The sequence below is a fragment of the Panthera onca genome, chromosome B2 (assembly GCF_046562875.1).
Source record: "Panthera onca isolate mPanOnc1 chromosome B2, mPanOnc1 haplotype 2, whole genome shotgun sequence".
Taxonomy (NCBI): Eukaryota; Metazoa; Chordata; class Mammalia; order Carnivora; family Felidae; genus Panthera; species Panthera onca.
The window spans coordinates 114,287,412-114,359,500 of NC_138343.1; the positions used below are offsets into that span (position 1 = coordinate 114,287,412).

The 72,089-nt window shown below is 38.9% G+C and overlaps 1 protein-coding gene across 2 annotated transcripts; it reads right to left on the reverse strand.

The window, feature by feature from the left end:
* Positions 1 to 14,537: 14,537 nt before the first annotated feature.
* Positions 14,538 to 57,926, reverse strand: MTCL3 (MTCL family member 3). Of its 2 annotated transcripts, none has more exons than XM_060616609.3 (7): positions 56,816 to 57,926; positions 53,703 to 54,901; positions 53,019 to 53,243; positions 50,831 to 50,989; positions 22,856 to 22,927; positions 16,094 to 17,260; positions 14,538 to 14,651 (listed from the first exon to the last, which is right to left on the reverse strand). In XM_060616609.3, exons 2-7 carry the CDS (start codon positions 54,798 to 54,800, stop codon positions 14,541 to 14,543), a joined length of 2,832 nt encoding a protein of 943 aa, XP_060472592.1. In that variant the 5' UTR covers positions 54,801 to 54,901; positions 56,816 to 57,926; the 3' UTR covers positions 14,538 to 14,540. The 2 variants fall into 2 exon arrangements, with proteins under 2 accessions (XP_060472592.1, XP_060472591.1); XM_060616608.3 differs by having other exon boundaries at positions 16,085 to 17,260; positions 56,816 to 57,924.
* Between the last annotated feature and the right edge of the window lie 14,163 nt (positions 57,927 to 72,089).

Below are 72,089 nucleotides of genomic sequence, written 5' to 3' on the forward strand. Positions count from 1 at the left end.
TTGCATCATTTCAGCTAATTAACAGACCTTATTCCTCTCCTATTGTTTTACTAGCAAATGCATCTTTCCAAAGACAACGATTTGATTTGATTGCAGGGCAAAAAGGAATATTTTTTTTATTGCTATTTCTTGCTATTTCAACATGTTCCTCGTGTTCCAAAAGGGTCAAAGAGACACTACTACATGCAAGTCTGAAGAAATACTTTTGTCTTCTCACTTTATTACCTTCTTCTTCCTTGTTTTTCCCCCAGTTAGACACTCAAACTAGAAAACACCCAAAATATAGGTGTACTGATTTTACTTCTCTTAAAAAATAAAAGCTTTGAAAGAGACTTTAAGTATCTAAAATTAATTCGCTTAAACAATAGAAGATGTAGTGGTAAGGTCCCCTTCTAATTACAGATTAGTCGGTTATGCATGGCACACACTTCCACTAAAATTACAGAAACACTACTCATGTAGTGAGCAAACGCCATCATCTTGAATGAACTATGTTTATTTTTCTCTGTAATTTTCAAATACCAATAACCTCATGGGTTTTGAATTTTACTTGCAAATGTAAGAAGTCTTCATCCTAATGAAAAACAACATTCTAATAAATACATTTAGTGAAATCCTACAGTAGGCAAAGTGCTGTTCAAAGTACTGAGAAGCAATGTTTTAAAAACAGTTTCAGAGGGCGGATGTCATTGTCAGTCCAGAGTTGAGAAATCCACTCACAGCAGCTGGACCTTCTCATCCCTGGGCGTCAGTAAAATCCGTTATGCACCCCGCCCCACTGTTTTTACAGCCCAGACGCAGACACTGGAACAGGCAGATGTTGAAATAATCTTGCACTTAAACAGTGCCCATAGTTTAAAACACATCAGCAGTAGCCCCTCTATATTTTGTCACAATGAATCACTTGATTTCAAACGGTTAGGAAGAAACATACCTTTTAGCTCTGGGGAGAAATCCTATGGATGTTCCACCATTTGGTCAATCTAGCAATGGAAGGATAGCTAGGTTTTTTTTTAAAGACAAAAGTCTCAGCTCGGTGAATTTTGCTTCTTTGCAGAAAATGGGAATGCAAAATACGTCCAACCGTGCAAGAGAGCAGTACTGGCAAATCCCTTTTAAACCTTCACTCCTTTCACAAATCAAGAAGCCGCTCAGGTCAGTGTCACAGCAGCAGCTGAGACTCCTGTGACGTCAGATACTTGGAGGCGGCCTTCAAGCCACTCTTCCAACCAGAGCTCTGTAACTTTAGAGCAGCTCATACTCTAGGTAAACAACTCCAGGTCCAGGACATTTTTAGCTTTTATAATGGAGCCCACTATTTTCAAACTTGCCAAAAGGGCTGGTGTTAATATCACACAATGACAATGGCCAATTTTAGAGGTTATTTGAAAAAGTCACCTCCTTCTTTATAGTCAAGAATTATTTCCTTGCATACTTCTCTCTTTCCCTTTTTCAGTGAGAATCAGAATGTACTCTTCAGTGCCCTGAGAAGTTGGTGTCTGGATGTGGCATAACAACATGTGCAACAATTTTATACACACACACACACACACACACACACACACACACATACACACATACACACATACACATATATATAATGTAATATATTTAATATATATATATATATGTATGTAATATGTTTAATCTCCAAAGATTTGTGAAAACGTATCAAACTTCTGTCTTTAAATAAAGTAGGAGTGGGACATATATACAGACCAGCCTCATACTCTTTGTGTTTCTATGACAGCTTGCTGTCTCTATCTACAATAGTGATGTCTTTCTGCCAGAGGAAGCCAGAGACCATAGAAAAGAATAACACTTATTATGGGAGGGAAAAAAACCAATGAGATGCCCATGTGTTTGTTTTCAGTTGAGGTGTACCACAGCCCAAGTATATGGAGAGGCTCCCTAAACCATGGCCAAATTGATCTCTCCTGGAAATGCCAGGGAAGATGCCTCTCTCCAGCAACATTTGCAGGTTGCATGTGAACTTGTACATGCATCCATCTGCTCATGTTTGGTTTAACTGAGTTAAAGAAAGTGTCTAACACAATTCTGTGTCTATTTTAGCAAATAAGCCATTTAAGGGTTTAAATACTAAGATCTTATCCTCAAGTCTGAAGAATTTCCTCTGTGTGGTCATTAAAATGTTACATATTCACTTTCACGTTATTTTTGCCTGCTTCCATATGAATATTTCATGGGGACCTCAAAAGTTTAATTATAGTAACCTGCCCATGGTAACACTTTAGTACATATAGTACAATTGAAGGAAATCATGCTCTGTGTTTTGAAAGCCTGGCATCATAATTTCAAAAGCAATAACAGTAATAATAGTTATAGCAATAATAGTGATTACTCATAGACAGACAGCTCTCTGCAAAGCTCTGGGCTAGGTACTTAGAATATATCTTTATCCTAGTTCACCCTCATAGCAAATATATCTGTAGATATTATTACCCTGATCGTACTGATAAAACCATGGCTGAGAGATGTCAAGTATCTTGCTGAAGTTTGTAGAAAAACATCATGTGGAGGAATAGAGCTTGGAACTGGTTTTTCTTTTCTTTTCTTTTTAAATTTTTAAAAATTTATTTATTTATTTTGAGAGAGAGCAAGCACAAGCAGCAGAAGGGCAGAGAGAAGGAGAGACAGAATTCCAAGCATGCTCTGCACGATCAACACAGAGCCCAATGCAGGGCTTGAACTCATGAACTGTGAGATCATGACCCGAGCTGAGATCAAGAGTGAGATGCCTACAGACTGAGCCACCCAGGCTCCCCAGAACTGGTTTTTCTAACTGGAGATGTGAGAATTTTGCCACAGAGGTCTTGGTTTCAATTCTATTGCCACCACTTCTCTGTGTGAATTTTCAAGTGTGTTTCATCTGTAAAGGGATAATTATATTTACTTCATGAGGTTGTTGTAAGAGTATGAGGGGACACTTTTAGTGCCAAGCACACAAAAAAAGTTGGTTTATTTCTGCCTCTAACCTTACCAAGACAGGAGGATAATCCTGGGGTGGGGCAAGGGATTGCCCCAAAGGACCTCTACAGAATTATCTAATAACATTGTTCCCCCTTCACTCTCTTCCATTCCAAACCTCTTAATTTCCATGAGTCCTTTGTGATTTGAATCAAGACTTTTCTAAATCCTATCAGAACTTCAGATAATATGCAGGTAAGTATGGGAGAAATTATGTTGGGCTATACTCTATAGTATCACTCAATAGTACCTATTCGAATGCCCCCCTTCCATGGAAGCCCCAATAATTATTTATTGCAGGTGCTTCTATCTACTTCTTTTCATGGTAAAACCGACCTTAAATTACACAGAATCAAAAACTAGGGAGAGACACTGACAAGAATTTCACTCCAGGTATATCACTTATTCTAGTATTTACCAACCCTTTTGTTGAATAATTTTTTTGTATGTAGTAGCTTCAATTTCCATGCTGTATTATATACCCAGAAGATGAAAGCATACAAAGGCAATAAATATTCAGTGCAGATGCTTTTGAATCTTTCCACTAAAAACTTTTAAGAAAACTTTGAGAAACATTCCTACTGGTATGTATGTAAAACGAATGGATTAAAAAGACCGATGCTGGTATATTCAGCCCTTTAATGATATTCAGATATCTTGAAGTGCCTGACATTTTCAAGCAGCTATCAGAATGGCTGAAAACATTATGGCAAAAATGCAATTTGTTGTATACTCTAGATTACTTTAAACCATTTCAATATTTACACCTTCAAATATGAAATTGGCCCAAATAATTGCTCTGTATATTGAAGAGAATTTGGAAGAATCATGCATATCTGGTGACATACTGATCTAATTCAAAGTATAGCTAAGGGATAAGGACATGTATAACATAATATTTAATGTAAAGTAAATGCAGCAACATGAGCTGCTTCAAGAAACATAAAAGAGAATCCTGAAAAGGATTTGAAAAGGTCTACATGCATAATGATATTAGGCCACAAACTAAAACATTTTGGAAAGGGTAAAAAAGGAATATTGAGTACACAAATGTTTCTAGTTGAAGGTGTTTCTAGATTTAGAGAATTCTAGAGCCAGAAAGAACCTCTGAAATCATCTAGTCAACCCTCTCATTTTATAGCTGAGGAAAGAGGCCCTGATGTTAGGTCATCTGCTTAAGGTCACAGAGCCACTTACTAGCAAAGCCAGGAATAGAATTCTGGTCTTCTCATTCTTGGTGGAGTGCCTTGAAGTTTAAAATTCCATGGAGTTCAAGGGAAGGGAACAGAACCCAGGGATAGGGGGTTGGGGCATGAGAGGTTGAATTCTGGCCTTGTCAACTTTTAAGTGCAGTTTTCTGTTAAGTCCATATGAGGGGGATGACATTCCATCTTCCAAGTACCACACAGGAATCAAATAGCCGAGTATTTACCTTGATGACAGCTTGTCTAAAGAGGCTGTGTCTTGAGATAATATAAATCTTGGGTCAAAATGCAAAGACAAATGGATTTTCATTTAGTGGTTGAAGGAAATCTGGAAATAGACGCTCCAATTTTGCCTTTAGCAGGCCAGTACACATTTAATTTATAGTTTGCATCTAAGTGATGATTTTGAAGCATCACAAAGTAGTTATTTATTTAGTCTCTTTATGCTGTGACAACTATGGTTGTGTATGAGGCTGGGTGGCTTCTGACTTCTTGCTTGTATAGTTTTTCTGTTCTTTTTCTTTTCTTCTTGAACCATATCTACCAGTTGAAAGGGTACTGTGTTTCTACTTTCCTTGGCAAGGAGATGGAAAAAATTGGAAAAGTGGTGACTTTGAGAAACTGAACTCGGGGCACCTGGGTGGCTCAGTCGGTTGAGCGTCCGACTTTGGCTCAGGTCATGATGTTGCAGTCTGTGAGTTCGAGCCCCACGTTGGGCTTTGTGCTGACAGCTTGGAGCCTGGAGCCTGCTTCGGATTCTGTATTTCCCTCTCTCTCTGCCCCTCCCCCCATATGCTTTGTTTCTCTGTCAAAAATAAACATTAAAAAAAAAAAACAAAACTGAACCCACTCTAATGCATATTAAAATTTAGATGCTCTTACAGATGTCATATTTAAAATAATCCTTTCCTTTAGAATAATGCACGTTTTGCAATTTTCATAATACTTTATGATACAGGGTCTCAGTTGCTTAGCAGGACTCTCTTGACTCTTAAATTATCTTCCATTTCTAGGGAGAGGTCTTGGGCACTCCAATTAGCATTCCGTGTAACAAATATCTGTGAGCACCAACTCTGTGCCAGGTATACTGTCGGACCCTAAGGCCCAGAAGAAGAATAAGATAAATCCTTGTTTGCAGCAAGCTTGGTCAACTCTGAAGATTCCTGAAATGTAACCTGTGGCATTGACTGTCCACATTCTGAGCAGCCCACGACCTTGAAATAAACTTACAAATGAAAGCAAAGAGCCTCTCCTGGTGGTCCCCATTCCATCAAGGTGACCACAGACTTGTGGCACTCCCAGACTTACTGGATACTGCAATCACTCAGAGAATTATATATAAAAAAAAAAATTATGAAAGCTGGAACTTGACCTCAGATTTTTGGAATCAGGTCATCCAGTGATGAGGCCAAGGTTTCTTAATTTTTATAAAGTTCCACAGCTAATTCTGTCAAATTTGGTCCTGTGTTATTTTAGTCCTAGAATGACAGAGTTTGGATTTTGTGTTAGTGATAGAAATATAATTTTGATACTTATACAAGAGTCTGTTTTGGTTTATAAAATTATGAGAGTCACACACAGAGTATTTATTACCCATGAAAGTTACATATTTAGATTGTTGTGTTTCAGTGAATGTGCTTATTTCCCCAGTGCTGGATGTCTTCCCTCTGGAATCATGGGATGCTGGCTCTCTCTTCTTTCTGAGGGCTGGTGGCATGTCAACAGCGTTTTTAGCCAAGCAGATCTGTCATGGGGCTTATGTACAGGCATTTCCAGATGACAGAAATATTAAAAAAAAAAAAACAGTTTTAAACTATCTGTTCTTTTTAAGTACTGGTCTGTATTCTGAAGAAACAAAACACAAAAACATTTTAGAAGTATGGGCTATTTAAAACTAGAGATAGATCTTGCTTACTGTTCTCAAATTAGTTTTTAGCATCTCATTATATTATTTCCAGATTCTTGAGCTAGGAGATTTTGATAATGAAGACAACAAAATCTAAATAATAAAAGTACTACTTCTTATTCTAGGGCTACCTCTTATTCTAGAAAAGAACCTTGGGAACATTGGTCCACCACAAGAGGGCTGCCCTGAGTCACTTCTCTCTGGAAGGAAGTTCTAGCAATACTGTGGGGCTGAGAGAGGCCATTTAGCCAGTATAATTTGAAGATACAGCAATAAGTCCCCCGCCTTGTCCGAGAGTTGCTAGCCCACATATATCTTCTACCACAAATGTTCAATGTATCATCATTAGGTGGTAGCACTATATTTCCCGTTTGTGACTGTCTAATAAAATTTCATTGACAGAAGAAGCAGTTACATCTTGGCTAGTCACATCTTGGCACATAAAAGAAGAGCTAGAACACAGAAGCGACTGGAAGGAACAAATAAATATAGGTAAGCTTTGACTGCAGCCTGGGAAAAGAATCCGTTTCACAAGACATGGAGTGGGGAGACAGAGGGAAGATCAGAACAGGATGCTGTATGGGTGGGTGCCCAGGTGGAAAGAAATGTGACATCATGGTGTGGGAAGGCTACAGTAAAAAAATCTAAAGATAAGGGTATAGACAGGCCATAAGCCCCAGTTCAGCGCAGCCCTGCCCCCTACTCAATCAGAGCACTCTCTGGAGCCCCCAGACCCATGGTCCACACCAAGGCCTCTCAATAAGTCCACATGAGACAAAAACACAGTACCCACAAGGCTGTGCTTGCCCTGACGCTATATTCTTTTGTTGATGTTGTTGCCATTGAAATATTTTGCACAGGAAAACTCCCATGACTTCATTCTTATCTATTCTGAGTTTACCCTGCTTGTCTGAATCTATCCACTTTCTACAAATATCAGTACTTCAAACAAATAGCTACTTATGAGCAAATTATATTCCCTCTAAGGTGAGGACATGAGTTTGTTCTCTTGAAAAGCTTTCTCACCTCAAGATTTGTGACATCCAAGGCTGAGGGATTCCTAATTTCCGTCAATACCTCCTTTGGCTGCTTCACTGTGGCTTTTCTCCCTACATGGAATCTAAGCAGTTAGAGTAATGCTAACACCCTCCATGCAGTGGCCCTGGTGCCTCAGCAGATATGCAATTCCTTTCAGGTATAGGAGCTCAGATTCCTGGGAGTCACCTAAAATCCAGAGTAAATTAATTTTGCTGACTTGTTAACTTCTCCCTCTGAAGTTCTAAATGACTGACTGAAGCTGACACCTAAATTGTTCTATTTAAAAAGTTGAGGTATGTGAGGGCGCCTGGATGGCTCAGTCAGTTAAGCGCCCGACTTCAGCTCAGGTCATGATCTCACAGTTTGTGAGTTCGAGCCCTGCATCAGGCTCTGTGATGACAGCTCAGAGCCCGGAGCCTGCTTTGGATTCTGTGTCTCCCTCTTTCTCCGCCCTCCCCCGACTCATGCTCTCTCTGTCTCTCTCTCAAAAATAAATAAACATTAACAAAAATTTTAAAAGTTGAGGTCTGTTTTCCTTATCTGGGAGTTAATGATACAGAGGAAATGAGATGGATTGTGCAAAAGTTGCACATGTTCATGAAAAACAAGAAAGGGAATTATAAAGTAGATACTAAGTGGAGTTTTCTGACTTTAAGAAATAATAGACTCTATCAGGTATATTTCAAAAAACAAACTCTTAAATTCCCTTTCCTTACGAAATCATTTGAGGCCAGTAGGCAAACTGATACGCTTCTTTCTGCCCCTCACACCCTCTTAATTTTCAACGCATAGGTTAAGGCAGGTACTTTTGACATGAACTTAAAAGAGCTGACTTGTGGACTTTCAAGGTACATTATGTTGGATAACCTCAGAGAGGAACAAATGCTATTTGCCAGCCTTTGATAATCACTTAATGCGTCTTGTTTGTTAATGTACATACTTAAGCAACTCAACTCAAAGCACTCAGAAGGGACTACAGAAAATAAAGAACACACTTTTTTCAGAATCAATCATTTCCAGAGCTCCATCTCTGGCGTATGCAGTATAAAAATTCCTGAAATAGTTGCATCATTTCTTCTCTCTCTCTTTTTTTTTTTAAGTTTATTTATTTTGGGAGAGAGAGAGCAAGAGCAGGGGAGGGGCAGAGAGAGGGAGGGAGAAAGAATCCCAAGTAGGCTCTGAACATCAGCGCAGAGCCCTACACGGGCCTCAAACTCATGAACCACGAGATTACGACCTGAGCAGAAACCAGGAATGAAACGCTTAATTGACTGAGCCACCCCAGCGCCCTGCTGCACCTTTTCTTAATACTGCCAGGACATTTGCATTTTAGGAAGTGAATTAGGGCTCTAAACTTTTCTAAAAGGTTCTAATTTTTCAATTTGTGCTATCCTCCATATTTAATATTTAATATTTATTTTGGTATAAGATAAAAACTCTTATTTATTTAATATATCTGAGAATATACTAATAACTTAAAAGAAAAATAATCAAAACAAAAGCAAAATATTATGAACTGAGCTTGAATTTTGGTTTAGAACATTCTAAAACACAACATGAATACTTTTTAAAAGGCTGAATAACTGCTAAAATTCACTACATATTCTTATATCACAGTAAAGTTTATATTTATAAAATTTTGTGATTTTATTTTCAGATATTGAGTTTTGATGGTACCCTATTTTGAAAAATAGCTATAGAAAAACTTATACAACTATGAACTAAAAGCGTTTTGTAATTTTAACAATGAAACTGAATAATCAGAAAATGTCAGCATATTTAAGTTTATTAAATATAAACATCTGAGATATACAATGAAGCTCTTTAGGACGATATAGCCTGGCTTAACAACGGGCAGTGAAAAGTAGAAATTTCTGAAATTTCTCCTCTTTTTTTAAAGAGGTGGATGTCACCCCTACTGCTCCTATTCCCTGATCAAGTGAAGTTATAACAGTACTTGAAAGTTGCTCCTGGAAATGTTTAAAAATTAACTCACAACTTCACTAGGAAAGCCACAGAGTTATTTTAAAACTGAGAGCGAGTAGTGTAGAGTGAGTGACTGAGTCTCTAAGCAGAGAAGGCATGGATTGAAATGTATTTATTAAGTTCTATGGAAAGGATCTTAAAAGATTCTATGATTCTGAACAGACTGTCAGAAGGACCAACATTTAAAACAGCTACCATCACTTCCCCTCGTCCCAACTGATCACACAAAAGTACTACTGAGAAGCATTTGGTATGTTATCACATTTATTATTGCCTCTATAAAGGATTTCCTGTCATGTCCAGGCCATAAAGCTTTCTTACTCTGTATGAGTTTCCCTTTGGAATCCCACAAGCTATTGAGAATACCAGGACGTACTCAAAGGTTAATCTAATCAAAATATGGATGCAATCACTTCCCCTACCAAAGCTAGTTCAAAACTACAGAGAATCAAAATGATCTCTCATTAGGCCTGACTGGTTTATAACTAGAGTTTAAGCAGTAGTGTCTTCGTGAATACTATTTTTGAGTTGTACCAAATTCCAGCAGTTTAACGAGCAGCCAACTTTTCTCACTTTGTGATATCATCCTCCACTACGTTCTCCCCAATCCTTACATTCAATGAGTGCATCTGACCTGAAGCATGACTCCGAGACGGAAGCGGGCTGTAGTTCTACTGGAAGACAGCTGCGAATGCTGCACCAATATGTGGAGTTCAGACTTAGTTACCAAGCTGACATTCTCTGGCAGCCGATTAAATAACCATATCCCACTCTACCACACGAATTGAAGTGAAGGTTGGAGAATGCAGGCCAATACACATTCCAGGCTCAGCACTGAATTTTCCTTTGTTTTATGAGTTTGAGTAGTTCTGCTTAAAAATAGCCAACTAAATTTTTTTCTTAAATCCAGGCCAAATTACCAAAGACACTCCTTCCTACGCCCAAGAATGTGCATGCAAGGGAATTTTCTGCAACAAGGTTTACTTGTTTGAATTATCTTCAGGTCTAAGGATGAGGCTGGTGTTTTGATCAGCCCAGACCTGTCTTGGTAAGCCTCTCCTTTCTTATTCAGGCCACAAGACATGTTGAGGTATATGTAGCACCCCTGTATTTGTTTATTTACGGTATCATTCCATCCAAGAAAGCCTCAGGATTTTATTGTTTTCTTGGGGAAATCTAACATGCTGTCAAGTGTCCAAAATAAATTGCAACCACGAGCCTTTTTGTTTTTACACTGGTTTTACACTTAAACAATTAGCTGTTTACATATCTGTCCTGGTCAGGCAACCAATAAAAAGTGCTAAAAGAGTAAAAACCAAATTTTACTTTGTACCTAACAGCCATCACTTTACAATGTTTGTTAAACAGACAAAGGATCTATGTAATCTGCTGCATTGTCACATCTCTTGTGTATGCTTTCTCATCTTGGTTTGGATGGTAGAGTCCGTTGGCACTCATTCCTGGAGCGTTTGTAGTGCACCACATGGGAAGCTTTGTGGCAGAGATAACTGCATAAAAATCCCCAAAATGGTAGATTGTCAGGGTGTATGTGTGGGGTCATCTTGAGGCTTTAATGGAGCGCATGCATGTGCCTATATCGCCAGGTGTGTGCATGACCCTGCACATACACACTGCCCATGTTCATTTTCCTTTCTGTCATATATTATTCCTATTTGTCTACTCTGATTATGTATGTTGATTTTGAGAACCTGTATTAAGAGTTTTCTAACACTGCACCACTGTGGAATTAGAACCACTTTGTCATAGTGGCAAGGGCAAATGATGAAACTTTAAGGGCTACTGAAACCTAGACAACTTTTGATTGTATATAGTGGGTATCACATAGCTTACCCTAGCTTTGGTTTAGGCTGTGTGTACATATTTTAGATAACTCAAACATCTCAAGAAATGATTCTTCAGGGTTTAAGAAAATACAAATACCTGGACTCAAAAATTCACTTTCAGTTAGTGAGGTAGGGCCTCAATTTTAGAAACATACCAGGAATGCTGATGTGCAGATAGGATTGAAAACCACTGATCTAGATACTTAGTTCTTGATCCTTCTTCTCACCATAAAGAAAGTTAAAATTCTCAAGCCTGTTTCTTAAAGCCACACAGTGTAGTTAATATCCATGATACTTCTGAATTGAACATATGCACTGCATATCATGCTTCATCAGAGGGACAATATTTACAATTTGGGTGGGACAATTATTTGAGATTATGACTCCTTTCCTCTTACTGCCAACGGAGCTTCTCCATCATTGTCACAACTTATAACACCTCCATTAACCACCAAATGTTCCATAAGTACCTGAGAATCATTGCTTTGGTGGATGTATCTGGCTTCAAAGGCAATAAACATTTCAGATACATTTCAGCCATTGAATATTTACTTTCAGTTCTGTTGACAAAATGGTCTCGCTGAGATGGCAGACTTGAGGCTTATCAAGGATCTAACACACAGACTTTGATTTTTAAAGTGGTTGTTTCCACTGAGATTTTTTGTAAAGTAAACTTGATTTGATCGAATCAGTGATTGAATGATTAAATATAGTATTTACCTTATTTCATTTCTTTTTGTCATTAAGTTCTTTTTTTTTTTTTAAGTTTATCCATTTATTTTGAGAGAGAGTGCATATGAGCAGGGGAGGGGCAGAGAGAGAGAGAGAAAAAGAACTCCAAGCAGACTCCATGCTGTCAGTAAAGAGCCATACACAGAGCTTGATCTCGCGTCTGTGAGATCTGAGTTAAGATCAAGAGTCAGATGCTTAACTGACTGAGCCACCCAAGTGGCTCGTGACGTTCTACCTAGCCTTTTGAAATTTGTTTTGTTTAATGTTTATCTATTTTTGAGAGACAGAGACAAGACAGAGAGTGAGTGGGGGAGGCACAGAGAGAGAGAGGGAGACACAGAATCTGAAGCAGGCTCCAGGCTCCCAGCTTTCAGCACAGAGCCTGATGCGGGGCTCAAACTCATGAACCATGAGATCATGACCTGAGCCAAAGTCAGGCGCTTAATTGACTGAGCCACCAGGCGTCCCATCTACCTAGCCTTTTGAATCTCTAAGATGAAAAGTCAGAAGTACATAGTGACAGATTCTGTTGACTAACTACTCCTCACTCCAGATCTCTCTTCCTTCCAGAATAAAACAAAATAAAACCAAAAAGAAATTTAAAAACATGGAGATTAAGAGAAGTTATTTTTAGTATAATTCTGTGCTTTATAGAATTAAATGAAATTTAACATACAATTTTCAGTTCTCAATAAATGTTAGCTATCATTTATTATCATCATCTAGTTATTTGATTGTTAAACTAAGATGTATTTATGTTCTTTTTCAGCATCATATAGAAAAAGGGTTAGGAGCAGGCTCTGACCAGATCTGGCAAAGCTATTTCATGTAAATGGATTACCTTCACTGTTAGAAAGCTCTCTAGAGGAGGTTATTAGTAATTTATACATATTGAGATTTCCCTTGTAAGTTTAAATATATATATATATATATATATATATATATATATATATCCATGTATTTTTAAAAGGATGTGATGTGGTTTTTCACTTATTTTTTTTTTCCCTTTTTTTTCTTATTTTTTCTTTTCAAACTTTTATTTAAATCCCAGTGAGTTAACATACAGGGCAATATTGGTTTAGGGAGTAGAATTCAGTGGTTCATCACTTTCATACAACACCCAGTGCTCATCATCACAAGTGTCCTCCTGAATACCTATTACCTATCTAGAACATCCCCCACTCACCTCCCTTCCTCAACTCTCAGTTTGTTTTCTATCTGTAAGAGTCTCTTATGGTTTATTTCCCTCTTTCTTCCCCCACCCCCCATATGCTCATCTATTCTGTTTCTTAAATTCCACATATGAGTGAAATCATTTGGTATTTGCCTTTCTCTGACAGACTTATTTCACTTAGCATAATACACTCTAGTTCCATCCGTGTCATTGCAAATGGCAAGATTTCGTCTTTTTGATGGCTAAGTAATATTCCATTCCATCTTCTTCACCCATTTATCAGTCAGTGGACACTTGCACCCCAAAGTTCAAAAGCAACATTATAAATAATAGCCAAACTATGGAAAGAACCCAGGTGTTCATCAACTGATGACTGAATAAGAGCAGTTATTTTAAACTGAATTGTCAACTATTGTGAAGTTTTTTCCCTTCTTCTTCCTCTTCCTCTTCTTCTTTTTAATTAATACTCAAAGGGAAATGGAGGTACTGGGGGATGAGGATTCAGGAGATTGTTACTAGAACCAATTTTCGTAGTAGAGCAAAAATTTTCCAATGTTATTCTTGATGCTGAAGTGCAAGATACCTCACTTTACCACAGATTTTCGTATTCACCAACCAACCTGCAAACATTTCTGAGTACATAACTTCCACGAATGTTGGTATTTCTGAATCTTGGTGGCAGTGGTGCATTCCAGCTTTCTATTGGGTAAATAGTCAATAAGATGGACAGAATAGGACACCAGATATATGGAACCTATCTGGGCCATTTTAAGGATGAGGAGAAAGGGGGATGTTCAGTTTCACCTGAGTTTATACTAGAGATCCACTCCCACTGGAACTCTGCTACTGGCCTTGGATTGCGATTTAATGAAATTCTAGAGAATGACCATATTTTCCTTACTCAACTGTCTGCTATGGAGGCAGTTCTGTGTGGTAATCTATTTATTATAGAGGACAGAACTCCAGACAACACATCTAATCAGCAATGAATGTCCAAGTATAATAGGTAAAGGCAGAAATGGCTGTTTTGACTGGAACTGGTTAAATGCAGTAGGAGGGCTATAACCATTTTCTCAATGAACTAAGGCCTAATTCACTCTCATGCTTCTGAACACATCTTTTTAGACAGAATACCACCAGCATTGCAATAAATTATTGAGTTTCTGTGATGGTCACATTTCATTTGTTCACCATAGTTTTCATTGCCATTTACTGGATATCAAAACTAGTTAGTCTGATAGAATCTAGCAAAGTTACTTTCTAAATCTGTCTATATTTTGAAATGTGACACCAACTCGTGAATGTCTAGGTTTTCAGTTATCATAATAGTCAACTACTGAGAAATAACTGACAGACTTAGTCAATTTTTACAACCATTCTTACGATTATTTATCAAGAAGAGTACAGCTTAATATGCAAAAGAAAAATATTACAATGACTTATATAAAAAAAATCACAATTACATCCTTACCTGAAATACTTTAATGCTTGGGCTTCTTATTGAATTTGGTAGTGGTAAGAGGTGTCTTTTTAAAGAAATAAGCAGTCTTCAGTGTTTTTATAGCATTGATTACTACAGAAATTATACTTCTTTTACTTCTTGTCTTGAAGGGTGAACAAAATAAACAAACTGAAAATACTACAATGAATGGTAAATGATGAAAGATTTACAGTACAAAAAACAGTGTAAAAAGGAAGACAAGTTTAAATATTGTTGTGTAAGAAAGTGATGAAAATAATACAAGAATGAGAATAAGTAAAATGATAGGCTGGAACATCTGGGAAGGTAAATGCAGAGACAAAGAGAAGAGTTAATTAATAATAAAATTTTTAAAACTTAAATTTATATTAACTAATCTAAGCATTCATCCAATTTAAGATGAAGAACCCTCCCTTAAGCCTAGACTTACAAAATCTGAAACCTCTTATTATTATACACAGTGCTTTCTCCCACTCTGATCTCTATTTTTTCCCCCTGAAGGTATAATTGAAAACCCACATGCTCAACGTGTTCAAAAATCTGCTACAAGGAAACTAAAAACCAACTATTTGACATAATTAGAGAAAAAAAAATAAGCTTTAACATTTCAAAATCCAACAAGTTGTATCATAAAACTTTTTTTTCCATAGCAAAGCAGAGCAACATGCAAGGTAAATAAGCAATAGGGTTGCAATTTTTCTAGTTGTGACTAACAGGCAGTTAATTTAATGTCATGCTTCTGTGTAGTGACTGATTTTTGAGTGTAAATCTCTTGCGTGTCTTAAAAGCCATGCATGCTCTTGTACTTCCGTGGCTTCTCCAATGGATACTGGACAGGAGGCTTGCCAGAGAGGTAGCAGTGCCTATGTTTTACAAATTCCCTTTTATGTGGTTAATTCTGACAAAATGCATGGGTCTTTGGCCACCATACCTGGCTAGAGCAGCTCAGTCCAATTCATCAGTTGTGCCTCTACAAATTAGGATGAAGGAAAAATGCTGGTTTTCCCTGTTCGGGAATAGTTATTACTATTTCTTTGAATTAGCGTTGCGTTAAAGCTAACGTAAAACACTCCTTCCCCAGTCCTGAGATTCTCAGCTAGAGAGCTGGCAGTGATGTGTTTCTAGAAATAATGATCATGTTACCACCATTCGTGGCAAAGGAGAGGCTTCCAGTTTTTCCTCTTGGTGGGGCTCTAGACACAATATCACCTCTCTTTACTGCGGGTTTGTACATCTGTCAGTAGTTATACGATACTCCTGGATATTTAATAATGAAAAACAAAATTACTTTAAACCCAACTTGAATCTTGGGTTTAATCTTGAACCTGAAAATCTACAACTGAAGATTCCCATTTGGGATCTTCTTGCAGGTTGATCAGTTAGAATCAGTAGAGTAGTACCGAACATGCTGACAAATAATGATGTATCTTCAACATCCTTTAATCTTGACACAAAAACTGAGGGGGTGTGTGCACATTTCCTTTTTAAACACAACAGCGGGGAGGTCGTTACTAAGTGACTGGGTTATGGAGACCTGAGGCCTGAAGAAGGACAGTGTGAGAAAACAGTGTGCTGTGGGGCCACCAAGCCCAGTGAGGCTCTGAGCGGGGGGAAGGGGGGGGGTCCCTAAAGCGGGGCGTGGAGGTCGGTGCGCGGAGACGCCCCGCCAGGGACCACGAATCCGCGGACCTGCCTCGCCATCGCCGTGGCTCGCAATAGGCAGAACTGTACCTGACTCACGGATATGGGCTCCTCGGCGCCGCGGTCTTCCGCAGACTTGGGCACCTCCAGGCGGTCGATGAAGGTCTGCAGCTCCTTGCGGAAGGCTTTCATCTGCGCGTTGATGCGGTAGAGCAGCTCGTGCTCGCGGATGCGGCTGCCGTCGTCCTCCTCATCCATCAGTCCGAACAGGTCCCCGTTGGCCACGTAGATGCGGGCCTCGGTGATGATGGTGCTGGTGTCGGCGATGAGCCGGTCGATGGTCTTGCCCAGGCGCTCGGCCTCCGAGCGGATGTCCTTCATCTGCTGCCGGTCGGAGAAGCTCTTGGGCCAGGGCCCGGGCGCCGGGTAGAAGGAGCGGGTGGGCGTCAGGCAGCGGATGTTGCGCACCTCCTCCGAGTCGCTCTCGCCGCCGATGGGCCCTTCGCGCTTGCGGTGCGGCGGCCGCGAGTCGTCGTCGCTCTCCTTCTTGCCCGCGTCGCTCTCGGCGTCGCTGTCGCGGGGGCTGCCGCGGATGCCCAGGTGCGAGGCCAGGTCGTAGCGCTGCATGTTGGACATAAGCACGCGGTTCTCGTACTGCAGCTGCATGACCTTGCCGCTGAGCTCGTTGATCTGCAGGCGTGCCGCCTTCAGCTCCTCCTGCAGAGCCTCGGTCTTGGCGCTGTCGTGGTGCCGCGCGCTCTCGTGGCCGCCGGACTTGTACTTGTACTTGTTGAGCTCCGCCGTGATGCGCTTGTTCTGCTCCTCCAGGTCGGCCACGTTCCGCCGCAGCAGCTCCGTCTCGTCTTCCACCAGCTGCAGGTGCTGCCGCAGCTCCGACAGGGATTCGCTCTGCTCCCTCATGAGTGGGTTGGCCGAGCCGTTGAAGTCGTCCCCCCTCAGGTCGTCCAGTTCGGCCTTCAGGCCTCTGTTCTCCACCTCCAGTTCGACGATTTTCCTGCCCAGGATGTTGGCTTCTTCCTCCACCAGTCGCAGCCGCAGCTTGAGTTCAGCCTCCCTGGTGCTGGGAGGGCCCCCCGCTTCTCCTTTGGGCAGAGGACTGTCCAGATCCCCATAAAAGGATCTGTACTTCTGAAGCTCGTGTTCGAATCTGTCCTTTTCTTTATCAATCTTGGCCATCTTCTTTCTCATCAAAGCGGCTTCTTCCTTCACGAACTGCAGCTGGCATTTTAGATCTTCATTGTCCTCCTCATTTGAGGAAAAGAAGGGAAGAGGAATAGATCATTTTATGTAAATCGAGAAAACAAAGAGGACACCTGCAAAAATAATGGCTTTTTCTTGTAATTAAGATTCAACGAGAGAGAGACAAAGCGCGAGAGAAAAGTAGATGACGTATACTTTCTACAAATCATTTAAGATTATTTGGCAGATAAAAAATTAGGACAATAGCACATCCTGGAAACAAAAAGAGAAACACTGTGGTCATCACTATTCAGCGATTATCATATGTTGTAACTGCACACAACTGTTGGGATGTCATTTCAATAACATTTGTTTTGTATGTTTTACATGATATGAATTCCCCTGTCTATAAATAAATGTGAAACCTATTCCCTGGAAGGAACGTGGACTTAACATGCACTCACTGCCATTTACTGAGCACTGACTCTCAGCCATTTTCTGTAAAGTTCTTTATACATGTGACCTAATTTAACGTTAGTAAACTTACTAAGTAGTATTCATTGAAATACTTGGTTTAAAGATGTTCAATAACTTGTTCAAGGTTACAGAGCTGGTAAGTGGCAAAAGACAAAGGTGAAATTTGAATTCATTTCTGCCTGACTCTCAAGCTTATGATCACTCTAAATGGTCAAAGAGGGTAATCTCTTCTTCCATCTTTATTCAAAGCAGAATTGCCTTTTAAAGGCGTTAAAGTAAGGGAATTTTAACACCGGCCTGGCACGTCCAAGGAGAAACTGGACAGTGTTTCATCCAGATCACTTGAAAAGTAAAATGTATTCCCCATCAGCCTGAAATGGATAAAGTTGGCTCTGTCTGGTAAATGGACGGTAGCACAGGCTCAGAGCTAATATGAAAGCACATTTGTCCAGGGACACATCTCCCGGAGACAGTTTCCCAAAACTCTCTTCTAAGTACATACTTTGGGTCACTTATGTAACTTCTGTGGGTTTTGTTTTCCTCATGTTTAAGTGGAAATAAAAATGCCTTCCTTTCCCAGCCATGAGTCAGCGGTGCTTGAGATGAGTTGTGCAAAAGTAGCAGCAACCACTGGTGGTGAAGGTGAGAATAATAAGTTTCTGCCAGAGATGCTCATTAAATATGAGATGAAAGAGATGAAAAGATGGAGAGAGATGAAAGAGATGGAGAGAGCAGGGCACAGGTCTCCTGTCCTCCCATCTGCTAATGAGAATTAGTACGGAAGGGTTGAGAGCTGCTGAGTGTGCAGAGCCTGACCATCCCATTCTTTATATTATTATGCCCTGACATTAGCCCTGTGAGGAAGGTGATCTAGGTCTACTTTATAGAAAAGGAGATGAGCTTCAGAGAGGTTAGTAAACCAGTAGAGCACAAGTTAATAAGTGACAGAGCACATCTGTATTCTGACTGATTCCAAAACTCTTATTCTTTCCACTGTACATGTTGCCTCTAGAAAAGCAGCCCAAGAAAAGAAAATTAGGATATTGGGGAAAAATTAAAAAAAAAAAATTAGATGTGTTGGCCTGTATGCTTTCCTCTAGAAGAGGTTTAGAAGAAAGGACAGAAGCACAGAGAAAAGACAAGAGAGAACCTCAGGAGCACAGCAAGAGAGAAGAATGAGAATGTATGTCCCACGTCATGTAGAGCTGACATGAGAATCCATTTCACAAGGGAAGAGAGAAGGTGCTTTGCAAGAGACTGTGTGTTGGGCCCTCACACTAATTCAGTGAGGATAAAAGCAAGGACACATTACAATGTTTAATAGCACAGCAACAGGAGGAGCAAAGAGAACCCTGATGTTTCCAGCTTAGGTGTCTTGATGGATGAGGCCGCTAATAACAGGGATAGAGAATGAGCCAAGAGGAGCAGGTATGAACACAATAGATCTAAGTGTATTAAACTACTGTCTTTGAGGGCTGTCAGTGGAGGGCCATCTAGTGGAAACATCTATCAACAGGCAAGTGGAATTTCAGGCCCAAGATGACAAAGATTATATACTCTGACCCTGCAGAGACTTCAGGTCCAAAGGGGAGAACATGAGAATGCGTAGAGGTGATGGTTGAAGCTATGACAATGGCTTTGAAAGCAACCAAAAAGAGGAGGGAAAGAAAGAGAGACCCAGAAGAAATGATTAAAGGGTTGGTGGGGGCAGGAGTCAAATATCATGTAAGAATTTGAAACGATGTTTGAATAGAAACGTGATGCAGCAGTATGCTTATCAAATATGCTTTTATATAGACTAGGCTTTGTTGGGAAGTAAGAGTAGGGGAGACTGGGGGGTTAGGTTGAGCTACACGTATGATAGAACTCCTTGATTGCAAGGCAAGGCATTTATTTGCTAGTAAAAAAAAAAAAAAAAAAAAAAAGTAAAATGCTGCAGTTTGAATCTAACCCAAACAGCAGTGGATGTGATATAAGCCACAGATTGGAGCAGAGTAACACCTTACTAGGCTATGTTAAGCAAGTATAAAAAAGAAGGATATCTGATTTGTGTATATGTAAGCTCTCCTGCCCAAAGGAATGAAAACATAAATATTATTTTAAGACTTGGACATATACTACATGTAACAAAGTCACTATGAGGGAAGGAGAATGATGGGCATGATAGTCACTATTTTTTATTTGTTTTAAAGAAATCTTCTCAAGATACAAAATGATAGTTTCTGCAGTGCTGAGAACTTAAGAACCCTGTACGCTAATGTGCCCTGCAGGCTCAGCCTGTCACCTAACTATTGTAGCTGCATTTGCAACTGAGCAGGGAAATACTGTATGTAAATGGTGAAAATGTTAAATCAGAGATGGTAGGGAAAGTGTCTGGTTGACAGCAACTGAGCAGTACATGCTTGCTCTTATTTTCCACAGTGAATGCTAGGCAAGAAACATTGTAATGCTTTGAAATGAGAAGCACGTTGTCTCTTATTTTTGTGTATGTTAAAGACATACTCTTTTTTTTTTAAGTTGATTTATTTATTTATTTTGAGGCAGGGGGAGGGGCAGAGAGAGAGGGAGAGAGAAACCCAGAGTTTGCTCTGTCAGCATGGTGCCTGATGCAGGGCTCAATGTCACGAACCATGAGATCATGACATGAGCCGAAATCAAGAATTGGATGCTTAACCAACTGAGCCACCCCAGCACCCAAAGACTCACTCTTAAGAAAGCACAAATGACCTGTGAAGAAGGGGAGCATAAAGATGATGAGGGGCCAAAAGAAGTGAGAAGAGTCTGGCTTTGACTCAGCCACTGCCAGAAGCTACATTACACTCTAAATGAATTACATGCATTAAACTCATTTAATTTGTACAAGAATGCTCTATTACGATCCCATTTTATAGATGAGGAAACAATGGCATAGAAAGAATAAGTAACTTATCTAAGGCCATACAGCTGGCATGCTACTGTTCTTAATTGTCACGCAAAACCATTTCTCAGTAAAGTCACTGTGCTGCTGAAGGAGCATGTAAACAATTCATCAGAGAAGCTGAAGCAAATAAAAATGAAGTACAAAGCTGTACAAATAATAGGAGGTTGAACCATATGAAATTGCTTGGGTCAAAATCACAGCATGTTGACAATTTCATTTGGCTTAACCTAGCAAAAGGGGACACAGGAGTATCCAAAAGTGCATATTGAACATGTTGCAGTGTCAGACACTAGACACTGACAAGTTAAAGATGAATAACATGACCCATGACTACAATCTCCCCTGGCTAAGTATGGGAGCTGAATACGTAAACAAGAATTACAATAGAATGGGATGCTTGCAGTAATCTAAGAATCAATGGTCCTCAACCCTGACTGAGCAATAGAATGATCTGTGACTACTTTATAATTGAAATCTCCCACCCGAGACAGTTCCGACCAATCTGCTGGGGTGGGTTTTTAAAAACCCTACAGGTAATGATCTCTGAAAATAAATGAACCGGAAACACTAGCAGGGACTTCAAAGGCCACAACAGCATACTTAGGAATTTCCCAGGCATTTGGGCCATGACATAACAACTGGTGGACTGCAATGTTTCTTGACTGCTGTAAGATCCCAGGTCCCACTAACAAACTGATGAAAGCTGTGGATGTCTTTTACAGAAAGGTACCCAAGTGCACATGGAGTGGGAGGGTCATAGAGTTAAGAAACAAACAAGTTATAAACAAAAGAGTTGGAAACAGATAAGCATTCCTGGATAAGAGAGTGTGGTTGAAAAAAATAAATAAACTTTAACACAGTAAGTATAACAATAGGCCACATGTGGGTTTTTAAAAAAGTAAACTGCTGATTAAAGCTGACTTAGGATTTTAGAACAGGGAGAATATAGCCCCTTCTCCTTCAGTGAGGTGGAGAGAATTGATGGCAACATGTGAAATGATCCTTAGCAAAATACATGGAGACAGGTGGCTAAAGTTATGGCAAAGACAGAGTGAGAAAGTTGTAGTGACAGAGCATATTTGCATTTATTAAGGAAACCATGAGAAAGAGAGAAAGTGGAGTAATGATCTTAATATGAGACTGTCTGGGATTTTTGAACTGCTAAAGTCTATCAATGTCCTTGTGCCAGAACCAGGAGATATATTAACTAAGAACAGAGCAGGAAGAGAGAAGAAAAGGAAAGATAAACATTTATTATGCTGTGCTTTAAAAAAAATGGAGGCAAACTTTTTCAAATTTTGGATATTTAAACATTGCTTCAGGTAAAATTATTATCTAACGAGAAAATGCCTTGTAAAAATTTTAAAAAAAGGTATGCTATAGTATGAGATTCCAACTTATGCAATTAAAAGTCCCTGACTAGCTAAGTGTTTTTAGAGAGCCATAATGTCACTTCTGTCCCCAAATATTTCCTCTTCTGTCTTAAAATCTCCTTCATTACATCCATTAGTACCTTCTGCTCACCCTGAAAGCAGAGCTTTCAGAGTCTTTTCAGAGTCTTTACTGTGGCTATATTTCTAAAGTTCTTAACAAGCCCATGTTGAATACATTTTTTAAAAGATTTTATTTTTAAGTAATCTCAGCACCCTATGTGGAGTTCAAACCCACAACCCCAAACCCCAAGATCAAGAATCTCATGCCCCACTGACTGAGTCAGCCAGACACCCCCGAATACATCTTTTAACTTTTATTTTTATTCCTTCGTTTCCTTTTTTTTTTTTTTTTTTTTTTTTTTTTTTTTTTTTTTTTTTTTTTTGCTTCTCTAATCACCGGCATAGATAATTACTTCCTTCTAGGGCTCTTATCACCAGCCTCTCTCTCCCCTCACCACCTCTTCCTACAACATTCCTTTCTTTACTCACTCCTAATGCTATAGGAACACCCATTCTATTGACTTTATTAATTATGAGTGAACAAGATTAACCCCATGCGTACATTTCTCAAACATAGCGATACATAAGGTACAAATGGCATATTGCTATGTGCTTATTGCGTAAAAGCAATAACAGGGATGTTAGTTAGTGTTAACATTACAAGCCACGATACTGAATGCTTTATACTGCCTGTATGTATAGTACATAATGGATGTAAACTTTCCTTTGCATGAGTGTATCTGGCTACCATGTCCACTTACAGACGAAGATCGTTATTATGTACATTTGCATAATACTTGATGTACCAGTTGAAATTTTATCTCCACATACCTCTGTGGGAGTCTGTTGAGTCTTTTTTTCGGATTTTGGCAAATCTTTGCTTCCTCTTCTTTTTAAGGATAGCTGAAACAAAGCAGGGATGTATTTAGTTTGGTGAACTATCATTTTAACTCCATTTTATGTTTTTAAGTGTTTAATGTCATGTGACCAAACCAAGCCAAATAAAAAGTGTTAGTTCAATAATCATAAAGGAGGAAAAAACACCAAACCACGTAGATTTTTTCTTCAGACTGGGAAATACTTCACAGTAGAAGAGTAAGTGGCAATCATCTAAATAATCTGAGGAAGGGCAGAAAATCTACCGTGGAGCTGCAGAGAACAACCTGGATAAAATTCAGACTGATGACCCAATATGCGACATATTCCAAATGAAAGCAAATCCCTGTTAGCATTCTGCATCACCAAAATGGGAAAAAAAAGAGGAATAGGGTATTTCCAGTCAAAGGCAGGTTTCTATAAGCTTGTAAAGACAAACTTTTACTGGGTTTGTGTAGAATTGGAACAATTTTACTCTTTCCTCACCACACATCTACGCAAACAAATACAATACACAGATACCCATACAAACGTGTAGTATGTAGGGGATGGTTACAGTGAAATGGAGAGGACATGTTCTTTCCAAAGGAGCAGGCTGACTGGGTGACTCACTCGGTTAGGTGTCTCACTTTGATTTCGGCTCAGGTCAGGATCTCGCGGTTTGTGAGATCAAGCCCTGCATTAGGCTCCACGTTGATGGCACGGAGCCTGCTTGGGATTCTCTGTCCCTCGCTCTCTGCCCCTCGCTCTCATGCCCCACTTGCATGCTCTCTCCCTTCTCTCTCTCAAAATAAATACATAAAGTTAAAAAAATAAATAAAGGAGCAGGCTGAGAGGGAATTAGCTTCAGCTGATTGGTACAATACAGGAATGTGGGCTTTTCCTAGAGTAGCTAGGAATTTGGATATTGTATTGGTTGGCCCTAACTGAAATTCAGACAAACAACACTTTGTAGGTCAAAAAATACATATCTAGTGCCAAATCCTTTCACGGAACAGCAATATACGATCCCTGGTACTCTGTTCCATTTCTCAGCACCAATATAATAAGAAGGGTCCTTCTGTATAAATAATAATCCATATGTATGAATACCTACCATATACCTAATATTGTACTGGATATCCAAATATCAATTAAATAGTACACTTATCATCAGGAAGCTCAGAATACACCATGGGAGACAGAGAAGCGAACAATTATACTGATTGGTAAATGCCATGCTTTAGGTTCTGTGAAGCAGGGGCTTTGTCTTAGCGTGGCATCACCACTATTAGGATAGTACTTCATCACATGACAGCTATTGGGAAAAATATTTGCTGAACTAATGAACAAATATAAAATAGGAGGTTGTGAGGTCAAAGAGGAAGATGGGGATATAGAGCGAATATAAAGGCAGGAAAGGCTTCTCAAAAGAGGAGGTTTCATGAAATTTGCAAAGAACTTCAAATTACATTTTTCCCATGTTCCTTTCTAACCCATATCCAGTGTTCAATGTAGGCATATGTTCAGGCCCAGAAGGCAGAGGCTGCATTGCTGCAACTGTTTGCATTCAGTATGAAATTTAAACTACAGAGACAAATGAATGGCCTGTGTGCTTATTTCCACTTCTTTACAGAAAGATGCTATGTTGCTTGTATAATCTTAGAAACAAAAGCTGTGGGGACTGATTCGCCATAACCAAAAGTGGTTTACAAACCAATCAGCAAAAACAGTCCCAAGAAAACCCAAGAATATAGCAAGATGAACTAGGGAATCCTGGAACAGTCTGCGTAGGGGCTACCTACAAAGAAGCACTCAAATTCACTTTATTAAATATTTACTGAATACACTTATTTTGAATATATTTTTATACATTTATTAGTGCTTACTAATGCACTTCATAAGGTACCTGTGATACAATAATAATAAAACCAGCCTAATCACTGCTTATTATGAGGTTCCTAATTTACCTGGTAAGTGGTCTTTTCGGTCTGCAATTTACAACAGTGTGATGAAAGAAATGATAATGTAAAGATAATATTAACTGGCATCGATTGAGCACGAATTCATGTCAAACACTTTACATACATTATCTCAATTAATTCTTAAAACATCCCTTCAATTTAACAAGCTCTCCAGGTGATCCTGACGCATGATAAAGTTTGAGAAGCACTGGTCTGAAATCATTGCTTGATAAGTAGCAGAATCAGGTTTTGACCCAAGTCATTTTGATTTTTATTATACTAGATCATAAGGAGAAAGGCTTAAGTCATTCTGGGGAGGAGATGGTGTGGGGAGCTAAGGATAATTTCCAGAAAGAAGTAATATCTTATCTTAAATCTGGAAGAAGAGGAGTAAGCCAGTCAAAGAGAAGAGCAGAAAGGGTAGAGCAAAGCCTTGCATGTGGAAAAACCATTTCTGGGAAACAATTCAGTATGTCTGTAACAAAATGTAAGGAGAATAAATGATGGTGATGGCATGAGTCAGATCTTGAAGGATACTGAATAGGGTTGTTTCAAGAAAAAAGCATCCATAATCAGACTGTCACAGAAGAAACATACACACAAAAGTAGAAGTTCCAATGGCCATGAGGTAAAGGGCCATCATACAAGGGAAATGAGGGGAGGTACGTTCTAATTCTGAGAGCTTTTTGGAGGGGGTCTTTATTTTTCATTCATTCCATAGATATTTGTTGGGTTCTGGCATATAAATGATACTATATAGTTATACAAATATGACTGAGCAATATTCTATTCTCCTCCCCACCAAAGAGCTAACTTTATGATGGTTAAAAGCACGCAGATAATTAACTAAAACAGTAGACAGAATTAACTAAGGGCAATAAATGAAGAACAAAAGATCGAGAGGACAAAGAAGCAGATATGATCCCAGATCTGCAGAAACCAGAGGAAATCATCTAAGATGGCTGATCTTTGAAGGATGTACAAAATGTCAACAAACATAAAACCAAATAAAAGAAGAAGCAAGGAGTCAGGAGAATAGGTGTGTCTTTATACATCACTGCCTTTCTGACAAAAAGTAATGGAGGCAGAGACACTACAGAGGTGAGGCCGAAGAAGGCACTTATAGGGCTGAGGTCAGCTTGTGGAGCTGAGAAATTTAGACTTTATCCTGTGGGCAATGTTAAAATGAGCCCTCTAAATTAATATAGGAGAAATGCTGAAACCAGGCCATCGTTTCCTAAGAGGCATTTTCTATTTTACTTTTATTTGAATAGCAATCAAGCAAGGTGTCAAACCCACAGCCCTGAAAAAAGATTTCTTCCTGAATAAAGGTACACAGCCTTTAAGGTGCCTCTAGTCCAAGTACCTTTAATAATCACATTTAAATGTTCAATAAATATTTCATCATCTTTTCATATTCCAGCAAGTTTTTATTAACTTTCTGACTCCAGTAAAACAAAGATGAGGCTCATCTGGATAGGGAAAGTTGGAGAAATAATGTAAATCCAGTCTCTTTCTTGTGAGTATAAATTTTCATCATCTCCCCCTCGTCATCTGGGCATCTCTTCAGGGAAGCAGTTTGGGATGCTAGAACGAAATCTCACATTTCATCTTTGCTCTCGAAGTAGGTGCTTCCTACTAGATAAATATGTTGAAAACATGTCTTGCCCATGTCTTAATTCTTTGCATTCCCTGCCCCAACTAGCCCAAAAGAGACTGCTGTTCTTTTTATCCATGTGAAGGCCAGGAATTCAAGACTTTTTCCCAAAAAATATGTTGGCACAGCAATTATATAAAATGGGTTGTTTGTGTTCTAAACAAACAATTGTTTGTTTTGAGACTGCCCTTTTTCCTCAGCTGAAATTTGGTCCGCTTCTTAATAGGTAGCATCTCAGCGATTAAACAACCTGTCTGAAATGGCACCGAAAGACAGAGTATATATAAAAGTCTCCTATGTATTTGATAAAATTAAAGAGATCCATTTGTACAGTGATGAAATCAAGAAGGAAACCATAACTGTATTAATATCTAGTATTTATGAGTACTAAATGTCTGCTGTGCACATTTCTAATTGCTTAGTATGTAAGTACTCATTTGATCTTGCAACCGTCTTAGGAGTTTGGCACCATTATCTGAAGCACACCAAGGAAAAATCATCAGCTAGTAAGTGGTTGAATCCCGAGGTAAGTTATCCAGCTTCAGAGCTCTTGTTCTGAACAATGACGTTACAATGTTCCTCCAAAGGAAGAAAAGTACAGGATTATATTATTTCTAAGCATATTCTTCTTTATGCTATTCCACCACTGCTGCATGGGCTTGGGGCACTAGTTTACATACATTACACACAATCAATGTGTTTTTCTATTTTTAACATAGGAGTCACCAGAAGTGACATACACACTCATTGATTCTCACAGTTGTCCTATAAATATTGCGACTTAGGGCAACATTGGGAAGGAGAAATGGGGATTACCAATTTAAGACTGGGGGAAAACTGAAAGAAGCAGGAACTTTGCTTTGCTATGGTCTGAATGTTTACGTTCCCCCCCCCCCCGCCCCCATCCAAATTCTTATCTTGAAATCCTCATGTCCAATGTGATGGCATTTGGAGATGGGGCCTTTGGGAGGTGCTTAGGTCATAAGGGGATGGATGGGTCATGGATGGGATTATTGCCCTTACCAAAAGAGACTCAGAGAGCACCCCAGTCCTTTCTGTCCAGTGAGTATACAAGTCTGCAACCTAGAAGAGGGCCCTCACCTGGCCATGCAGGCATCCTGATATCAGACTTCCAGGATCCAGAACTGTGAGAAATAAATTTCTGTTGTTTATAAGCCACCCAGTATGTGGTGCTTTGTTATAGCAGCTGAAATGGACTAAAACAGGCTTCATTCCGTTTTGAAGGGGAACAGGAGAGGCTCTAGAAGTCTTCCCTCCTTCCATCCTATTATATCCTGGATGCCTACCAGAGAGTCTGGCAGAGGATAGGCTGGCAAGAGTGCCCAGAGATCTTGCTCACAAACATTCTCCACCACCTCCCTTAAAAGGATGAAGCAGGATCCCAAGCTCTATATGAAGACAGGATCTTGGGGCCCAAAAGGAATGTGGGTGAAGGAAGCGAGCTAGGATTATCCCGTCGTGCCATTCTGTGCAAAATCTTCCAGCAGTTTTCCACCTCACTCAGTATCAGAGCCATGCTTTACTAAGGCACAGGAGACCTCAATTACACACTGGATTTATCCCAGTAATGTTTTAAAAAGACTTCACCAGACTTCAACCAAGACCAATTAAAATATTTCACTGTTAGGCTCAGGCATTTTTTTTTTTCCCCAAAGTTCCCACGGTGAGTACAGTGTGCTCTGAGAATCACTGTTCTGCTCCACGCAGACCCTCCGTCACCTCCTCCAAACAAGCTCTTCGGCCTCATCTGCCGCCACTCTCCTCCCCTGCTTTCCTTGCCCTAGTGTCACCAACGTCCTTGCGGTTCCTCAGACATGCCAAGCATGCTCCAAAGAGGGGCCTTTCCTCTGCCTACAAGCACTCTTCCTTCCTACACTCCCATATCCACCCCAGCAACTCCTTCGGGGTCCCTAATCAGAGTCCTTCCTCTACGATTGCATACAAAACAACAAATAACTCCATACAAAATACCTCCTCTAGTCTCTTGCTCCATGCACTGCTTGTCGTCCTAACCTCGCTTTATTTTTCTTCATAGCTCCTTTCACCATCTGACTTGTGTATTCGATTCATGCCTATCTCCTCATCCTGCAACATGAGCTCCACCCACGCAGGAACTATGTGTTGTTCCCTACAGCTCCGGCTCTTAGAAATATACCTGGAATGAAGTAGTTGCTCAGACAGTATCAACTGAATGCAGAGACCACCACTTAGACCTGGTTTCTTACACATTTGTTTTTGAAGCATTCGAATCCAAGAAGTTGGTAGAAGGTTAAAACAAAGAAATAAAAGTCCAAAGTTCCATTTAAAGTTTATAAAAATAAAACTTTTCAATAGAAAAAACCTAAAGAGCAAAAATGATGAGCTGAAAAGTATTTAAAATGGGACATACAATATACCTTCACGGCGCTCTAATATTTTTCTTGATTTTTACCAATCCCACTTTCCCCAGTGTCAAAAATTAAGATTTTGGCTCTCAAATTCATTTGTAAAGGATACCTGATACCAACATTCTTTGGTTTTGTGGCCGATTTTGTGGTTTCTACTCAGCAGCTCCTCTCACACAGTTTGTGTTCTGGTGCTGACCTTCAAAGTCTCCAGAGCCTTGGCTTCAAGCCCAGGTCACAGAGACTCTTCTCCAAGTTGCTTTCTAAAGTGCATTCTCTTTGCTCTCACTCATGGAAGGACCAAGTCAATGACTCTCCCACTCTTTCCCTTTTCCTCACCTTGGAGAAACACCAAGGTGAATATTCACCAATATTCACCAATATTCACCAATGTGAATATTCTGATGTGAACTAAGTTATTTTCCGTGTTATCTAACTCACCAAGGGTTTACAAAAAATAGTCAGGAAATTATCGGCATAAAGGCACCTAACCTTTGGGTTCCAACCACTGTCTATTATACGTTAGACTTAAGACTTACATTAGTGATTAGGTTTTCCACAGTAAGACTGTTCACAAAACTAGTTGTATTTCTCCCTTTCCAGTAGGCAGTCCATTTGCAATGTGCCCCATTAAGAGGCAGAGACTCTTTCCGCGGCTCTTCAAACAGGGCTGGACTTGGGACTTGTTTGGAGTAATAAAATATGGCGGGAGTAAAATGTGGTAGGAGAGGTGATGCTGACGCTACCCTCAAGAGACGCTTGCACACTCTGCTCACTGTGTCTTGGACACACGCTGCCCCATGTGATAAGCCTGGGTGGAATAGTTTGCTGGACGGAAAGAGTCACATGGCCTAGTTATTCCCACTGACCTGGACGATAGTCAGCAAACTTCCAGATGCAGAGCCTCTGAGCTGACAGCTGGCCAAAAGTAAATGCCAGGACCCAACTGAGACCACAATAATCCATATAGAGGACCATAGAATTATGTAAATAAATGACAGTTGTTTTAAGCCACTAAATGGTTACAAAGCAAAAGTGGATACGTTTTTCAACTATGTTTCACCATTGGAATTGAAAAAGTCCCAGTTGATATTTATGAAAGAAAAAAAAATCCCTTATTCAAATTCCAGAAAAGCAAATGGCCCATGTAAAAAGTCAAGAAAAAGAGTAGAAGTGGGTTATCAAACACAGGAACTAATAAAGCTCAATGTACTTTCCTTGTTTTTATTTTTCCCCTGCCTTTGACAATATTTTGATTCCATAAAGTATTTTTTAATAAAACTGAGCTTTAAATAAATTGTTATAAAAGGCCACCTTTCAGTTCTATACTGCAGATGCTTCTTTTAATAAAAGTAGGTGTTCAATTAGCACCAAAGGTGTGATAGGAGTTAAAAGCTAATAAAGTTCATCTTAACAGTCAAGTATATTACACAGTCTGGCTTGGCACATTTTTGAAGTATTTTTTCCATTTGAACTTAGCTTTTATTCTTCCTTTTAAGGAAGAAGTGATGTATAACATTTACAGTGCTTCCCTAGATCTAGGTTTCTTAAATATATCTGTCAATTCCACTAAAACTAAAGTTTTATCAAATTGTTTGTTCTTTTGTTTGTATAGCTTTCCCAGGCATGGGAAGAAAAATAACTTTAATTTTAAAAGACTTTCTACTTAAGCCAATTTACAGAATAGAAACATAAAGCATTTAAAGGAAGCTGTGCCCAAACAATCCTTAATTGTAATGTAAGGATTAGATTTTGCAAATTTCTAATGCTTGTTAGTTAAGAAGACCAGAATTCAGAAAAGAACAGAATGGAGAAGAGAGTAAAAGAAAGAAACCAGTAATTCATTTATTCCAAGAAACAACCTTGGAAGATTCAGAAAAGGAAACTGATCAACAGTTTAAATCCAGAATTTGTTCCTATAAGATACTAATAAATTTAAAAAGCTGTGCACTTTTCATTCTTAGGAAAGATAGTGATCCCCTTCTGCATGTTGACACAGAGGTACGTGTCACAGAGGTGGAGAGATAGATCTGGCATACAGAAGTGTATATCATGGAGGCGGAGCCCCAGTTCTGCAGGAATAAATCAACCTTCTTCTGCCAGGAGGTCATCTCCTTTTCTATCTTACAAGCCCATTCCTATCTTCCGAGTTATGAAGCTTCCAAACCTTGTGTTTTTTTTTTGTTGTTGTTGTTGCTGTTGTTCATTTTTTTTTACCTCCAGTGAATGCCTAAATGAACACTTTTAAAAGCTGGAAAAGCTCCTTTTCTTGCTGTAAAACCTTAAACCAGTGCCAGATTTGTCTTAGTTATTTTATTTTTAAGTAAAAGAATCCACTAAGTTTTCCTTTCCTTGACTCCTTCACCTTTCTCCCTTTGTGCTAAGGTAGATATCTACAGCAAGGTCAGGTTGACTAGAGAGTTGTATAAATTCTTTATTGCTAGGGAATACTAATGAGTGAACTTTGTAGAGCATGCTAGGAAGCCAGGATACCAATGAAAGAGAAACATTTGAATCTTTTTGTCTTTTTAAGAATCAGGATTATCTCAGGGCCACATGGCTTTGAATGGCTCTAGAGATGCACAGTATCTTTCTTTCATGAAAGTCATTGTTTGGTACGAATAATTACTTTGGAACTCTTCTGCTTTTTTCCTAGCATATTGCTTGCTAATAGTGCTTCAATGTTTTTACATTGGAACTCACTTTCCATGATTAGTAAGTACAGTGAAATTCAGGTAAGCCAGTAACTTGAAGAGCAAAATATTGAATTTAATCCCAGATATATTCGGGAGAGAGAGAGAGAGAGAGAGAGAGAGAGAGAGAGAGAGAGAGAGAAATGGAGGTTCATTATTTAATGGGATGTGGTTACTATAGAACCGGAGGAAGTGAACTTGGAAGGAAGCTGGAGTTCATATTGTAACAGTTGGGTCTTATAAAAAACTTTTTTTTGAAAAATATCCCTTTTAAAAGTTAGGTTTGGACCCAATAAGGGCACCTAGCTGGCTCAGTCGGTAGAGCACGCAACCTTTAATCTCAGGGTCGTGAGTTCAAGCCCACGTTGGACATAGAACCAATAACTGCTTGTTATCCATTGTGTGCTTCATACCATATGATCAAAACAACTCCTGGATCCTTAGAAAGACTTAGTCTTTGTATTCTCTGAGCTACTGTAGGACCCCCAAGGGGCTCAAGGCTACTGTTGAGAGTTTCTTTTTTTTTTTTTTTAATTTTTTTTTAACGTTTATTTATTTTTGAGACAGAGAGAGACAGAGCATGAACGGGGGAGGGTCAGAGAGAGAGGGAGACACAGAATCTGAAACAGGCTCCAGGCTCTGAGCAGTCAGCACAGAGCCCGACGTGGGCTTGAACTCACGGACCGCGAGATCATGACCTGAGCCGAAGTCGGACGCTCAACCGACTGAGCCACCCAGGTGCCCCGAGAGAGTTTCTAATATAAGAAACTCTCACATCATTGTAGAAACCCTCTTTTGGAGCAGGGTATAGGTTGTTAGTGGGTCTTCCAAATTATGATAGTAAACTGATCCCAAAGTAAGACCAGCTTGCTTTTAAAAAGCAGACAACATAATAATCAATGCTTCTCTGCTATTCGTATCATATATTACACTTGGATAGGAGCCATGCAAATGCCTCGGAAAGTCTCACACAAGCAATAGATTTAGGACACAAAGCTTTCCAGGTTGAGTTTATTTTTTTAAATCTGAAAGCCTGGTTAATCACTTTTGAAATAATACTTGTTAAAAAATTATTTTATGCCTTGAACCCTTAATCCACAATATAGTATACTTACTTAGTATACTTACTAAGCTATGAATATCTTCAGCAAATACAAAGCTTTATATTCACTTCTAATTTGCTATAGCTCATGAATTGATTTCTAAGCACCATTGCATTTGGCAGCTAAAATGCATTTAGAAAATTATGGCTCTGTAGTGGTAGCAGGTCTTTATGGCCTTTTCTATAATGACCCAAAGGGGGGAAACCTGCAGCCAGCATTTATAAGTTGAAATGATGATTTGTCCTCTCTTTTTTATATGGTGTCTCAATAGCTTCTACCTTATTAATACAGAAGATTTTGTTCAGAATCTTGTGAGAAATATGCAGAAAGTGCATTACAATTGCCACTGAAGTGGCAGGATGCTAAGGGGTGAGTACTTAGGTACTTTAAAATGATTCTTTCTACACATTTAAGATATTTTATGATGAAATTTTAAAGGTCAGAATTCTCCATCATTCCTGAAATGTACTGAAAAGGAGCAGATATAAATTTATGGAATAATTCCTACACTAGGTTAAAAGGTGACAGCCCATAGTTGTGCCTTAAAAATTTTGGAATTAGTTGCCAATTTTTAAAATGTGGACAATTTACATTTTAAAAATCAAGATCTCCAGTTGTGCTTGAAAAATCTGAAGGTCTGGTAAAGTTAAGTCTGATTATGGCATGACATCCTCGGGTTGGAACTAAATACTAAGACATACAATATCCAGTTTGCTCCATCACTCTTAACAAAGCAGCTTCCCTCATTTATATAACCTGTTTGGCCCTCCAGTGGCAGTGGACCTGGACCACTAACGTCACATATGTGAAAGGTGACTAAGAAAAGCAATCTTCCATTCAGCATCCTACAGGAATCCTTATATACCACCTAGTCTTTTCTTGTGCTTTTCCAGGAGCTGGGCTTCTACATGTGGCAAGTCACCCAATCCCTTTACAAATGGCTCTGATGGATAAAATGTCTGTATTTTGATCCCAAATCTACTTAAATTAAAAATCTCTTAAAGTGATTCAAAGAATAAATCTACCTTTCCTTCTATATTAAATCCCTTCAAACATTAGAAGAGAGTGATCACATGTCAAGTATTTTCTTCTTCAGGTTATACATATTCAGTAAAACCTTGGTGTGCGAGCATAATCATTCCAGAAACATGATTGTAATCCAAAGCACTTGTATATCAAAGTGAATTTCAAGAACCATTGGTTCAGTTGTGATCATGTGATGTTTGGCCTCACGTACTACTCGTATTGAAAGACATGGCTCATTTATCAAGTTAAAATTTATTAGAAATGTTTGCTAGTTGCAGAACACTCGCAGAACAAGTTACTTGCAATCAAAGATTTTACTCTATGTGTGTCTGTGCGTGCGTATGTATCTATGTATATATACATAGATATATACATAAATACTGCATGTATATACATATATATACACACATATATATATACATGTATACATATACATATACATATATAAACACACTCTCCAGTTCTTTTTTTTTTAAGTTTATTTATTTTTTTTTTTTGAGAGAGAGACAGAGTGCGAGCGGGGGAGGGGCAGAGAGAGAGGGAGTCATAGAATCTAAAGTAGGCTCCTGACTCTGAGCTGTCAGCACAGAGCCCCATGTGGGGCTCAAACCCACAAACCACGAGATCATGAACTGAGCCAAAGTTGGACGCTTAACCGACTGAGCCACCCAGGCGTCTCACTCCCCAGTTCTTTTAAGCATTCATCATATGACATGGTCTCATACATAGCTTTTGGTCAATGAAACTCCCTTCGCCTCTTTTTGTGTAAATAGCTACATTTCTATCCTTTTGTATTTGTGTAAATTAAAAAAAAAATCACATTATAGGACCTCCATATTTATTCATATAAATTTCATCTTATGAATGTGCACTCTCTTATGTCGACATCATTCTGATTGTCTTTGCCTGTATCTTTTTTTTTTTTTAATTTTTTTTAACGTTTATTTATTTTTGAGACAGAGAGAGACAGAGCATGAATGGGGGAGGGTCAGAGACAGGAAGATACAGAATCTGAAACAGGCTCCAGGCTCTGAGCTGTCAGCACAGAGCCTGACCCGGGGCTCGAACTCACGGACCTCGAGATCATGACGTGAGCCGAAGTCGGCTGCTTAACCAACTGAGCCACCCAGGTGCCCCTGCCTGTATCTTTCTTGATTGCTACTAAGGAGGATTCCACTTAGATATGTTTTAGAGTATAATAGGTATTTATGACATAGTTGAAATAATGTGAAAACAAATGGCATAAGAAGAAAGACTAAGTTTAAAAAAAAGAAGACTGAGTTAATTTCTTTTAACGAATTTATGAAAACATGAAAATATTTATCACTAAAGCATGACAATCACAGTCTTTATAGTCTCTCTGATGTGCCAAGAAAATAAAAATCATGAATAAAGTATGATTACAAGAGTTTTGTCTGCAACTCTTAAATTGATTAAAAGAAAAATCTTGTTTCCATGGTTTAATTCAGTGACAATGAACTATTTCTGGGAACTGGCCCTTTTCCATTTTTAAGGACAGAGAAAGTAAGGGCAGAAGTAATTGGTTTAATAAAAAAAACCACAGAGTATGTTTTAAAAAGCTTCATCCGAAGCCACACATATTAGACATATATTGTAAGATTCCATTTATATGAAATGCCTAGAAAAGGCAAATCAATAGATATAGGAAAAAACTGAACCCAAGCTCTTAAAATCAAATAATACATCCATGGAGTGTGTTTTGTGTTTATGTGTATGTTCACATTCACAGAGCAAACGAGTATGAGTATGTGTGCATATCTATGTGCATATGTGAATATATGTATATATGTGTTGGAACATACATGTGTATATACGTATGTGTTTTAGGCCCTGGAAGGAATTTCAGCATATCTTAAACACTGCTCAGTGGATTATAAAACACAGGGACAAACAGAATCTCTGCAACTTCTATCTATATACCATACAATTTGAAACCTATTATAGACATCACTAGAGAACACATACTCATTGAAATGTTACAATCTGCTTTTACTTCATATTAAGAGGTACTGTAATATCCTGTGGAACTGTATTGTATTTGACCAAATTAGTTCATTTTAAAGTAATTTTGGAATAAATGGACAATCATTAGATTTCTGAAATTTGAATTTGAACAAAAACAAGGACCATATTCTAGGCTAAGTAAATCTACTTAGTCCCTTGATATAATCCTAAAGGATATACACATGTGGACATGCATCTTTTTTAGACATGAGAACAACTTAACAGCTACACACATAGTAGTGCCTTTATAAATAATAAATAAATACCTACCTAGGGGGAATACACACATGAATATAAGAGCATGAGATATAAATGGAATAAAAATAAAATATTCCATATATTAAGGAAGTTATGGATAGGAATCACAGATGAACCAGATTCATTTCTTAAGGTATTATTATTTTTTAACTCTCTTTTTTCTCATGTTTATTTCTTTAGTTTTGAGAGAGAGAGAGAGAGAGAGACAGCACAAGTGGGGGAGGGGCAGAGAGAGAGAGGGAGACACAGAATCCAAAGCAGGCTCCAGGCTCCAAGCTGTCAGCACAGAGCCCAATGCGGGGCTTGAACCCACGAACTGTGAGATCATGATCTGAGCCACAGGCGGATGCTTAACAGACTAAGTGCTCCCTTAGGTATTATTTTTTAAAGAAAACTTACCATTTACATTGCTGGTCAATTAGAAAGAATTTAGGGTGAATATAAGGGTGCCTGGGTGGCTCAGTTGGTTAAGTGGCTGACTTTGGCTCAGTTCATGATCTTGGGGTTCATGGGTTCAAGCCCATGGGTTTGAGCCCCATATCGTGCTATCTGCTGTCAGCATGGGGCCTACTTCAGACCCTCCTCTTCCCTCTCTCTTTCTCTCTCTCTCAAAAATAAATAAAACATTAAAAAAAAGAATTTTGGCCAAATATAACACAAATTTATCACTTTCTCTCTACTAAGATATACTTGAACACAAAGATAAAAATATAGATGCAGTAACACTGGTAACTGAGGTTAACAGTCAAGCATTTTCCAGAATCTGAGAAAAATTTCCTTCAACAGTAGCATCAGTGGAATTCAACAAAGAAGCATAATGTATCTATGTGTAACCTTTACTGTCTGAAACAGAACTGGAAATGCAGACCAATCAAAACCAAACATCCCTGTTTCTTAAAAGGTTAAACACAAGTTTGCCATATGACTCAGCAATTCCACTTTCAGGTATGTACCCAAGAGGAATGAAAACGTGTCTTCACATAAGGATTTACACAAGAATATTCTAGAAGCATTATTCATAATAGCTCAACCCAAATGTGCACCTACTGGTGAATGGATAAATAAAATATGGTGTCCATACAATACAATACAATACTATTCAGCAAATTTTTTAAAAAAGGAATGGTACGTCTGGGTGGCTCAGTCAGTTAAGCGTCTGACTCTTGGTTTCTGCTCAGGTCATGTTCTCACAGTTTCGAGTTCGAGCCCCGCATCAGGCTCTGTGCTGATAGTGCGGAGGCTGCTTGTGATTCTCTGTCTCCCTCTCCCTCTGCCCTTACCTTTCTCTCTGTCTCACACCCTCTGTCTCTCCCTCAAAGTAAGTAAACAAACTTTAAAAAGTAAAGAGGAATGAACTACTGATACATGATATGACATGGATGAATCTCAAAAACATTACGTGAAGTGAAAGCCAGATGTAATAGGCATATATTGTATGATTCCATTTATATGAAATGTCTAGAAGGGGCAAATCAATAGATATAGGAAGCAGATTCATGGTTGTCTGGAGTCGCAAGAGGGAGGGAAGGATGGGGTTTAACAGTAAGTGGGTATGAGAGATATTATGAGGTAATGAAAATGTTCTTGTAGTAATTGCATGCCTTGGAAAATTTACTTAAAGATCACTGAATTGCATAGTTGGAATGGGTTGATTATATGACATGTAAAAAACATGATTATATGACATGTAACAAACATGCCTCAAAAAAGTTATTAAAAAACAGACAACTAGCCAGCCAGCACTTCTACATCCCAACCCTACTTGCCCCAGCACATGCATAGATATTGCACAGGTACTGCTTTATCATGTATCTGGAGAAAGAGCTCGGCTCATTTGCAATCAGCAGCTCTCAGGCTGTTAAAACTGCAATACTCCAATACTCTAGCAGGGAAAGAGCTAGATGATTAATTGGGCAATGAATCATTAGATATATTCTCTTCTTTTTTTTAAAAAAAATAATGTTTATTTTTTTTTTGAGAGAGAGACAGAGTGCGAGTGGGGGAGATGCAGAGAGACAGGGAGACACAGAACCTGAAGCAGGCTCCAGGCTCCAAGCTGTCAGCACAGAGCCCAACTCGGGGCTCGAACTCACCGATCGAGAGGTCATGACCTGAGCTGAGGTCAGCCACCCAACCAACTGAGCCACCCAGGCGCCCCAGATATATTCTTTTCTTACTCAGGGCTTCACGGGTAGAAACACAGGCAGAAAAGCCTTGGGAACACCCAAATTGGGGTTTGTTATTTTTCACATACTAAAGGTAAGAAAAGAACAACTACAAGATGCTTCAAATTTTTCTAAGATTCAAATTTTCCTCATAACATGCCTGAGCGCTACAGTAGTAGAGTTTCTCATATTCCTTCAGAAAAGGCCAGAACTAGATAGATGTCTACCAGCCATCAGACGTTGGGTTAGGGCTGTGCATATCAAGTTGTGCTATAACTCTGGGTCTGAAAGCGAGCAGTGAGAGGAACGAAGCAAAAATTGCACAGTGAGTAGCTGGAGCCAACACTGAATTTAAAAAGAAAGATAATTATCAGGGCGCCTGGGTGGCTGGCTCCGTCGGTTAAGCGGCCGACTTCGGCTCAGGTCATGATCTCACGGTCCGTGAGTTCGAGCCCTGTGTCGGGCTCTGTGCTGACAGCTCAGAGCCTGGAGCCTGTTTCGGATTCTGTGTCTCCCTCTCTCTGACCCTCCCCCGTTCATGCTCTGTCTCTCTCTGTCTCAAAAATAAATAAACGTTAAAAAAAAAATTTTTTTTTTAAAAAAGAAAGTTTGACATTCAACGATATTTTCTAAAAGGAAAAAGAAGTGGAAAAAGAGATAAAAGTGCATTGGACAAAGGCATTTCAGTGGAGAAAGGATCTTTCAACAAACGGTGCTGGGGCAATTGGAGATCCGCATGCAAAAAGATGAATTCAGATGCCTAACTCACACCATACACAAGAGCTAACTCAAAATGGATCATAGGCCTGAATGTAATAGCCAAAAGTAGTAAAACTCTTAGAAAAACAGTAGTCATTTTCCTGCAGGTTAGACAGAGATTTCTTAGATATAACATGAAAAGCATAAATGATATAAGAAAAACATTCATAAGTTGGACTTCATCAAAATAAAAACCTTTTCCACTGCAGATGGCATCATAAAGAAAGTGAAAAGACAAGCGACACAGAAAACATTGCAAATCACACATCTGATAAAAGACTTGTACCCAGAATATATGAAGTTTATATTAAAACTCAAGAATAAGTAGACAAACAATCCAATTAAAATGAACCAAAAATTGAATGGATATTACACAAAAGATGATACATGAATGGAACATAAGCACAGGAAAAGATGTTCAACATTATTAGAGAAACACAAATTTAAGCCACAAAGACATGCCACGTAAATAAACCTCAAAAGAAGAGCTGTAACAAAAAAGATAGACAATAAGAGTTGGCCAGGGTGTTGCCAAATTGAACCCTCCTCCTTTGCAGGTAAGAATGTAAAATGATGCAGCCACTTTGGAAAACAGTTTGGCAGTTTCTTTAAAAAGTTAAGTGTAACTGCATCGTATGACCCATAAATTCTCTTAGATACCTACCCAAGAGAAACCAAAACACAGGTCCACACAAAAACTTTTATGTGAATGTTCACAGTAGCATTATTCATAAAAATGGGGGGAAAAAAACTAATGTCCCTCGACTGATGAATGGATAAACAAAATGTGGTGTATGTATACATGCATATTCAAATATTATTTGGAAATAAAAAAGGAATAAAGTACTGATATACATTACAAGGTATGTGTAAACCTAAAAAACATTAGGCTAAGTGAAAGAAGCCAGATACAAAAGGCCAAAACTTGTATGATTACAGTTGTATGAAATATTCAGAGAATACAAGGCTATAGATTTAGAAAACAGATTAGTGCTTGATTGCGGTTAGGAGTGAGAACAGGAGGTGACTGCAAGTGAGCACTATAGATCTTTTTGGGAGCAATAGAAATGTTCTAAAATTGTATTATGGAGATGGTTCCACAACCCTGCACATTTGCTAAAAAGCATTAAATTCTATACCTAAAATGAATTTATGGTATGTAAAATACATTTCAATAAAGCTGCATACAATAAAATATACTGGGGAAGCTAAGAGAAAGGTATTCAGTTAAAGAGAAAGGGGGGAAAAACCCAAAAAGTATATGTCTAAAAACTACTCTGGAAAACAGAAGATAGCTTTAGGAATATTGTATCCTTGCTAAGATAATGAACATGGCCTCTATAAACTAAAAATAGAAGATGATAGGGGAGATTAAGATCTGAAAAATAGGAAGGTGTTGGGAAGAAGAAACCTCACAGAGAACACTCAGCTTCAATGCAAGAATCAAATTTTGCACTGGAGTCTTCAAACAGCACGACTGACATACCAGAAAATTAACTCCCTGATACTGAGAACAAACTTGAGAAATTGTCCAAGGGCACAGGTTAAAAGGACAAAGAGAAGGTGAATGAATGAGAAGAGAGTCATAAGGGGCACAAAGTGAAGAAAATGTGAAGGAGAGAAAATAGAGTATGTGTGATTGACAAGCCTATACTACACGAACGCTCCTCTGAGATAATTAATAAATGTCAATTTTCAGATTAAAGAGTCCACAAAGACCATCACCTAGATAGATATGTCCCGGCAATAATTTTGAACTGGTTATTCTCCTTAGCTATCCAGACTCATTCTTGCCCCTTCTCTGTCCTGCTCTGTGCTTCAGGAGGCTGCCCTCTGCATATATTTCTGCCCAGGCTCTCTTCCCTGCCACATGCCTTCTGGTTGAGTTTGGCCAATAGAAGGCACTGGCAGAAATGCTGAGCAATGAGGGTAGGAGGAGAGATAGTTCACAGTATCTCTCCTCACTCCCTCACTTTGTCAACACCATATCTTGCTGAGAACCCTCCAGAGGACAACTCCCACCGGGTAGCCCCTCCTCCACAGTTCCAGCTTACACAAGCCCCTGTAACATCATTTCCTTGGCAGCATTTTTATATCTAGAGGTGGTGATGATTTCTATGTGTTGCCAGTCTTCTCTGAATGCCTCACCAGCCCAAATTAAGAGCATGTTCCCTTAATCCTGCCCACACCACTGTGAGTAATCTTATTTACATGATCCATCTACTGGAGGATCCTGATTGATAGAAAGGGTAAAGACAAAATATCCATAAATATGTAGAGAGAAAACAATCTGACCCACAAAGGAATCAAAGTCAGACTAGTCTCATATTTCTTCACTCCAAAACAAATGCCAGAAGATAATGGAGCAGAGTATATGATGTGAAAAGAAAAAAATTTGACTCAGTAATGCCATCTTGTCATTCCTGTGTGAGATGAAAAGCACAAAGGCTCTTTTCAAAAGTACAAAAACTCAGAAAAAGTATAACCTCTACAAACTTTTCCTGTTTTAAAAAAAATTCAAGGTCATTACCTAATCAATTAAAGATTATTTAAAACTGAGGTTTCAGAAATTTAGTTGTAGTTTAAAATCATTGATAGTTAAGTATTGAAACTGAATGTATATTGTTTGAATTACATATGAAGCAAAAGACATTCTTTAAATTCAAACTATATACTGTAACAATAAATAATAGTAACAATCTTATCTTATAATCTTATGTTAACAAAGATCAGACAGTAATCCAAGGGGTTGGGCTAACTGAAATAACTCTTAATTCCTTATTTTATTCTTGATTTTAGTAGTTGAGAAAATTGAGAATCATACATGTATTACAAAAAAAAAAAAAAAAAAAACCAACCTCAAAAAACCCTTAGGGTTAATACTAGTGGAAGTAAAAACAGAATAACTACCTTCCAAATCATTGTAGAACATATTATTCTATTTTAAATGTAGCCATGTCTCTAAAGAAATGAACCTGAAAGCTGTATTTTACCCTTGAAAAACAATACTTTACATAAAACAGATCGTCTTGAATACACACAGGTGGCTACCATTTGATAAAGTTCAATGAAAATCTTTTCTTCTATATGCGAGGGCGTGGTGGATACAACCACATACCAACATATTAGCCACTCATTATGCACTTGAATACAGTAATCAATTGGGCTGTCTAGTTATTTCTGCTATTATTCAAGGTTGCTGGCCAATGTAATGGTAAGAACGCTTACTTTGTGAAGGAAAGAAAAAATAATGTAGTTAATTTTATTAACCACTTACCACCATGATTAATTGGCTAGACAAATTGGAAATAACTGAGCTAGCCAGCAGATGAATATAGAATACTTTGTATTTTTAATTTTAAGCAGTTCTGAGTTGAATCACGCTGAATATAAATGACCCCATTAAGTGAAATATATAAGTATAAAATGGAAAATGTCAGGAGAGAAGCTAAATGACATCTTTAAATGTCATCTTCAAATGTCATTTACCATCTGGATAAAGATCAGTTTAACTGACCCTGAAATGTAAAAATGGAATTAGAATGGAGACATCAAATAAGTGATTGTATTTCCATTAAAATGCAATGAAGTCTAAAATCTTCAAGATATAACTGAATTTTCAATTTGGAAAATACTTCCTAATATACAGCAAAATTGCATGGTAAATTTACTCCAATGTAACACAAGTATTGGAAAACAAAGGAACCGAGTAAATTCTAATTTAAGAGCTAAAGACGAGCTCCTCGACAGCAATCATATCTTCCTAAACACCTCTTCTCTTGGCCAAGCATTTACAGTTTTTCTATCTATAACAGTCTTTGTGTGTGAATTAAATAGAAATACAGTTCTTAAATTCAGAGAGCATAGAATTTAGCTGTTGGAGTCACTAAAACACACAAAGCAATCTAAAGTATCTTGAACCTGAATACAATAGCCCTCCTCTCTCTGCTAAGATGTTTCTCTGTAAGAAAAATATTTATAGAGCAGCAAAGGTAGGAGAGGCATTTATCCAGACAAATCAGTGGTCAGTCCCGTTGGCGAGTGCAGGGGCAGACAGTGTAACTGCATTGTTTGCACCTCCCTTGAGACCCCTGCAAATGTAAGGTCCTGGATGGTGAAGCAGTAAGGACTAAGGACATGTCTTGTGGAAGACAGAACAGGATACATAGAAGTTAGAATGGCTCTACAGTGAAGTGACCTATAAAGGGGAACTTCACGGTCATACACATTCATGGGGAAAGAGAAAGGAAAAGTGTTTCTAAGCCCACTGTAAAAGAATTAGACTCTTGGGTAAATCCAAAATTTCACTCTCATGGATTTAAACATTCTCTTGCAGAGTTAAGTTTTAATCGGCTCATCTAGAACTATGTGATAACAAGAACATCTGATGTCCACACGACCTTACGGTTTATAAAGCACGCCACACATATTATCTTCTGTTGTCCTTGTGAATGGGTTGCCTAGGGAAAACATTTATTTTCCTTTAAGAGGTGATTAAATTGAGAGTCAGCTATTAAGTGACTTATCTGAAATAACACATGTATTAAGTCTATAAAAAGAAGAGACAGCATCAACAGACCTGAAAACACATTTTTTAGACCTATGGTCCCAGTTTCTTTGTTCTCTCCAAAGACTTCCTTTCTTTCGGATAAAATAGAGTTTCCCTTTAGATACCTTGGAAGTCCTTGCTCCATGCATTTTCTAAATGTGTGCTAGAGATTCAGGACTTAGAGATTCTAGGAGAATTGAGGTCTCTAAAGAAGGCATGTCATTTGTGGGTCAGGAAGATAGAAGTGGCTATGCAGAGGGGACTCTGAGTCCCAATAGTGCAGTTGTGCAGCACTGGCCGATGGAGACTATGGGCTTGGAGGCAGGGGGATCAGTATGGACCGTGCCAGCTTACTAGTGCTATTAGCCTTGTTGAGCTTTGAGTGTTTATCTCTAAAATGAAACTATTAGCAACATAACTATACCTACAATATCTGGCACAGTGATTGGCACTCATCAATGGTAGCAGCGGCCCTGGGGTAATTTTCCTTAGTTCTCCAGTCAAATTAACTGCTAAATTGACTATCCCAACACTGAAGATTTAAAGCAAATAGTTTGGGAATGACAAGACCTGCAGCCTTCTCTTACTCTCTAAAGCGGCATTTCATATTGTCTCACCAAAGGATACAGAAGTCAGATGCAGAGCTGAGGTCTAGGGTGTCAGAGTTGTACCGTCGTTTTTGAGCCCCTGTAATCATTCCCCATCCTGAGAAACCTATAAGACCTTGTTTTAGGGAAGACTTGTTGTTTCTGGGGAATTACTGGGGTTTGGGAGAAGCATGGTAGAGAACTAGAAGTTTCTAAGAGATAACAGTATCAAGAGATCTCTAGTTCTGGAAGCAGGGTGAGGCTGGAGCTCCTTTGTAGCGTGTTTGTATTATACTAAGCCCCACAAAAAAAGCCTTGTTTCTGAGCCATAGTTCTTGTTCAACATTTATGAAAAAAGAAACCGAAGCCTATAAATTTCAAGATATTTGCTCAAAGTCACAGGGTATGGGAAGTGGGTTTCAAAGTCAGTTTCTAGACTTCATGACATATGTGCTTTCTAACAAGCCACACTCAAATTCACAGCTAATGACAAGATCTCTAAATTTTATTTTCTGCAAAACTATAATTCTTAGTTTATTGATTCTATAAATGAAAATTGACAGTTGTTATGAAGGCTCAGCCATCCACTGGTTGTCCTGTGAGGTCTGTTTATGATTAATTTTGTTCATGATTGCTCTGAAGACCTGCTATGAAACTTGGTATTGCCTCCATATCCAGTCATAGTTAGGAAAGAATTACTTTCAATATCTCTCTCCCTGCCTTGATTGCTCTTAAACTCAGAGCTGTTTCCCAGCAATGCATACCTCTTGGAGTAAGAGTTTCCTCATCTTCCCAGAATTCTTACTTGAGCAAAATTTTAAACCCTGATTGCAACAGTTATGATTTTTTGAGAACCATTTCAAATTCCTTTTTAAGGTAGGTGGGGGAAAGAAGTCAGAGAGGTGAACAACTCTTTAATACCTGTGTAGGTAAAGTAGCCCCATGGAGATATTTAAACATACATAAGCTGCTCATCTCTTACATGCAGATCACTCAAAGTCCAGCCTAGAGCCCCAGGACCCCTGTTAAACTGGCAGAGTCCACGGCTGGAGACTTAGCTCTCATCAATATGGTTTATCAGCAAATGCAACAAACATTTCAACATGCATTTATTGAACATTTTCTGTGAAGCCATGCCATTGCAAACATTGAAATTAATAGATATTTGAAATGGGAACCTAATACGTAACCAAAAGGAGATGCCTAATTAGGTAAGATTTATATTCATACAGTGCCCTACTGTTTCAAGAATATGAAGTGCAAAATTCTAGCCAACACACAAACTCGCTGTAGGAAGAACCTTTACTTTCCAAGCTTTGAAGCCCTTGTGCTCTTCACATAAATATACAGAAATTTGAAGTTTACAATAAAAGTTCTGTATGTTTCACAAAATACTCCACCAACATTGATTTTCTTATCTGTGTATACTACTTTGCTTTTGCTGGGAGCCTGGCATCTGGGTGAGAGAAAAGAGCCATTTACATAGGACCGAGTCCTGGGAATCACTTCACTGTGCATACAGCTGCATATGCAATTTCATGAAAAAAAAATCCAACGGAGTTTATGATTCCTAAATAAATACGACTTTGAAAATACAGTCACGACATACAGTAACCTGGAAAACGAACTTTCCTCTGTTTACCTGGCATATTATTTTTTGCTTTTAAGTTAGTCTGTATTATTCATTCCTGTGTTATTCAACAAACTACCACCTCTGAAAAGATGTGACTAAAGTAATAGTGTTTAATTGACACATTTAAAAATATTTATGGTAATTTCATTTAAAAAGGTCAATGACTGTTCTTCTATTTTTCAAATTATAACTCACAGAACCAGGGGAAAAATATTTGAATGCCAAAGAAATTCCCCCTCAAAGGGCTGCATCTTTGCTGATTTATCACCCAGCTTTTTTTTTTTTTTGCACTTTATAACTTAGATAAACATGCCCTATCAAAACCAAGTAAAGTTATACTCAATTCATTATTTTATATAAGAAAATAAATAGGCAATGGTAAATGTGCAAGACAAGCATTTGTTTATTAAAGTGTTCTGTCCGTAAAGAGAGTCTGAGCAGACATATTCTTTTCAAAAAGAGAGAGAGAGAGAGAGAGAGAGAGAGAGAGGCTACTGTTGAAATTTATGGTACCAATTATTTTTGTGTTCTAGAATGAGAGTTCATTGTAATAGATAGGATATATTAACCAAGTGCACAGAAAATAAACGTCCCAAGATAGATAGTGCTATTGCAGTAGGCAAGTTAAGAGCCCTCTAGAGCAAAGACCAGGAAAAGTTAAGAAGATTATTTTAAGACTTGCATGAGGTTAAGGGACAAAACATTACAAAGAGTATAGATTCTTAAAGTAAAAAGATCAAATAAACATTTGTCATCATTATCTCAGTTAGTCTTCCTTCCTTTCCATCTTCAAAGGTCTCTACTGGTTATTTTTTCCCTCAAATGTCTGTCATCAATGCTTTTCCAAGTGTCAGATCTTAAAGGTGACGTGAGAAGACCCCTCCCTTCTGAAGAGAACAGTGTTTCAAAGCTCTCAAAGCAAAGTTTCTTCCTACAGCAGAAGGACTTCATGAAGGACAGTGACCTCCCATTAACTGTAGCAGAGACCCATGCCACACAGAGCTTTCTCCATATCCTTCCTTTTATGCTATTTGTACATTAACCTGTCCAGGAATTCAAACTGCAAGCTATTCATAGTTTCCATGAAAAAACTTTTGCAAAAACCAGTGTCTGAGTGTTTGTGATGCTGAAAGACCATCATTTTTGCCAGGTTATATAAAAGAAAGGCATTTTTCTACTGCAAGAAAGCATAGAGCTAGTAGCAATCAATGTTTTGTAATCGGATGAAAATACCATTAAGATTCTAAGGCAGCATCCTAAGAGGTCCCTCTTGTTTGCAGCTGGCAGACAACCAACTGTTTCAATACAAGCAATGAGTTGCAGTAGACTCAACTAATTATGTCTATCCTGCCTCTACACAACTCTTCTTACCCCCCAGTGCCTACTCCATACTCTCAGAGGAAGAAGATAAGCAGATGGATGTGAGCAGGTGCACAGGACCTTGTGCAACCACTAGCCTTGAGAGCAATTGGTCAAAACCCTTGAAGCCAATTAAACTCTTAGTAAATGGTTTCCAAACTCCAGCAGATGGCCTATTGGTCCCAATTGCGCAGTGCAACATCTATATGACTCCATATAAGAAACTAAAAACTGGGAGTTAGAGGATTGCTTCTCTTAAGTATATCCTACTTACCATTTTATAATTTACTCCATAACTTTTGTCTTTTCTTCATAATGCAAAGCTTGGCCTGATTCTATTTTCTCCACTGATTAGAATGCCACAAAGGGATGACAGTTGTGTGGTTAACCCTATCCAAGGACTTGAATATGTTTTCATTTTACAACCAAGGAAGCAGATGATTAACTGAAGCTGTCACAGTTATACAAGGCCAAGTTAGGCTTCAAACTCACACCTCCTACCCCACAAAGTGAGCCACTTATTACTGAAACTCAGTTTCAATATTCATCTTCTTGGCAGATAACAAAGTTACCGTTACAAACATCTCATTTTAATGAAACATTTTTGATTTCCAAATAAAACTACCTTTTCTATTCCTGACACTTTTCTAGACACTATGAATGTCAACCTCAGATAAATGATTACAGAACTTTCCTGCCAGGATACTTTCCATTTTTCCTTTATTACATTTAGAATCCCCCAGATATTTATCTTCCACTCTCTTGTCCTTCCTCTCTGTTTCTATGTTTTCCTGACTGCCACCCACCTTCTCAAACTGGGAGTGCTAGTTTAGAGCCCATCTTTTTAATAAAAGGTTACTTTAAATGCTGACATCCTGAATATATGTTCCTACATTCCTTATACTTTTATTGTTGTAGTTTCCAATTAGGGATTGGAGTTTGGCTTTTATAACTCCAAGAGAATGTGAGTTTCCTTTTTGGCATGAACTTATACCCACATTGCTTGGTGCTGTAAGACTGTTTTCCCAAATCAGAGTTAGAGCCCTGAAGGAGGAAATAGTTATAGGGAAGGGCGTAGGGAACAGAATCAAGGAAATGTATTTTTATAATGATTTTCCTGAGGACATTCTCAGGTTCCAGTCCTTCTCCTTGGTAGCCAGATTATTTTGGCTTTATTTACAATGGAAGAGGTCCCATCTGCCTGGCTAATGGACAGCAGTCTATAGGCATTTCCCCCTTTTCTGGAAGCGGAATAAAATCAGAAAGCTCTTATACCATTCTTAAATCCAACTTTCCAGATCTTCACTAAAAGCCATTTACATGATATCAAATCATAAAGTATTTCTCTTTTATACTTAGTAATCAAATGAAGTTTGTTCTGACTTGAAGCCTAATGGAACTGACAATGAACTTTCTCTTTGCTTTCCTATAAGAAGAAAGAACTTTCTCTTTCCTTTGTTTAATTGCTATGGTTGAATTGTATCTCCTCAATTCACATGCTGAAGCTGTAACCCTAAGTATATCAGAATGTGACCTTATTTGGAGATAGGGTTTTACAGAAGCAATCAATCTACAATGTACAACCTAAAATTAGGTAGGCCATAATCTACAACGACTGGCATCCAGAAAAGGGAAATTTGGACATAGATATAGGGAGAATGCAGTGTGAACATAAAGATGGCCATCTACAAGGAGACAGGCCTGGAACAGATCCTTTCCACACAGCCTTCAGAAGGAGTAAACCCTACCTACACCTTGATTTTGGACTTTCAGCTTCCAAAACAGTGAGGAAAACAAATTTCTATTGTTTATACCACACAACGTGTCGTGGTGTTTTGTTACAGTAGCCCTAGCAAACTCACATAGTCACCTACTTCATTTTTTTTCCTGCAAATTAAACTTTCATTTTTTGACACACTTCAACTCTACATTATTGTTTAAGAAACATATACTTGTACATATATAATTTCATATTTGATCTCTTAACTTCAGGAAAAAAAATCTATGCTACTCTTTAAAGATAATGTTCTGGATTTGATGATAAAAGTCATGATAGCTTCAGGAGATGTTGAGAATCATTAAAACAACATTTTACAACTGAATAAACTGAGGCAAGTTAGAAACCTTTTAAAATCACCCCATTGGTTATTGGTGAAGATAGTCACATGGCTCCCAGCATCCATACTGGAGCATACAGCCATCCTTAGGCATTAACCAAGAATTATATATCATTAAAATAGTTTTTCCCTAATTTGTCATGTTAAAAAATGTTTAAAATCAGGATAATATAACAAGTAGAAACTTAGATTGCAAAATAGTTTACCCCACTGAAACCATCTTCTACAAATTCCTGACATATTTTATTTAAGTTTATGTCTTTAGAGAGAGAGATGGGGAAAGAAGGGGCAGTGAGAGAGGGAGAGAGAGAATCTCAAGCAGGCTTCTCACTGTCAGCACAGAGTCTGACTCAGGACTCGATCCCACAAACCCGTGAGATCATGGCTTTAGCCAAGATGATCAAGAGTATGTCATTTAACCGACTGAGCCACGCAGGCGTGCCCTTGACACCTTAAGCAGACTTGATTATTTTCACTGTTACATGGTAAATATATATTTATACCATTTTGACATAAGCATAACAATGAAAGGTGCAATATCTCATTTAGTCCATGGAAAGATTCGGATTTTCATTTAAATTCTGCACAGTTAAGCAGAGGAAAATGTCCAGAGGACCACATGTGTATCAGCTAATGCTCAATAATAGCTTCCACAAATGCACTGCATTCTCAGATGGTTTTCAAATAATATGATTTTAATTCAAATTGCTACTAATCACAAAGCTAATTACTTCTTGATAAATCTTTTCTGTGTCTTTTCTCCTCCGATTTATTTCCTTTGATACTAGTTTTGTTCTTTGAGAAGATCTAGGAGAAACATGGTAGAAACTTCAAATACCTAATGTGGAAGAGAACTCTTGACTCTTCTATACCAAAGAGAAAGAACTAAGATGAATTGGCTAAGGTTACAATGAAATAGATTTCAACTCAAAACAGAAAACCTTTAAACAGAGATACGCTGTGACAGAATTGGATACTGCAAAAGATCTTAAAGGTTAGTCGCAAGAGATGTTTTAAGCATTAGATCATTTGGGGGCTTTGTTATAAAGAGGATGGAAGCAATGATTTGACTCAATTTGATTCAATGGTTTTTTATGGTCTTTTTACCCCAAAAGTCTGTGGTTCTATGAACTCATTAATAATCACAGGACCAGTTCTTCCTCTCAACTGACACAAGGCTTAGTCCTTCATACTTTTGACATCCTGCGTGTCTGGTATAGCTGTGTAATTTCTTTAACACAAATTTGGATGACAGGATGAAACCACAGTCAGAGCTCATATATTTCACACAAAAGGCAGGCCTGAGGTCAGTTTTCCTTTGCTAATTATTAATTAGTATGAAATCATGTATCTGTTAGCATATTGGGTGAGAACAATGAACTGTTCTATAATCATTAAAAAACAGAATTATTTTAACAGTCATTTTAGTCCTGGGGATTCTTTTGTAAAGAACTACATATATATGGGGGCACCTGGGTGGCTCAGTTGGTTAGGCGTCCCACTCTTGATTTTGGGTCAGGTCATGATCTCATGGATCCTTCCCCCTCCCCTGCTCACATTTTCTCTCTCCCCCTCTCAAAATTAAATAAACTTAAAAAAAAAAAAGAGCTAAATATATATGTTGCATACCATGAGATAATCAAATACTAACCTCCTTCATTTTTTCCAGTTCATTCTGTAAAGCTTGTTTTGCAATCTCAACTTCTATAAGCTGTTGCCTCAGTTTTTCGTTTTCATCTTCTGTTGTGGTTCGCTTTTCTTCTACATTTTCCAATTCATGGTGAAGTCTCACAGATACATCCTTTGCAACCTAAATTGAAGAGTTTTAACAATAAAATATAGTTAAAGACAGTACAATAAGTGAGCTAAACTTATACTCACATTAAAAGTACTAAAAGCCAATACACAAATAGTTTCTATGCTATACCAGGCATCTTTCCAGATGCTTTACATATAAGTCATTCACATATATAAATTATTTAACCCTCACAACAATCCCATGAGATAAGTACTATTATTATTCCTATTTCACAGGTGAGGAAAGTGAGTCTCAGAGATGTGAAGTAATACGCTCAAGGTCACACAGCTAACAAGTGGTCAAGTAGTCTGGCTCTCCACTCTGTTTCCTCAACCTCTACACTACACCATGGTAATAGATGTTCAATCATGCTTTATCATGTGTATAGAAATTTCACATATCTCCTCTAATTCTACAACAAAACAAGATGTTTCCATTATCACTCATTTTAAATACTGGAAAACGGGGGTGCCTTGGTGGTTTAGTCAGTTAAGTGTCTGACTTCAGCTCAAGTCATGATCTCGCAGTCCCTGAGTTTGAGCCCCGAGTGGGGGGCTCTGGGCTGACAGCTCAGAGTCTGGAGCCTGCTTTGGATTCTGTGTATTCCTCTCTCTCTGCACCTCCCCTGCTCTTTCTCTCTCTCTCAAAAATGAGTAAACATTAAGGAGTTTTTTTAAAAAACTAGAAAACAAAGTTTTCTAGTAGGAGTGGGGCCTGAATTTTAATCCTATAATGTCAGGTGCTTACTTTTAAGAAATATGTCAGTCCTTGAGATTAAGTTTTTGTTTTTGTTTTTTGATTACAGTGTACATTTTTGCCTTTTGTTTTGAGATTATCTTGGAAATTTAGGGTTTGGAACAAAACCCTATGGTGTAGTATGATGTAGTGGCTCAGGACATAGACTGTGGTTTTATACTGGGTGAGGAGACAGCTTGGCCACCTACTAGCCTATATCCATGGGTAGGGACTGGGCACTTATAACCTCTGTAAAAGGTTCAGCTACCATATAACATGATGATAGGATTACTAATCCTAACCTCATGGGTGCTTTTTTTTTTTTTTTAAATCTTGAGCTAACATTTAGATAGATAACTAAATGTTAATGTATATAACAATGCTTCCCACCCTGCTTGGGACATAGTGAGCACTCAACAAATGATAGGAGAAGAAAAAGAAAAAACAAAAAGAAATAATACAATGACTTTCATTAAATGTTTTCTCACATCTTTCTTTAAAACATAGGAAAATTACACTTGATTTTTATATATTGATGAGGTTAACATAATTAAAATTATGTTTGGTGGTCCAAGGTTATGAAGATAACATTGGGTTTGCATTGTCAATGGATCTGCCTACAGTCAAACTGAACTGAACAGACCTCATCTACTTACAAAACTTATTTCAAGGTTAAAATTTCTCCACTGGGGGAAATTCTAAAGGAACAACTTCACATTAAAAACGAGGTTCTTTCACTTACTGCACTCTTTACTTCTCCAAAAGGGGCAGCAAGTGGGACAGATTTCTTTTCAGGGAGTTAGCAAAGTGGTGAGTACAGAAAGGAAGGAGGTTAGGGAGACTTTGCGGAGAGAAACCTTAACTCCGATATCGTCCCAATGCTGTTCCTATTCTGGGCTTTAATTCCTCTCTCCGCAGGAGTCTACATCTCGCTGCTCTCGATTTCAACTGGCCTTTACTTGGAAGACAGCCTCTGGAGGCCAGGTCGACGCCAGAGCCTGCGCTCTGCCACACCCGCGTTTCTGCTGGGGGCGGAGGGGAGACGCCCTCTGCCACCGTCTCTGGAAGAGTCGCCGGGACTCCCTAGAAAGCTCCCAGGGCTCGCTCTCCGCGAGGCACTCCACACACCCTAGACCCCTCAGACCCACTGGTCTGTTCTTTCCCTTCCCCTGCCCGGAACCTGATACTTTGTGGTCAGCGCTGCGAAACTCCGTGTCTTTGCCAATGACCACTGAAGGCCTTTCATAGCAAAGAGGTCCCCACTTGCTGCCCCTACCCCGCGCCTCCCAGCCCCAGCGCTGCAGACCTTGAGGTCCTGCTCCAGGCTGCGCAACAGCTCCCCGTCGATTTCCCCTGTCTGTGCGTAGCGGAGTCTTTTGCGCTCGGCTTTGCGGAGGCGGTACTGCAGGATCCGGCAGTTTTTGTTGGCTCTCTCCAACTCGTGGCGCATTTCCTGCAGTTGACAGGCATCCTCCTCGAAGAAAGTGTCCCTCATCTCGTCCATCTCGGTCCTCAGCTCATCAATCTCGTTCTGAAGCGGTGACAGGCCGCGGGTCAAAATTAACCTCGCCCCCCGGCACTCGGACATGTAAAGTGTACACCCCATGCCAACTCCAAATTCTCCGTTTTATTGCCCCCTCTCCATAAGACAGGAGTGACAGAGCTGCATGAAGAAGAAACTATAAAAACGGGCCTTCTTTGGGCCTTCCCCAGCTCTCCTACTCAACCTCTCTCCATGAAAAAGTGGGACAACCCATGATAATTAGAGAAACGAAGGACCACATTTGGATTTAAATTAAACCTAAGGCTACTGATCTTAGGCTGCTTTAAATCTGGAAAAGGCCTAGGAACCCCCTCCTCTCATTTCCTGTTCCCTTCCCTCTTTAAGGCTCCCTAACATGTTAACAGCCTCTCACCCTCGCGAGACACGCCCTAATCCTCCAAAGCCCACACCTCCCCTCCCCCAACCGGGTTCCCCCACCCTTCTCACCTTGAGAGTCTCGTTTTCCTCTCGGAGCTTCTCCATTTCCTCTTGCATTTCTTCCTGCTCCTGGAGCTGCTGCGGGTGCGGCTGCGACGAAGGAGGCGCCGCCGCCTGCATGCCCCCTCCAGTTGCGCTGCCCTCTGCGCTCTGCTGGGGGCCCTCCGCTGCCGCCGCCATTGGGGAGACGGAAGGGACTGCAAGAGGCTCGCAAATGGCAGGGGCGCCAGAGACCGGGGAGCTGCGGGTGCTGCTGCCGCCGTTCTTAGTGTGCATCTGAGCCGCGGCTGCCGCCGCTGCCGCCCGCTCTTTCTTGAGGTGGAACTGGATGAGCTCAGACTGCAGACATCCTTCCTTCCAGTAGCTCCCTCCGCCACCGCTGCCACCCCCCACAACACCGCTTCCGGAGTTTCTGCTGCCGGGGCCTAGGGTTTTGCCCGCAGAGGAGGATGGTGAAGGGGAGGCCCCCTCCCCGCCGCTGCCGCCCCTCTGCTGAGCTCGTACGCCTTTCCCTCGCCAGCCCCTGGGCGGCGGCGGCGGCGGCGGCTGCGGAGCGCCCCCCTCCCTTTCCCCGGAGCCGCTGCCGGCTCCTCCTCCTTCCCCACCCCCTCCTCCTCCTTCCCCTAGCGGAGGGGGTTCCCCGAGTTTAGCAGACACGGGCTCTAGCTCCCGGGGAGGCTCCTCCGTCGGGCCAGGCCTCCTGCCGCCCACCGGGGCCAGGGTCGCCGCGGGGGCCGCTTCAGCACCAGCCGCGAGATGGACAGCTCCCGGCACGGCCCCTTTGGGCGCCAGGGGCGCAGCCTTCTCCGCCCCGCCTCCGCCTCCGCGGGCGCTGGCCGGAGGCACCGAGCGGCTCCCGGTCTTGTTGCCTTGCTGCTGCTGCAGCTGCTGCAGTCGAACAGAATTGAGTTTAGTGCCGGTCCCCACGGGGGACCGGGTGGTCGTAGTTGTCTGCCGGACCGAATTGTCCCTTAGTCTAGCAGGTGATTGTGCACGCTGCTGCTTTCTGCTGCTGCCCTCTGGGTGCAGGCGAGCCTCAGTGGCAGAGGTGGCGGCAGAAGCTGTAGCTGTGGCAGGGGCAGCGCCCCCCGTCGGTGGCTGACTCATGGCGGTCTAGGAAGAATCTATCAGATGAGATTTAGAATGGTCCATCACCAGATCATTCTCATTCTCTTCCCTCCTCAAGTCCTCCAACCTTCCTTTCTAATCTGGGGTAGAAACAAAAGAAGGGAAGCACACAACATGTCTGCATTGTTACAGAGCAAAGGGTGATTTCCCTAGAAAAGAGAAGTCCTAGAAAATAATGAGATTTTAAAAGCACTTAATAGAAACCCCGACTTCAGAAACAGGTGCAAGAATTGTCAATTCTCATTTTGCCCAGGGAAGCGCCATCTCCATTTAATTCCATCTCAGTAAAATGGTGATGATCTGAAAGCAGCTTAATGTAACATTCTCATGGTTGCAGGTTCTGGCAACGCTGAGATATGGATCAGAAAGGAATTGGTAGGAAGAGATTTAGGGGAGAAAAAGGTTAGGGGATAAAGTCAGGCAAAAGCTTCAGAAGGAAAAGGAGGTGTCCACATGTTAAAGGTGAATCCCCTTTTTTAACTTTGGATTTCCTCCTTATTCAATCTGTATTGTAAAGCCTAGTTTAGTAGAAAATGTTTTACTTAATTATTATTCTCAATTAGAGGAAAAGGGTCATGATGTAGGCTTCTAGAGAAAATTTTCCGTGGATATGTGGTACTTTTCTCAGACACCTTTAACTCTTCATGTTGTTCTTGGTTAGAGAAATGCACCCATTTTCCTTTAGACTAGAGCTAAAATAAAAGTAATGAATGACTTTAACTCAACTTCAGTTTCAAGAAAGTAATGGCATTGAGAATCACCTATATGGTGTAGTTATTAGTACCCCTAAAGGTATTCTTCTTTAAGCTTTGGCAAATAATTTAAAAATATATATACTTTTGGAAAGGTTCATTGGTGGCTCTGCACAATTTCTTAAATTATAGGTGATGACATCTATATTTATCCAAATTTTATAGTTTTTGTGAGTCATTTTGGTTTTAAGTGTAATTGCTAAATAGAAAATATTTTCATTCTTAAGCATCTTATTACATGTTATATATCATAGATAAAGTTGTACTTTTAAAGTGCCCAGTTCCTTCTATGGAGACAAATTCTTAGACAGAATGACCCTGCACCCCAGAAACCTGGTGCATCCTCACTCATGGTGGTAAGATAAACCCTTATTGTGTATTTTTTTTACAAGATCAATCCATCACTGGCTTTTAAAATCCGGGAAATAGCAAGCCATTGCTTTATGAGGTTCTTCTCCCTAGTGATCATCTACCTAGTTAGTCAATTTGGTGCTTTTTCCTTAGAAATATCGTCTCTCTCTAACACACTGAAAAGAGTATGACTAGGCAGAAAGTTCTGCTTTAAAAAATTCCTCCGATGAGGAGAGGAGATGCTTGCCAGTTACTTTACTAGCATTATTCCTGTTATGGCCTATTTTAAGTATCATAACTTAGTCAACATGCATCAGCTCCTCATTTTATGAAGAAATATTACTGGAAGTTTCCTTCTCCACCTGTCTTTCTTTTTCAGGATCTCCTTCCAACTCAATTTGAAAAATAATAGTGAATAAAGAAGACATTAGGGGGAGAAAAGTTATCCACCAACTTATTTTCTATATGTTCTCTGGAGCCTCATGCTCCTAGAATATCTGGCCTAGTTCATGGTCATGGGTCACACTAATATGGACCACCTAAACAAGTTACATTGCCAAAGCAACCTTATTTTTGTTTTATATTAGGCATAATCACTCCGGAGCTGAGAGCCACCAGACAACGTTTAAACTCGGTTCTCAGACAGCTTTAACCCAGGAGAAAGCTCAGGTTCCAGGAACTCGTCTCCCACAATCAAAGGTACCACGCTGTCACGTGGTTCTCACAAAGTGACAAGATGCTGTGCCCCTTCAAGGCTTCCCCCGTGGAAATAGCCGACCACGCAACCCCGGATGAGCACAAACCAACAATTTTAATCTCAAATTTTATCTGCCCACCGACCCACCCCATCTCTTATCCCCACCCTTTTAGAAATCCAGAAGAACTGCTCACTTCTCAGCAGACGCGATGTTTCGAAGTTGATGCAAATGAACAGCGGTTTCCTTCTGTTCTTCCGGCGACCTCAGGGTTTATTTTTATGCCTTTTAAAGACAAGGAAAGTTTAACTTCGTGGTATTATATGCGACTTTCTGGCTGAGCACGACTTTGGGCTGTCTCGCCTCAGTTCCACACCCAATTCTCCAAACAATGGCGTTAACGTGCAGACTCGGCGGCCCCCAGAGCCGGTTACTTCCCGCGGCCCGTGACTCTATTGGAGCTGCGGCTCCGAGCAGGCGAACACGAGAGGTACCAAGCCGTGCCAGACGCTCCCCAGGAAGTGCACTGATATTCATGAGCTGACCTCACCGGACTGGGCAGGGGAGAGGGAGGGATTGCAAGGGAGGATAGCTTAGAAGTAACCAAAGAGAGGCTACTTTCAAGAGGAAAGAGAAGAAGGCGGGGACGGGCCGGGGGCGGAGGATGGTAGGGGAGGTGGCAGGAAGACAAGAAGGCCGGAGCCACACCCGAGATGGAAGATCCGTGGCTGCGCTCAAAGTCCGTGCTGCGCTCTCATATCCCGTACTTGGCAGAAGATTCCAAAACCGCTCGAAATCGGATGCACTGGTTTTCTGCAAAGCTTTGTCCTGGACCGATCAATCTCCATCAATTATTTACTTGAGCTCTTTTCTCAGGGAGGCGTATTCGAACAGCCTTCCTGGCGTGACTGACGTCTCCTGATGCAGCTGCGAGGAGCTGGCGGACGGCTGCTGGGAGTTCTCTTTGTTCGCTCACTTTAATTCCGGTAGAGCTCTCCACGCGGTGCACCCTCCCCACCCCCAGCCCGGGCGGAGTCATCACACATCGCTTTCCCCAGTAGATAATGGTTGCCAGACCCACCGTCCCACAGACAAAGGGCTCTTGTGATGCCTCGACCAATTTAGTACAAACCGACTAAATATCCCTTTACAGAGATCGTTTACAGACGGGTTTGTCCTCGGTACATTTCCTTCTCTCCTTTATTGAGTTCTGATTTCAACTGTGAATACAAGGCGTAATTGCTAGCATCCATAATCTTTACCGTAGTGCATGTGATTAACGGGAATCATCCAATGTGTTTATAAAATGTGAGATTAAAGGCAATTCATGGGGAAAGGAGGTAATTCAGAATATATGTCTTTACAATGTACACTAATCCATACTGTTCCACAGTAATATTTTTTAAAATCCGAATAGAAATTCTTTTCCTGTTTTTTTTTTTGGGGGGGGGGGGAAGGTTGGCATGAAGGTCTCCCTCCTACCTCAAAGGATTCCATCGTGAACTTGGTGATTCTCATCTTCAAGGAGAATAAAAGTAAACACTGCTTTAGAAAGGGTATTTTTTGTTTTAAAATTTTCCCATATTCATATGTGATTTTGTAGGTATCAGGAGCTCAATATATTGAACTAATAATTTTTTATGCTAACATGAATTTTAGTATAAGACATTTTATTTTCTGAGCATAACATCTAGCACTAAAAATAAAATAAAAACAATTTAGGAGTAGTTTGCATACAAGTAACATAATTACAGCAAAATAAAAAGATGTTCAAGTCCTGGTGATTAGTATCTCCAGCCATCTATAAGACAAATGTAGTATCAGGACAAAAACACTCATGTAGAGAAGTGCTTAGTTTGTGCTGGGCACTGTCCAAGGTGCTAAGTATGCAAAGATTAAAACAAGAAATGAGGCTCCAGCATATTGAAAAGAATTAGGATAATTTCCATATAATCCTTTGAGTACTTTTTGAAAGTGGAAATGCAGTATCTGTGACATCTATAATGAATAGTTCAGACCTCAACTAGGGTACTAAATATAAAGGGAAAAAAAAGCAAAGTAAAATACAATCACAATTTATTCGGAATTTATAGTAGACAATTTGTCATTATGTACCCAAACTTGAGTTGTAATTTCCTTAAGCAATACCAAGATCCACAGGTATCATTCAACCAAACTGGATAAATTGGATAAAAATATTTTTTCACATTAATCTTTACAAATAAAATAATATCATTAAAATTTTTTTAATGTTTATTTTTGAGAGAGAGAGATGGAGCATGAGTGGGGAGGGGGCAGAGAAAGAGGGGGACATAGAATCCAAATCTGAGCTGTCAGCACAGAGCCTGACAAAGGGCTTGAACTCATGGACCATGAGATCATGACCTGAGCCGAAGTCGCATGCTTAACTGACTGAGCCACCCAGGCGTCCTGGTGAAGGTAATTATTATCACAATGCATGGGACATGTACTAATTCTAACAAATTATAAGTGATAACTACTATGTGCCTGGCGCTGTAAGCTCTCATTAAATGTTAACTATTATTGTTGTTCATATTTTCAGGATATTATTACATTAGTTTACACAAATTCTCCCATTCTTGAATTTCTTAAGGACACTTGGTTAGTCTTGGGTTATCTTATAATTGTCCATCCAAGGTAATGTAATATTATATGTTAACTATAATTATACTAAAAATTAATTGTAAATGTAGTAAATGTTTTCAAATAATACTCTTGTTTCTCTCATTATCTCTAGCACATAGTTAGTACAGGGGCTGGATTTTTATTCGTAGGCTTCAAGTGACAGAAGAAAAGTGATATTTTCAGATCCATCCTCTGTTTTTAGAAAGTACTTTACCTTGGAGATGTGCTATTGTCTTGACCTTTACTGACATATGTATGCAGTCACAAGTCACATTTGTTCTCTGGACTACATTTCAGATAATGATTTATGAATCCTAGACTCCTTGCATTGTAAACATCATGATTCACATTTTTCTGTCTAAACAGATTATCCACCATATTATATATTGTGTTTAGTCTAATTTCTAGTCTACAATTTCTCAAAGTAAATATATGCTTGTTGTAACTTAACATTGTGACCAAAAACTAGTAGTTTAATTCATATTTCAGTAGTTTAATTCATAATTCAGGCTGCTTTGTGAATGGCAGAAATTGCTACTCTACAATAATGCTTTAGTTACTCATGCATTTGCTGTTGTGTAAGTTTGCAGTTAGGTATTGCATACTCAAAATTCCATTGCATTACTTCTATAAATGCTCATGAATATTCACTCTTGGTAATTCAAACCAGTGTCTAGGCACTCATCATAGCCAAAATGCTATCAGATGTCTGATTTCAACATAGCCACATTGTCAATCTTAATCTCAGTGGAAAATTTTAAGAAGTCTGCTAGTTATTATGCAAATGCTATACATATTTAAAATCACCATTAAATTTCCCCTAATATAAAAATCATTCATTTTTATAACAATGTCTTAATAACTCTTTACCTCACCCCTAAATCCTTCTTCATCAATAATTAAACTGACCTAATATAAATATAGTAGGCTAATTCTCATTACGCCAAACCAACAAGAATGGCATCCTAAACTACCTTACACTTCTTAGGAAATTTTAGTTCAAGTTTTTCTTTTCTACTTCCTACCTTCCCCCATGCTGTCTAAAAAAAGTATCTAAGTGTCTTCCTCTGCATAGACATAATAGAGAAAAGATTCTACTAATGGTAAATGGATTTGCTCTTTTTTTATGTTATTATATGCTGACTATTTGTTAAATAAGCTGCAAAAGTAATATTTTAACATTTATTTGATCCAGTTATAGAAAAATAAGGAAAATCCCACCTATATTTTATGTTCTAGTATCCAGTTTTCTGTTGTTCTTAAATGTCAGTGAGGTTTTTATTCAATGTCTAGTCACTAAAGTTTTGGATATTATAATATGCTATGCAAAAATCAGGGAATTCTTTTATCTGATGAGCCTAGATTGCTTTGACTTGATTTATTCTTCACTCAATGGGGTTTATTTAAATGAGATTATTTATAAGATGTAGATTGGATATAGGGGAAACCATAATGGATACTTCAATAACTTGGGGTTGAATACCAGGGTGGAGCTATCCACACACTTTGTAAAAAAAATCAAGTTACCATTGACAATAGTATTAAAAAGATAAGAGAACAGAGTGATCATTGGAACCCAGAAAAAAAGAAGTTTGTGTAGAGCATGCCACTTGAGAACAGTGATTTTCTTTTTCTTTTTCTTTTTTTTTCTTTTCTTTCTTTCTTTTTCTTTTTTTTCTTTTCTTTTTCTTTTTTGTTTTGAGAGAGAGAGAGCATGAGCTGGGGGGACAGGCAGAGGGAGAGAGAGAATCTTAAGCAGGTTCCACACTCAACATGGAGCCTGACACCACAGGGCCCAATCCCACAACACTAGGATTATGACCAGAGCTGAAATCAAGAGTCGATGCTCAACCAACTGAGCCGCCCAGGTGCTCCTCCCACCCCCCCCTTTTTTTTTTTAAGAGGAGAACAGTGATTTTTCTATTGGGTGACATAGTCAGCTCATGATGACCTGACTCTCCTCTGTGCCTCCGGTCTTCTGCTGGGGTTCTCCTTGGTTGAACCAATTAAATCCAGAGGACTATGGAAGTATTTGATGTGATCCACTCATGCCTGCTTTTCCTGGTTGGAGAGCAAATTCAAAGTAGTCAAATATAAGATTCAGCACAGGGTAAAATAAGTCAGACAGAGCAAGAAAAATACCATATGATTTCATTTGTACATGGAATCTAAAAAACAAAACAAATGAAACAGAAATTGAGTCATAAATAGAACAAACTGTTGGTTGAAGGAGGGGGTAAAATGGGGAAATAGGCAAAATAGGTGAAGGGGATTGGGAGGTATAAACTTCTAGATAATATAAATAAGTCACCAGAATGAAAAGTACAATATTGAGAATATAGTCAATGATATTGTAAAAGTTTTGTATGGTACAGATGGTAACTACACTTTATCACAGTGAGCACTTTGTCATGTATGTAATTGTCAAATTACTAATGCTATACACCTGAAACTAATCAAATGTCATATGCCAGCTATACTTCAATTAAAATAAAAGGGATATGCTGGGAATGCAAGCTGGTGCAGCCACTCTGGAAAACAGTATGGAGGTGCCTCAAAAAACTAAAAATAGAACTACCCTACGACCCAGCAATTGCACTACTAGGCATTTATCCAAGGGATACAGGTGTGCTGTTTCGAAGGGACACATGCACCCCCATATTTATAGCAGCACTATCAACAATAGCCAGAGTATGGAAAGAGTCCAAATGTCCATCAATGGATGAATGGGTAAAGAAGATGTGGTACATATATACCATGGAGTATTACCCGGCAATCCAAAGGAATGAAATCCTGCCATTTGCAACTACGTGGATGGAACTGGAGGGTACTATGCTAAGTGAAATTAGTCAGTCAGAGAAAGACAAAAATCATATGACTTCACTCATATGAGGACTTTAAGAGACCAAACAGATGAACATAAGGGAAGGGAATCAAAAATGATATAAAAACAGGGAGGGGGACAAAACAAAAGAGACTCATAAATATGGAGAACAAACTGAGGGTTGCTGGAGGGGTTTTGGGAGGGGGGATGGGCTAAATGGGTAAGGGGCACTAAGGAATCTACTCCTGAAGTCATTGCTTCACTATATGCTAACTAATTTGGATGTAAATTTTTAAAAATAAAAAATAAAGTTAAAAAAATAAATAAAAAATAAAAAATAAAATAGCATACAGTAACATAGGAATAGAGCAACAAAGTAAGTGGATAGTACAGAAAAGACATCTATTATTATTGGAATTTAAAATATTATAGGGGTGTCTGGGTGGTTCAGTTGGTTAAGGGTTTGACTCTTGATCTCTGCTCAGGTCCTGATCTCAGGGTCATGAGTTCAAGCCCAGCATTGAGCTCCATGCTGGGTGTGAAAATAAAAGAATATTATAAACATAGTATGATAACTAACAGCATGCATTCCTGAGCCACCTTGCCTAGGTTCAAATCTGGTGCTGACATTCATTGTGTCACCTTGGGAAAATTACATAATCTCACTGAACATTGATTTCCTAATGTGTAAAAATAGGTACTGTTATTATTATTATTATGACATCATTTTCCAACACAAAGGTGATCATTTCTGACAGTTTAGTGTGTATACTTAACTAGCGTTTCTCATGAATATTTATTATACATTTTTTATTTCCGGTATAATTAACATACAATGTTAATTACAGAACTCTCTCTCTCTCACTCAAAAATGGATGAACATTAAAAAATAAAGTTTAAATATCAATATCTCATAAGGGATGTTAACTCACTTTGAATCATGGTTATTCTTTTTTTTTTTAATGTTTATTTATTTTTGAGGGAGTGCACACATTGGGAAGGGGCAGAGAGAGAGGGAGATACAGAATCTGAAGCAGGCTCCAGGCTCTGAGCTGTCAGCACAGAGCCGGAAGTGGGGCTTGAACTCATGGACCATGAGATCGAGACCTGAGCTGAAGTTGGATGCTTAACCAACGGAGCCACCCAGGCGCCCCTGTATCATGGTTATTCTTGACCCTCACACTTCACATACAAAAATCAAACTGCTATAATTCAGAAAGCAAATTGTGGGATTTTGATTGGCATTCTCGGAACTATTAATTCTCTATTAATTCATTAGAAAAATGTTTAAGATACTGAGTCCTCCTATTAACATTTGTGAATATCAATCTATTAGTTGACATAGGCCTAATATAATTTTTCTGAATAAGAGTTCATCATTTTCTTTAAAAAGGTATGCATTTCTTATTTGGTGCATTGAGATACATATTACCTATTTTGTAGGTATAATGATACATATCTTTTTAAATAATATATTCTATTGGGGCACCTGGGTGGCTCAGTCATTTAAGTTTCCAACTTCGGCTCGGGTCATGATCTCACCATTCGTGAGATAATTTTTTGTGGATACACTATATCAAGATGAGAATGTTCTCATTTATTCCAAATTTAGTAATATTCCATCATCACTATTTTTATTCAATATTGTACCAGAAGTCCTAACCAGTATAATAAGATGAAAAAAAAAATAAATTTAAGGCAAAAGGATTGGAAAGAAGAAAATTGTATTCATTATTTTTACATAATGTAATCATCTAATAAAAAATGGAAATGATAGAAGAATACAGCAAGACATGTGCATATAAGGTTATTATACAAAAGTCTATTGCTATTCTATACACTAACAACACACAATTTTAAAATGTGCTTATAGATGGAGCTAGGGAGTATTATGTTAAGTGAAATAAGTCGGTCAGAGAAAGACAAATACCATAAGATTTCACTCATGTGAAATTTAAGAAACAAAACATATTAGCAAAAGGCGGGAGGCGGGGGAAGGAGAGAGTGGCAAATCAAGAAATAGACTCTTAACTAGAGAGAATAAACTGATTGCTACCAGAAAGGAGGTAGATGGAGGGTTGGGTTAAATGGGTCATAGGCATTAAGGAGTGCACCTGTGATGAGCACTGAGTGTTGTATGGAAGTGCTGAATCACTATTATATACACCAGAAACTAAAATTACACGGTACACTAACTAACTGGAATTTAAATAAAAACGTTTTTAAAATGTGCTTAAAAAGAAGACACTTTTAAAAATAGCATAAAAATATCAAATACTTAGGAACAAATCTAATAAAGCATGTATAAGCTTTTTGGGAAAACAAAAAATTATTCATATTCAAAAAGACAATCTAATTAAATAAAAAGATGTACTAAGTTAATGTAAAGGTAAAATTAATATCATAAAAATTATAATCTTTTCAATTGATTAATGTGCAATTCCAATGAAAATGACAATAGAGAAAATTCATTACCAGTGTTGGAAGTAATATCTCAAAATGTATGCTTTTTCTGAAAATGGAAATTTTAAGATTTCTATCACATATGAAAAATATGAGTGTGTGAGAAACAGTAATTTTAAAATCTTTGAGTTCTTGATCATATTGTTGCTTATTTGCTGCATATCTTTTTTATTTATTTATTATTTATTTTTTTTAAATTTTAACTTGTTTTGTTTTTTATTTTTAAAAATTTACATCCAAATTAGCATATAGTGAAGCAATGACTTCAGGAGTAGATTCCTTAGTGCCCCTTACCCATTTAGCCCATCCCCCCTCCCAAAACCCCTCCAGCAACCCTCAGTTTGTTCTCCATATTTATGAGTCTCTTTTGTTTTGTCCCCCTCCCTGTTTTTATATCATTTTTCTTTTTTTTTTTTTTTTTTTTTATTTATTTTTTTATTTTTGGGACAGAGAGAGACAGAGCATGAACGGGGGAGGGGCAGAGAGAGAGGGAGACACAGAATCGGAAACAGGCTCCAGGCTCTGAGCCATCAGCCCAGAGCCTGACGCGGGGCTCGAACTCACGGACCGCAAGATCGTGACCTGGCTGAAGTCGGACGCTTAACCGACTGCGCCACCCAGGCGCCCCCTGTTTTTATATCATTTTTGATTCCCTTCCCTTATGTTCATCTGTTTGGTCTCTTAAAGTCCTCATATGAGTGAAGTCATATGATTTTTGTCTTTCTCTGACTGACTAATTTCACTTAGCATAGTACCCTCCAGTTCCATCCACGTAGTTGCAAATGGCAAGATTTCATTCTTTTGGATTGCCGAGTAATACTCCATTGTATACATATACCACATCTTCTTTACCCATTCATCCATCGATGGACATTTGGACTCTTTCCATACTTTGGCTATTGTTGATAGTGCTGCTATAAATATGGGGGTGCATGTGTCCCTTCGAAACAGCACACCTGTATCCCTTGGATAAATGCCTAGTAGTGCAATTGCTGGGTCGTAGGGTAGTTCTATTTTTAGTTTTTTGAGGCACCTCCATACTGTTTTCCAGAGTGGCTGCACCAGTTTGCATTCCCACCAACAATGCAAAAGAGATCTTCTTTCTCCACATCCTCGCCAACATCTGTTGTTGCCTGAATTGTTAATGTTAGCCATTCTGACAGGTGTGAGGTGGTATCTCATTGTGGTCTTGATTTGTATTTCCCTGATGATGAGTGATGTTGAGCATTTTTCCATGGGTCGGTTGGCCATCTGGATGTCTTCTTTGGAGAAGTGTCTATTCATGTCTTTTGCTGATTTCTTCACTGGATTATTTGTTTTTTGGGTGTTGAGTTTGGTAAGTTCTTTATAGATTTTGGATACTAACCCTTTATCTGATATGTGGTTTGCAAATATCTTCTCCCATTCTGTCAGTTACCTTTTAGTTTTGCTGATTGTTTCCTTCACTGTGCAGAAGCTTTTATTTTGATGATGTCCCATGTCCCAGTAGTTCATTTTTGATTTTGTTTCCCTTGCCTCTGGAGACATGTTGAGTAAGAAGTTGCTGTGGCCAAGATCAAAGAGATTTTTGCCTGCTTTCTCCTCAAGGATTTTGATGGCTTCCTCTCTTACATTGCGGTCTTTCATCCATTTTGAGTTTATTTTTGTGTATGGTGTAAGAAAGTGGTCCAGGTTCATTCTTCTGCATGTCACTGTCCAGTTTTCCCAGCACCACTTCCTGAAAAGACTATCTTTATTCCATTGGATATTCTTTCCTGCTTTGTCAAAGATTAATTGGCCATACATTTGTGGGTTCATTTCTGGGTTCTCTATTCTGTTCCATTTATCTGAATGTCTGTTCTTGTGCCAGTACCATACTGTCTTGATGATGACAGCTTTGCAATATAGCTTGAAGTCTGGGATTGTGATGCCTCCAGCTTTGGTTTTCTTTTTCCTGCCATTCTTTTCTGGCCTGCCAAGTTTCTGTGGATAGGTCTGCTGCAAACCTGATCTGTCTTCCCTTGTAGGTTGGGGACTTTTTTTCTCTTGCTGCTTTTATGATTCTCTCCTTGCCTTAGTATTTTGTGAATTTGACTATGCCATGCCTTGTTGATGGTTGGTTTTTGTTGAATCTAATGGGAGTCCTCTGTGCTTCCTGGATTTTGATGTCTTTGTCTTTCCTCAGGTTAGGAAAGTTTTGAAGTATGATTTGCTCACATAATCCTTCTTCCCCTATTTGTCTCTCTTCCTCTTCTGGGACCCCTATGATTCTGATGTTGTTCCTTTTTAATGAGTCACTGATCTCTAATTCTTAAATTGTGCTCTTTTGCCTTAATCTCACTCTTTTTTTTTTCTGCTTCATTATTCTCTATAAGTTTGTCCTCTGTATCGCTGATTCTCTGTTCTGCCTTGTCTATCCTTGCCACGGCTGCATCCATCTGTGATTGCAGCTCAATTATAGCATTTTTTATTTCATCCTGGCTATTTTTTACTTTTTTTTATCTCTGCAGAAAGGGATTCTAATTTATTTTCGACTCCAACTAGTATTCTTATTATCGTGATTCTAAATTCTGGTTCATACATCTTGCTTGTATCTGTGTTGGTTAAATCCCTGGCTGTCGTTTCCTTGTGCTCTTTCTTTTGGGATGAATTCCTTCATTTTTTCATTTTGAAGGGAGAAAAGGAATTAATGAGGTAGAAAAATTGAAATTAAAGAAAATTACAATTTAAAAAATATTAAAATTAAAAATTAATAATTAAAAACACATACACACAAAAATCTAATAAATGATGCTAGATCCTAGGTGTGTTTGGTCTGGGTGTTGAAAGTGGTTTGGCAGATTAGAGAAACGAAAAAGAAAAAAAAAGAGGGTTGAAAGGAAATTGTTTGAGATTTTGAAAAATGAATACACTAAAGTAGACTAAAATGAGATGATGTGGGCAAAATAGAATTTGAAAAAATATACACAAAAGTAGAGAATATAGTGGAGAGAAATTAAAGAAAAATATTTTTAATAAAAATTAGAAAGAAATATGAATTTTTTCATTTACTGTATTTAAGAAAAAAGAAAAGAAATGAAAAAGAAAAAAGTAAAAAAAGAAGAAAAGAAAAGAAAAAAATAGTTTGAAAATTTTAGAAGTGAATACACAGTATTAGACTGAAATAAAATGATGGGAGTAAGATAGAATTTGAAAAACTTTACATAAAAGCAAAAAATATAGTAGTAAAAATTAAATAAAAATCTTTTTAAAGGAAATTGAAGGTAAAAATGAAGTGTTTCTCTTTCTGCATTCAAGAAAAAGAAAAGAAATGAAAAAGAGAAAAAAAGAAAAAGAAAGAAAAAAAGGAAATTGTTTGAAAATTTGAAAAGGTGAGTACACTGAAGTAGACTAAAATAAAATGATGTAAGTAAAGTAGAATTTGAAAAAATTTACACAAAAGTAAAAAATATAGTAATAAAAATTAAAGACAGATATTGTTAATAAAAACTGAACATAAAATTGAGTTCTTTCTCTTTCTCTATTCAAGAAAAAGAAAAGAATTGTAAAAGAGAAAAAAGAAAAAGAGAAAAAGAAAGAAAAAATTGAATAGATGAACCTGCTAACAGATTGAAGTAGGAATGAAATTGCTTCCTTTTCCCCTAGAGGTCAGTCCACGTAGCTCTTTATAGTCCATAAATTAAGCGAATGGCGACGTTTGTGTTCTTGAAGAGCGAAGTTGGCCTAGTTGGGCAGGGCTTGGTGTAACAGCTCTGCTCTCCACTAGATGGTGCTGCTAGCCTACTGGGGTGTATTGTTGTGAGGCTCGTAGGTGTATATGCACATGTGTGGGATGGTGAAAATGGTGCCACCCACCTACCCAGTCTGCTCTCCCAGATCAGCAATCATGCACATGTCCTCCGTCTTCAGCTCTCGTCCACTCCCTGCTTTTCCACTCTCTGTGACCAGGCCCCAGGCAGTACTGCTCTCCCAAATTTTGTCTCAGATGCAACTTTTTCCCCGGCCCCTTACTTCCGAAAGACTGCGGCTTTGATCTGGTCTGCCCCTCTGCGAGAGGGTCTCACTGAGCAATGGATGAATAAGCAATGGCTGAATATTGGCTGCACCCAGGTACGCCCGCTGGACCCTGCTGTTGCCGGTGCCCCGAGACTGCGGCCAGGCATCAGCCTGCCCCCCAAAAAGATCGCAAGACAGTGTATCATCACAGTTACAGGGATTATGGAAAATCGCAACACACATCTGGCACCAGGCTTCACCCTCAATGACCTTGCCCCAGCACCGGTGAATGTGGCTGCCTTCAGGGGTCTGCTGGGACCAGGTGGCTTCAACAGTCTCTACCAAATGTCCTGCCAGCAGTGGAACCGCTTTTCCCTGTGTGGCCCGAGAAACTCCTGGACCCAACTCTGTTCCTGGGGATTCACCTTTCCCACCAGAGCACCGCCAGGTATCGAGCTGTGGAGTTGCAGCCTTTGCGCTCCCCTTGTTTACAGTCTTAATGGAATTTAAACCCTGTCCTTTCTCCTTTCTCCCTTTTTAGTTTAGTCCCTGTGGCTGTTTCCAATTTTCCACGTTCTCTCCAGCTGCTTTTGGGGAGGGGTGTTTTTCCCGTATGCTCCCCTCTCCCCAGTCTCTGCCCTCTCTTTGCCCACAAAAGGGGTTCCCTACCTTTCACGGCTTCTTGCTCCCCAAGTTCAGCTCTTTGTGTCGCGTACCTGCTGAATTCTGTGGTTCAGGTTGTGCAGATTGTTGTGTTAATCTTCCAGTAAGTTTTCTAGGTATGTAGGATGGTTTAGTGTTGGTCTGGCTGTATTCCATGGACGCGAGATGCACAAAAAGCTTCCAAGCTGTTCAGCCATCTTGGCTCCTCCCCCTCAACTTTCTTTATAAAGGCAGGTATTACTATTATCTCTATGCTGTTTTAATTACTATGAATTCAAGACCATTGATATATGGTAAGGCATATCCCCTCTTATTTATTTACATATTTTCTTGTCTATTTCCATTTTCTCCTTCATGGCAATTTTTAGAATTAGCTTATCAAGTTTTTTGGAAACTTTCTTGATTATCTGACTTTATACATTTATTTGAGATAATTAAAGTCTCCCTAATATTAGAGTATTTTTATATAAGAACATAATCTACCCACTGATTTTGACTTTTTAAAATTGATCCTAGGGGTGCCTGGGTGGCTCAGTCAGTTAAGCATCTGACTTTGGCTCAGGTCATGAACACACAATTCATGAGTTTGATCCCTGAATCGGGCTCTGTGCTCACAGCTCAGAGCCTGGAGCCTGCTTCAAATTCTGTGTCTCCCTCTCTGTCCCTCCCTTGCTCATGCTCTGTCTCCCTCTCTCCCAAAAATAAATAAATGTTAAAAAAATAGAAAATAAGTAAAATTGATCCTTAACAATGCTTCTTTTCTTTTCTTTTCTATTTTTTTTTGTTATAGTCTTGCACTTTTATTTACTTTTATTTTTCAGGTATTTCAACTGTTGAAATAGCAAATTTTCAACTATACTTTCTAATTATGTATTATTATGTATGAAAACTACTTTTTTTTATTTTTGTCTCTGCAATGCAGGTGAATAATCTTGTAAATTCTATTTGTTTTTGCATTTACTACTTTAAGTTTCTTTTAGAAATGAAGACTGAAAGCCTTTTGGATTTCCTTTTGAAATGAAGAATATATAATTGTTACACAAATGAATAATTTAAAAAAGAATGGCAAAGGGAACTATTATGTTCCCTGAATCTACCCATTAAAGTGACTAAATTTTATGTATCTTGAGCTAGTCCATGTGAGTGTAAAACAATTTTCCTCACTTTAATTTTTTTCCTGTCCTTTTTTTGGCTTTTTCTTTTTCTTTTGCATGAAAAAGTGTAAGAAAAAATTATATGTCAATTTATATTATTATGGTAATCTCAAATCTTGATTAAGCAACTAAGGTATGCCTTACTCAAAGTGAAAACATCAACATTGTGCAATGATTTCTTTATGATTTGTCAATCTCAGCTTCTTTAAAAGGCAAAAACTTCACTCTATGAATGTCATTGATGGTCTGAACAACCTAATGAATACTTCATTTGAAATACACACACATACACACACACACACACACACACACACATCCCACATTAACCTATACCTCTGATGTGTGAAGTGCAGAATCAGCAAAACAGTAAACTGGTAACATTCATTTTAGATGAAATGCTCCATTTTAACCAAGAGCATCTTTTCAGGAGAAGACAACTAGCCGAACAGCAGGTTTTAGTGATTGATAAAAATATGCTGCCTTTGCAGAATGCCTCAAACTTGACAGTGTTTTCATACATTGCTATTTTTAAATCTTTATCACAGAGTGATAGTGGTTTAAATTAGAAATATTTCAGGGGCGTCTGGGTGGTTCAGTCTGTTAAGTATCCTACTCTTGATTTTGGCTCATGTCATGATCTCACAGTTGGTAAACTGGAGTCCATGTTGGGCTCCGTGCTGGCATCGTGGAGCCTGCTTGGGATTCTCTATGTCCTTCTCTCTCTGCCCCACCCCCTTTCAAATAAATAAACACTAAAAAAAGAAATATTTCAGAGAAAAAAATTTAGCACAACATGCAGTGCTGGATTAAAGAAATCTTTACATCTGAACACTACCAAGGGCTACTTAATATTTTCCTGTAAAAAAATTGAATTTTATGTTCAGATTATTATAGTCTATTGCTAAAGTGGAACTGATGATACAGTTTTGAGCAGAGTTGATCAAAATCAATTAAGACAGTGTCTTCAAAAGGAAAGGAAAGGAAGCATCTGTAAGGGGAGCAACTGAAAGGGAGGAGGCAGATATTCTAGGTGAGGGACAGGATGGAATATTGGAAGTGTGAGTGTGTATGAGGGAAAGTGCAGATAGAAAGGAGGAAGCAGATGGGAGAGAAAGCTCAGAAAAAATAAAATGGATTACTTGATTGATGATTAGACAGGCACAGAGAAGGAAGTTCAAAACTAAGTCGAAGGACATGTTTGTATCACTTACAAAAAGTTACATAAGTCAAGGATACTGTTTCTTTTTCAAGGGACTGTAAAGAGAATGAAGTCTCATTGGAAAAAATTTGCTCTAAATTTCCCCAACAAGAGTGCTTAATAAATTATGTTCTCTCCATACTATGCTTAAGATAATTTAACTGTTGTAGAAGAGACAATATTCACAAAATATTTAATTTTAAACCAGGTGATAAAATTATGTATTGTGAAGCACATTTAAAAAATATGTTGGGGGCCCTGGGTGGCTTAGTCGGTTAAGCAACCAACTTCAGCTCAAGTCATGATCTCAGGGCTCATGAGTTTGAGACCCACATCCAGCTCTGTGCTGGCAATGTGGGACCTGCTTGGGATTCTCTCTCCTTCTCTCTCTCTGCCTCTTCCCCACTTGCTTACCACCACCCTTCAAAATAAATAAATAAATAAACTTAAAAAAATAAAGAATATGTTGTGTATATAAGTATGCTTAGTAAAATGAGAAATGTGTTGACTTCCCCCCCAAAAAACCCCAGATCCTCACACATCTCAT

What these genes read in the sequence shown, in the direction of transcription:
- MTCL3 (XM_060616608.3), bottom strand. Translation starts at nt 54,800, where the DNA reads ATGAGTCAGCCACCGACGGGGGGCGCTGCCCCTGCCACAGCTACAGCT. An exon ending in AGGAAAACGAGACTCTCAAG is followed by an intron (nt 53,244 to 53,702) that starts GTGAGAAGGGTG and finishes TCACCGCTTCAG; the next exon opens with AACGAGATTGATGAGCTGAG. An exon ending in CTCAACAGACTCCCACAGAG is followed by an intron (nt 17,261 to 22,855) that starts GTATGTGGAGAT and finishes TCCTCAAATGAG; the next exon opens with GAGGACAATGAAGATCTAAA.